The following is a 71,376-nucleotide window of genomic DNA, read 5'->3' on the forward strand; positions in this document are numbered from 1 at the left end:
TTTGAAAGGACTTAAAAAACAAAGAAAATACGAAATGGTTAATTTTTATTGTGGTAAGAAGCACATAACATTAAATTTACTATCTTAACAGGTTTTAGGTGTTTAGTTAAGTATAATTACTGAAGTTAATTACATTAAGGTAATATATTAAATATATTCATGTTGTCTAGAAGTTTCTCATCTTGTAAAATGAAAGGAGGTCCGAACACACTGAACACGAAGTTTTCCTTCCTCCTTTCCCCAGCCCTCGGAAACAACATTTTATTAACTGTGTCTAGGACTTAGACTGCTTCAGGTGCATCGTGTAAGTGGAATCCTATAGCATGAGTCTAGCTGTGGCTGTCTTACTTCACTCAGCATAAGGTCTTTGGGGTTCATCCACATTGTACCGAGGGACAGGATGTCTTTCCTTGTAATGGCTGCATAATATCCCATTGTCTTGACACAGCATCTTTTCTTTATCTGTTGTGATGATCTGAATATTTGTGTCCTACCTGAAGTCACCACTCTAACCCAAATCCCCCATGGTGATGATGATATTAGCAGGTGGGACCTTCGGGAGGTGCTTAGGTCATGGGAGCAGAATCCTCTAGAAACAGACGGTGCCTTATCAAAGAGGTTCAGGCACCTGCCTACCCCTTCTGCCCTGTGAGGACACAATGAATGTGTGTGGTCCAGAAGAGGGTCCTCACTGGTCGCATTGGCACACCAGCCCCAGACTTGCGGCCTCCGGAACTGTGAGCGGTAATTTTCTGTCATTTAGAAGGCACCCAGTCTATGGTGATTTTACCAGCCTAAACGGACTGAAATATCCCTTCATCCATTAATGGCCCCTTGAGGAGCTTCTACCTCTTGGCTAATGTGAATAATACTGCATTGAACATGGGTGTGCACTTGTCTCTTGGGGATCCTGCTTTGAAGTTTTTTGGACATATCCCCAGAAGTGAAATTGGTGGATATGATGATTCTATTTTAAGTTTTTAAGGTAGCTCCAAACTCTTTTCCTCAGGGGCTGCACGATTTTGCATTCCCACCAACAGTGCACAAGGGTTCTAATTTCTTGTCTACACAGTGTGTTTCTGTGATTCTCTTACCCTTGAGCTTTGTAAGGACAGGTAATCCCCGGTGGACCCTGAGCGGCCCCACACGTCCTTGCTGGGTGTGCCAGGAGTGCAGGACCCTGGCTGTGGTTAATGGAGGCCATTTTCAGGGTGTGTCAGAATAGCGACCCTGAGAGCTGAGAGGCTGCCTCCCCCAGACCCAGTCCAGGTTTGTTTCTGCTCACTCTGTGTGGATCCCCCCAAGTTCTGTGCTCTTGTCCTCTAAAGCAGTAGGACCCTTTGCATCTCTGTGGTTCTCAAGAAGGCATGATGTGCTGACCCCATATTCATGAAGCCACATCTTCTCTGTTGGGCGAACGGCTTCCAAAATGGTTTCATTCCTGGCTATTTTCCTGCATGACTGTGACTTCCATGATGCCAGTCTCTACCTGATGGCCTTTGGAAACTTCTAGTTACTGACTTCTCTCTTTTTTTCTGCTTCTTACTCCTGATTTTAGCATTGTGACTCCCAAATTATACTTTTTTTTTTATTAGACATTTTATGTTGTTTGCCGAAGGCAGATTTTGTTACCTTGGTCCTGCTTAGCCTATCAGGCAGCCTCTGGGGATGATCCTGCTCCTGCTTTGTGGTCCCCAAGAAGCCCAGTGGGGACAGGCTTACAGATAACCTTCTGGGAGAGGCTGCTCCCTGTTCTCAGGGCAGGGGGCAGTTTCAGTGAGACGTGACAGCTCAGCTGTACGACCTGCCCCCGTGCAAATCATAAGAGGGTGGGAGGGGGAGCCTCTGCTTTTGTCCCGATGGAGTCATGGATTTTGACATCCTGCGTTTCACTGCTCTGTGCAGATTAATGAGTCAGACAGAGTTCATTACCCTGAAGATGAAATGTGATGATGCCGGCTACATTTAGGTTAAGAGACTGGGCATTCTGAGCACCTGGGGAGCTCAGGCAGGGAGGTGTCTGCCTTCAGCTCACTTCATGATCCTGGGGTCCTGGGATCAAGCCCCGTCTCGGGCTCCCTGCTCAGTGGGGAGGCTGCTTCTCACTCTCTCCTGTCCCTGCTCGTGTGCTGTCTCTCAGTGTATGCACATGCATTCTCTCTCTCTCAAATAAATAAATAAAATCTTAAAAAAAAAAAAAAAGAAACACCAGAGTGGACATTTTGGGGCCCTCACTGTGTGAAGCTGGTGGTGGGTATATCCCACTCTGTGAGGACAGGTGAGAAATTGTGCCAAGCGTCCTGCCACTCTGTGGGTCCAAATGAGGCATGATGGCAGGTGGATCCCATGTCACTGCCGTGGTGTTGGGGGTGGGCACAGTGGCCGATGCACAGGGTGAGCAGGAGATTGGCACTGGGGGGCAGGGGTGGGTGGGGTTCCCCATCACCAAAGGGAGTTTATGTGCAGGAATTGGGTCTCTCAACTGGATCGTAAATCAGGCTGGGTCTCATTCACTTTAACAAAAGCGCACTTTTTGTTTAAGTATTTCTTATTGTGGTAAAACAGACACAACATAGAAGTTAACTTTGTAACAATTTTCAAGTAGACGGGTCAATGGCATTAGCATTTTCACACTGTGGTCTCCCCAGAATCCTTGCCGTCTTCCCAAATGGAAACTCACTGCCTTATAGATACTAATTCCCCATCCCTGCCTTTCTCTAGACCCCGGCAACCACCGTTCCACTTTCTGTCTCCATGAATTTGACTCATCCGGGCACCTCATCTAGGTGGCATCATACCATTTTTGTCCTTCCATGATGGGTGGATCTCATGCAGCATAATGTCCTCCAAGTCCATCTGTGTTGGGGCGTGTGTCAAATTCTAAGGAATGTTCTATGGCATGTATATGGCAGTTCAGCGCTTCCCCTGAGGGATCCGTGGACTTTCCCACCTTTTGGCTGTAGGGGATAAAGTTGCTGTGAATTTGGGTGAATAAATACCTCTTTGAGACCTTGCTTTCAGTTCTTTGGCTGTTTGCACCAACAAGTGCAATTCCTGGATTCTGTGTAATTCTGTTTTTGAGTTTTTGAAGAGCTGTCTGCTTTGCTGCATTACATTCCCACCAGTGCACAATGTCTCCAACTCACCCTCATCAATACATCTTACTTCCCATTGAAAACACAGCCAAAGGGTGTGAATGCTGTTTCACTGTAGTTTTGATTTGCATTTCCCTGATGACTTCTGATGTTGAGCCTCTTTTCATGTGCTCACTGGGCATTTGTATGCTTTCTTTGGATAAATGTCTATTGAAGTACTTTGTGCATTTTAAAATCAAGGTGTTTGACTTTTTTGTTTGTTGGGATGTACAAAGTTCTTTATGTATTCTGGATATGAACCCCAAATCAGACGATTTTCAGATATTATCTGTCATTCATGGGTTGCCATTTCACTCTGCTGATGGCATTATTTGATGCACAAAAGTTTTAAATTTTGATGTATTTGAATTTACCTATTTTACCTTACGTTGTCTGTGCTTTTAGTGTCCTATGCTAGAAATCATCACCAAATTTAACGTGATAAAGCTTTTGTCCTGTTTTTCTTCCCTAAGAGTTTTTATAGCCCTAGGTCTTATGCTGAGGACTTTGATTCATTTTGAGTTAATTTTTGTATACGGTATAAGGTGAAGGTCCATTTTTATTCCTTTGCATACTATTATCCAATTTTCCTAGCCTCCGTTGTTGGAAAACTGTCCTTTCCCTCTTGAGTATTCCTGGCACCCATGTTGAAAATTATTTGTAGATCCCTTTGCAAAGCATTAACATCTTAAAAATATCAAGTTTTCCAAAACATGAACATGGTGTAGCCTTCAAGTTATAAGTGCATTCTTTCATTTCTTTCAGCAGCATTTCATAGTTTCCGGTGTGCAACTCTACTACCCCTTGGCTAAGATTATCCCAATGTATTTTATTCTTTTTGATGCTGTTATAAATGAAATTGTCTTCTTAGTTTCCTTCTGCTAGGGTATTGAATTGCAGCAGATTTTTGTATGTTGGTTTTGGTCAACTATCATTGATTAGTTCTAAAAGTGTTGCTGTTTTCCTGGAATCTCTAGGGTTTTCTACATATACGAACATGCCATCTGCAAACAGAGATAATTTTATGTATTTCTTTCCAATTTGGATCCTTTTCATGCCTAATGGTTCTGGCTTGTACTTCCAGTATTATGTTTAGTAGAAGTGACAAAATCTGGCATCCCCGAATTGTTCCTGATCTTAGAGGAAAAGCTTGTAACCTTTCCCTGTGGGGTATGATGTTCACTGTGGGTTTCTCATATACGGCTCTTATTATGTTGACATAGTTTCTTCTATTCCTAGTCTGTTGAGTGTTTTATCCTGAAAACATGCTGAATGTGGTCAAGTGGCTTTTTCTGCAATAGTTGAGATAATCACGTGACTTACCCTTTCATAAAGTGACCTATGGCACTGATTGTTTCTTGTATATTGACTCATTCTTGCATTCCAGGAATTAGTCCCACTTGGTAACGGTGCATAATCCTTTTCATATGCTACTGAATTCAGTTTGCTAGTATTTTGTTGATGATTCTTGCACTGGTCTTAAATCAGGGATGTTGGGGGGTAGTTGTTTTTTCTCGTAGTATCTCTGGATTATGGAGTAATGCTGGCCTCATTGAATGAGTCAGGGAGATCTCTTTCCTCTTCTTATTTCTGGAAATGTTTAAGAGGATTGGTGTTGGTTCTTCTTCAAATATTTGGTAGAAATCACCAGTGAGGCCATCAAGTCCGATGTTTTTCTTTGTAAGGAGACCTGATGATTGATTCAGTAGCTTTACTTGTTATGGGTCTGTTCATATTTTCTATTTCTTTCTGGGTTAGTCTTGGTGAAATTTCATATTTCTAGAAATTAATCTATTTCATCTCAGTTTTTCAGTTTGTTACTATACAGTGTCCACAGTATTCTCTTATAACTCTTCCCTATCTATAAAATCTGTAGTAATGACCTACTTTCATTGTTGCCTTTAGCTGTTTGAGTGTTCTCTCTTTTTTGAATTAGTCAGTGTCACTAATGGCTTGTCAATTTTTGATTTTTGAAGACTCAACTCTTGGTTTTGTGGATTTTCTCTGTTTCTATTCTCTATTTTGCTTATCTTGTTTTGTTTATCTTATTTTTATTCTCTATTTTGCTAATCTGTATTATTTTCTTCCTTCTGCTATCTTTTGACTTAATTTTCTCTTCTTTTTTTTTTCCTAGTTCCTTGTGGTGTAAATTTAGGTTTCTGACTTTGAGATATTTCTTCTTTTTCAATGTAAGCATTGATAGTTATAAATTTCCCTATTAGCACTTCTTTTGCTACATCCCATAAGTTTTGCTAGGTTGTGGTTTCATTCCCATTTGTCTCAATAAATTTTCACACTTCCTTTGTGATTTATTCCTTGACTCATTTGTTGTTTAAGGTAATGTTGTTCAATTTCCACATACTTGTAGATTTTCCAGTTTTCCTTCCGAAACCTTTCTGGTTTCATTTCATTTTGATCAGAAAAGATATTTTGCCTGATCCCCATCTTTCTAAAAATTTTAAGACTTGTTTTATGGGCTATTATCTGGTCTATACTGGAGAATGTTCCATGTCTTTTTGAGAAGATGTGTATTCTACTGTTGTTGGATGGAGTATTTTGTAAATCTTTGTTGTAACCATCTGGTTTATAGTCTTGTTCAGGTCCCCTAATTTTTATTGATCTTCTGTCTGATTATTCTGTTTGTTATTGAAAATGTGGTATTGAAGTCTCCTTCTTTTATTCTAGATCAATCTATTTCTCCCTTCAGTTCTGTCTGTTTGATATGTAGGTGATCTGATGTTGGTTGCACATTTATTTATAATTCTTATATCCTCTTGGTGAATTGATCTCTTATCATTATATAATGTTCTTCTTTATTGCTTTGAACACTTCTTGCCTTAGTCTGTTTTATTTGATATTAGTATACCCAACCCTGGACTTTCGGTTACTAGTTGTATGGAATATCTTGTTCTATCCTTTTTACTTCCAAATCTATGTTTGTGTCCTTCCATCTAAAATGAGTATGTTATAGATAGAATAAAGTTGGATCCTGTGTTGTTTTGTTTTGTTTTGGTATCATTCCACCAATGCAGGCCTTTTGATTGGGGAACTTAATTCACTTACATTTAAAGTGGTTACTGGTAGGGTGATCTACTATTGGCATTTTGTTATTTCTTGTCTTTATGTCTTAAATGTTTTGTTTCTCCTTTATTGTCTTCTTTTGTATTTAATTTTTTTTACTCATTTTGATTTATACATTTTGATTTAATTTTCATTTCCTTTTCTGTAAATTCTAGAAATATTTTCTTTATGATTTCTATGGGGATTGCATATAATATCTTAAAGTTATAATAACCTGTTTTTACCTGATATTTAACTTTATTGCATACAAAAGCCCTTCTTTTAGCTCTTCTACCCACAACTTATTATTTATTTATTCAACCACACTTTACCTTATTGATGTCACAAATTGCATCTTTATATATTTTGTACTTAGTAACATAGATTTATAATTATTATATATACTTAAGTATGTATTCATGGCTATTTGTTATAAATCTTGTAGAAGAATAAAAAGTGGAGTTATTTATTTCAGTAATTTCTCAATAAAAGTGGAAAGGAGTAACAATTAAAAATTGCAATAATACTTTGCTAGTTTTTGTATTTGTTCCTGTTTTTGTCTCTCCTGGAGAATGTGATATTTTCATATGGCTTTGAGTTACCATCTAGCATCCTTAATTCTAACCTGATAGACTCTCTTTAGCATTTCTGGAATGGCAGAGCTAGTGGTAATGTGGCCATTCTCAGTTTCTGTTGTTGATCTGGGAATGTCTTTATTTCTCCCTCATTTTTGCAGGACATTTGCCTAATGTTGAATTTTCTCTGACCTGCCTTTTTGCCCGATGAACCCACTGATAGTTTTACAGAGGCTGCCTCTGTCACTTTCCTCTTGGTGTGGGTCTGTTTGTGTTTACCCTACTTGGCATTTGATAAGCTTGTATTGCTCTATCCATGACTTTCCTCAGACTTGTGAAATGCATGTCCATTATTTCTCGCAGTAACTTCTCTGCCTTTTTCTCTGTCTTTTCTCCCCGGCATGTCCCGTAATGTCTATGTTGGTCTGCTTGATGTTCTCCCATCATAAGTCTCTCAGGCTCTGTTCACTGTTCTTCCCTTTTTTCTCATTTTACTCTTCAGTCGCAATAGTTTCAAGTGACCTGTCTTCAAGTTTGCTGAGTCTTTCTGATTGTGCCTGCTATTGAACTCCTTAAATGATTTTTTTCAATTCAGATTTGTATTTTTCACCTTCAAAATTTCCATTTGTTTGTAATAATTCCAAATTCTTTGTAGATATTTTCATTTTGCTCATATATTTTCTCAATTTCCTTAATTCTTTTGTCCATGTTTTCCTTTAGCCTTTAGAGCATATTTAAGGAAATTGTTTTAAAGCCTTTCTCTAGTAAGTCTAAAGCCAATGTTTCTTTAGGGATGGTTTCTGGAGAAGTATTTTGTTCCTTTAATGAGCCACATTTTACTTCTTCCTTGTATGCTTTGTGATCTTTTGTTGAAAACGGGATATTTTTAAAAACAGCCCCCTCTCCAAGGCTTCGCATGCTGGCTTCATGCAGGGAAGACCCTCGCTAATCAGCCTGGCATGCATTTTTCTCATGCCTGTGTTGTCTCTCGATCTTTGCACGAGCTCTCTTCCCAGGTCTCTCATTGGTATGGCTGCTTTTAATGTCTTCCTCTCTGTTAGGCTCACACCCTTGCTCATTTTAGGGATGGGAGCTGTTCTTTTGTATTCCTCAGTCAGTAATCACTTGCCCCAGATGTCCGTGTCTGTAATTACCTTTAGGACAGTTTTCACAAGTCGTACCTGCTGCTTCCAGTGATTTCCCCCCTTGTGTGGTGTGAGCCACTTTTGGTTGTCTGAACTCTGTGCTGGGTGTCCCAAGACCAGTCCCTCAGGTATCCCATAGACAGGTTAGAAATCAAAGGGCTACAGATGAGTCCACTCTGCTTGCTTTGGTTTGCAGAGGAGACTAGTTTGTGGTGACCACTCTTCTCAAGCCCTTCTACCCAGCATGGTCACAGATTTTCCTGCCCAGCCACATGTGTCTCATTCTTGACCGGGCACTCACTTGGTTGCTGTGACTCTTTGGCCATTCCCATAGTTCCCATATGTTATTTTGGTCAGTCTCTAGTTGTGTATTTGATGTTTCTGTGGAGGGAGGCCTTGAGTTTTCTCATGTGTCATCTTGCTGACATCACTTTCCTGAATTTTAAAGTAAGTTTTTAAAATATCCAGTCTATTTCAAAATGTGCTGGTACATACATGTTCATGTTCTGTTATTTTCATCTGCCAGTTTCCATATTTTTAAAATAAAAACACAGTGTGAGTGGGTTCCAGTCACTGGTGGAAGAAGAGGTCTTTACCCTGCCAGCCCGATATGTGTGATGCCTAAGAGGACCTTTAAACTGCACAGGGATACGGTCACTTTTACAGAGACCAAGTGACCATGTATAAGTGGAGTGGCTCCTCCTTGTACACAGATGTGCTTCCTGCACTGAGGGCTGGTATCCGTCCCTCCAGATGCTGCTGGAAACAACACCACATGTCTGGATGCTCACAGCATGAAAGGACACTGCCAAGACTCCTGGGAACCAGGGACCGTCCCAGTGGTGCTCAGGCCGTGATAATTACTTTAATAACATGCCAGAGACCAAAGCAGCCTTCCCTCCTCAGGGGAGGTTTGTGGGCAGCATGTGACACTGATCGAGAGCTGGAACCCCAGCTGGGACCAGTACTCAGACAGGCTCCTTACCTGTCCCTGCTGACCTCCAGCCGTGTCCTATGTGCCTCCGTCGCTGGTTCTGCAAAGCCCCTCTGCCCTTCCCTCATCCAGCCCATTTTCAGGCACCCGCACATCCCGTTTCCTATCAGATGTTTCCCGAGGGCCAGCTGGATGTGACCGTCACGTGGTGGTGGGGGGGAGCAGTGCCATCTCGGAGAATCACTAAATGACCACTTCTGTGGGGCACATCCTCACAGTCCAGGGGCCCTAACAAGTGCAGCAGGGAGGCCACTGGCAAAGAAGGGTCAGGTCCACAGGCCCCCTCTCAGGGCCCGCTCAAAGGCAGCCCCTCCAGAGGAAGGAGGGACAGCCCCCTCTCTGACCTCAGGCTGGGGAGGCTGAAGGACCCGGGATCCACATGAGTCTCTCAGGGCGCTGGCCTTCTCCGCCGGGGAGCCCTGGGGGAGCCGCATCCACACAAGGAGATGGGGACCCTGCTTCCTGCGGCCTCCACCCACGTCCAGCTAGTCACAGGAACTCTGCTGGATGCTGACGTCAGGGCTGGTGGCTGGAAAAGAAGGGAAACCTGACAACAACGAAAGCCAGGCTGGGCACCAGGAGGCAAACCACCTTGCAACCTTCCAAGGACTGGTGTCCCTCCGTTTGACTCAGTCCTGATCACTAATTAGCTCCATTTCAGATACAGTCTGTAAAGACAGATTCCCAGCCCAGGTTTGCAGCAGCCCCACTCCCCTTCCCCACTCCAGGCCCTGCGGGGTCGTCCCACGGAAGCAGGTGTGGGTCTGTGCCTTGAAGCCTTCCTGGGTGCCCCCTTGTCTGGGGACTGCATCAGCGTTCCTGGCCCTCACAGTGCGGCAAACTGACCCAGCTTGTGGGCTCATCCCCTGGCCAGCCTGTGTCCTAAACATCCTCCCGTGTTCTGGGGGCAGCCTGCCAGCTCCCCTCAGCCTCCTTCCAGCTTGGTGTCTTCCCTGCAGGTGTCCGCTGCCCCAGTCGTCCCAGCTCTGGTGGCCTCCATCTAAACTCCGTGCCATGAAAACCCTGCATCCACCATCTCCTCCTCCAGGGAGCACTCCCTGACTTCGAGGAACACACCTGCTGCATTTCCCTGTGGACACTGGGCTCTGGGGCTCCCGATCTGGTGGTGCTGGTTCCCACCAACAGCCCTGCCTGCGCAGCCCTGAGAGCCTGGCTCTGGCCTCTTGCACTCAGTGCCCGGTGTGTTTCCTCACCCGTCAGCCATTGGAATCCTGTAAGGAAGTATTTACTGCATTTCCAGGTGAAAGCAGCTGTCATCTCATAGAAAATAATCTTTTTTTTTAAAAATTTTTTTCAATTTATTTATTTTCAGAAAAACAGTATTCATTATTAGAAAATAGCCTTTTTAAATGATTCCCTGTGTATAGAGCATATCGTAGTTCTATCACTGGTGGGTGGGCAGGGCTGATGTAAAATATTTTACAGGATTCCTAGTGCCCAGTCACCAGAGTGATGACAGAAGGCAAGGACAGCTCTGACAGCTTCTGCAGAATAATTTTGAATTCACAAAACCCATTCATTGTAAGACTGAAAAGTTGTGTGTGACATAAGCCTATGGTGACAACATCCACAAGAACATTGTTCCGGTCCCCTGCCCTTAGATCCTCTCTGCATGGGTTTGCCTTCCAGCTGCGTTCAGGATTTCTGAACTGCTCATGCTACAGTATTGCATAGCTTTATGGTTCATCTCATTTAGTAAAATGAGGCTTAAAAATCACACTTGAATAAACACCTAGCAAAGGTCAAACTAACTCTTTTCATAATCATAAAAAGATAATATTGGGAACTGTGATTGTCCTTTTTGTAAAGCATTCCAAAATTATATGTTGGATTATGTTTACTTAGCACACACGGTCTTTTTTTTTTTCTTTCCTTTTTAAAATTAATTAATTAATTTAAAATTTTTTTGTAAACATATATTTTTATCCCCAGGGATACAGGTCTGTGAATTGCCAGGTTTACACACTTCACAGCACTCACCATAGCACATACCCTCCCCAATATCCATAGCCCCACCCCCCTTCTCCCAAGCACACACTCACTGTCTTTTTAAAATCAGTTGCAGATGGTGAGTGATCTGAGGGACTGGCCCGCTCAGATGGAGCTGCATAGCTTCCTGCGCCAGATGTCCTGACATCTTCTGATTCATGGTTTAAGAAGTTTCTTAGTGTTTTAAGAGACTGTGGCAGAAGTATGACTTCTTCTGTCTCAGTCATTTGTCATGCAAGGTCCTCCTTCTAGTGTATTTTACACAATTGGAATCGACTAGTCCTAAGCCCTGGCTGATGGTCATGAGAACGGGGTCAGTCATGAGCAGGGAAGCAAGGATTTGGGGTGCAGAGGAACTGAGCTGTTGTGATCCTCTGTGCAGGAAACAGGCGCTCTGAGTTCACCAGGCATCTAGGATGCAGGACACTTTCTAGAAGTCTGGCTTAGTGAATCAGTTAGCTTTCCCGGGCCACATGTATTTGTAATGAAGATTCTGTTTTTGGCCAATATCACTGTGTTGTGAGTGGGGTAGGTCAGTCCCCCTTGTGGGGTCTTTAAGGAACATTCCAGCGTGGTTGTGGAAGTCACGCGCAGGAAAGCTAAGAAATGACCGGATTTGTTACGCTCACAGGTGCTAGGGCGGGAGGCACAACTGGCACTCCTTGCTGGTGGCCACACGACAGGTGGGCCCAGGCGGTAACCCTATCCAGCAGGTGCAGACCTGAACCACTGAGAACCCCTGGGCAGGTCCCTGTACTCTGGGCTGGGATGGCCACAAAGCCTTGAGGGGATTTCACTGGTATGTTTGGAGCCCCTGGGTCACAGACAGGGGAGGGCAAGATGGGAACCTTGTGACAGGAGCCTGCCTGTCTGACTTGATGGGTCCGGGAGGGGACTCACAGCCCTCTGCGTGGTGATGTTGAGTCATCAGGGAGAGAGGAAGTGCTAACAATTTACGATCCAGTCTTCAGCCTTTATTCTCATTTTCCACCTTATTTTCGTTCTCAGGTAAGAGAACCAAGACTCTGGTACTGCCCAGGACAGGTCCAAAATATATAAACAGTCTTTCATCACCTGAAACCGACAGAGAGGAAACATTTCTGTTCATTAATGGTGATGTGAAACTGAGATTTGTGCGTTCTGCTGAGGCTCAGGGGTCCGTGGTGTCCGCCTGGCCCTGGACCCCAGCTTCTGGCCACCTTTCAGACTCCTTGGTGCATCTGTTACTGTCTGAAAGAAAAGGACACTGCGCCTTTCTGTTTTTGTTCCTTCTTTTACTTCTTTCCTCCTACTGGGCCTCGTTCCACAAATCATTGGCCATGGGATTCGTGTGCTTTCTCTCAGTGTATAAGTCACTTCCTCCATGGTGGGGGCTAGCCAGGGCGTCAGTGTCCCCTCAATTTTGCATGGAAAGAGTGGAAGTCCATGAAGAGTCGAAGATTTAAGCATGGACACCGTAGGACAGGCAGGAACTCTGGGTTAGAGCCACTTAACAGATACTGTTTTCTTCCCTGGTCCGTCACTGCTTCACTAAGATAACCCTCGTTTGCAGCAGCCACCACTGTGTCCTGGGAGTGGGTGGCCGGGAGCTGAGGTGTGGTCCTGCCCTGGCGAGGGTTGGGGGCAGGGAGCCCAGGGGAAGAAGTACTAAGCGTTCTCACTGCCCTTGATCTTCCCCGTTACTACCCTGGGCTGTGGTAGGACTCTATGGGAAGATGTTGTGGTCTCCAGGGTTCTCTTAGTGGGTCCAGCTGAGAAGCCAGGATCCCAGAACACAGACCCCAATGGTCCCATAAACTGTTGGCGGCACAGAGCCGGGCAAGTAACCCAGTGATGGGACTGGCAGAGCCTGCACAGGAGCACAGGAGCCCGCACAGGCACCACAGAAGATGTCAGCGGCTCCTCTGTGCTGACGTGAACCTTCAAAAAACAGCATTGAATGGAAAACACCACCCTTGTTTCAGGACACCCAGCACACTTACGTTACTTTCAGTGCACAGCGTTCTCAAAAACACAAACTAAAGGCTTGGAGGCACAAGAATGGAATGGGAGAATTATATCTTTTAACATTTCCACAATATTTGAAGTGGGTTTATAGAGTGAAAATAAGTAGTCAAAGTATTTTTTCTAAATCACTGCTTAAGCAGCTATAAACATTTAGAAGAAAAACAGTCAACAGTGTCTGCACACATTCATGAATCTGACTCCTAACAAGTTTAGCTTGGGAGGCATGAAGCATTTCCTATGTTAGAAGTGTAATTATAAATCATTAAAATGCCCGCTTGATCACAGTACAGAACAATTTTATGGCCTTACTTGAATGCTCACTTAAGAATTTTCTCTGAAATGTACTCAGAGCAGAGACAGTTAAACAATAAAAGTGAGGTATTGTAAGACCATAATACTAACTTGGGAATAGTTGGGGTGGAAACCACTGCCCCTGGCTCAGCCTTTCCACGTTTTATTTGTTTGTTCATTTGCTTTTTGGGGTGGTAAGTTTTGAGTGAAGGAAGGATGGTCTTTAGATGCTTATGGGAAGGAGTGCCAGAATTTTCTGCCTTCCTTTCCATGCGAAGCACGCTTGTCAGGGGCTAAGCTGTACCTTTCTCCTCCAGATGTCCCTGGCTTCTTCTGATGTGGAATCTTGGCGCTCTCTGCTGTCCTTTAAACTCCTGGGCATTGGTGAAATCTTGTCATGGGGTCTTTCTTTTAGTCAGAGTTTGTAGGGCTTCTGAGCCCATCCTTCCAAACCCTCCACATGCTGACGGCATAGTTGAAGGCATGAGAGAGATGAAGGATTGACTAAAGACAGTCAGTCACTCAGGACCCTAGTCTCAATGTTTCTTTCTTGGCGTTTCCCCTGAGAATTCCTACTTAGTGTTTCCATCACTCAGCAGTCCTATGTGGTAGGAAAACCGAGGAGTATGTGTAGATAAAACCACCCATCCATAAGTGGGTTCCTCCCAGCACGTGCCCTAGAGTGGGGGACGTTATTCCAGAAACCTCCCACTCTCAGTCTCAGGGGCAGGCCTCTCTGGGGATGGCCCCTTGGCCAAGAAACTTTCCCAACCTCTACCTCTGTTTTTCTTTATTTCTATAAAAAACAGCCTGATTAACCTTAACCCACAGGGTCATGGCATGGATTTATTGAGATCCTGCTTATGAAAAAAATCACGTTTAGTGTCCTGGAAACAGTCAGAGCTCAGCACAGGTGAGCCCTTTTCTTCGGATGTCTGTCTGTCTGTCTAGTTTAAGCCAGTAAAGAGGCTGATGGGGGGTCCTCTTCCAGGCTCCATGCCGACCCTGGCTGTTTGACAAATTATTAGATGAGAAAACGAAGGAGAGAACCTGACTTAAAAGAATGCCACAAAAGGGTAGTTCCATTTCAGAAAGGGGCTTCTCCAGATTGAAAAGTTTTACAACTCATGGTAAATCAAAAGTTTGAGGCCTCACTGGACCCTCAGACTCTGTGGGAAAGAATAGGAGATATGTTTTGAAAGACAATGACCATTTCTAGGACTTTTCAAATCCCACATCATAGTTTTCCCCATGATTGCAAAGTTGATGTCACTTACGTGTAGTCCTTCTCTGTAGCTGATCAGCTGCAGGTCCCTGCTGGTCTGCGCAAGCCTCAAGTGTGAAGCTTCAGTCATTAATTCGCTGTCTTGCATTCTTAGCATTTACATGAATGAGATAAATCTTTAGGTGCTCTAAGCCAATGTCCTGACTCAGGGAACATCACCAGCACAGAACATCACCATCATTAGCAATTTTGTGAATCCTTCGTATTTTCTCCTCTTTTGCATACTTCGAAAGTTAGTTCAAAAATCTCAGGCGCACCAGGCTGGCTCAGTCGATTAAGGCACCAACTCTCGGTTTCAACTCAGGTCACAATCTCAGGTCCTGAGGTCTGGCAGGCCCGGGCTCACCGCTCAGTGGGGAGTCAGCTTGCCCTTCTCCCTCCCTCCTTTGTTCCTCCCCCTCTGCCCTCCCCCACCAATAGATAGAGTCTAAAAAACAAAATTTTCAGTTAATGTATATTTCACAAAGTTTTGGAAACCAATGGTTTTCCGTTCCATAAATGGCCAAAGACCATCAGAAATGGGTTGCAAGGAGGTGTAGCAAAGCTTGGCCCTCACGGGGGGGTGGTGGGGGGAAGTGTGGTCCTTAATGGGGTGCATACAAGCTTCCAGGGGAGATCCTCCTCATAGGAGTTGGCAGTGCAGGATGCCTGCCCTCAGGGTGTCCTCCCCACTCCCCCGTCGCACCAGAGCATTCATGGCCCCTGTCATGGTGTTGGTCACAGCCCAACAGCAACAGCTGCCCGGTGTCTCTCGGAGTGGGACAGGCTTGGTCTCCAGGTGTTTCTGAGAAGGCCTTGCTGTCTCCAATGTGGATGATGTTAAGTAATAATAAGTAATGGTAACATGATAAGCGGAAACTTAGCCCCTGCCCCTGCAAGTCCTCGTGGAGGTGTCTGTGTAGGGTCGTGGTGAGGGGCTTCTGTGGAGTCTCTGTGTGGGTCTCCGTCAGAGGTCTCTGTGCACCATCTCTGTGTGGGTCTCCATTGGAGGTCTCTGCACATGGTCTCTGAGTGCGGTCTGTGTGTGGGTCTCTGTCAGAGCAGTGTGTGGGGGGCCCCGGAGGACTACGTTGGGCTGGAAGTGGGACACACGGGGGGGCACCCTCCTAGACTGCACACTCCTTCTGGATATGTCCCTTCCAGCTGGAGGTGGGACAAGCCCCATCTTGTTTGCCTGCCCCTCTGGGCTCTGGGGTAACCAAGACCGGGAGCCAGGCTAGTCCCTTGGCTTCTGAATCCCCACCAATCCCCTGGGGGCCATCCTGGGGCCACACGTGTACGTAAAGATCACAGACCACAAGTCCATCCCGGGGCCTACAGTCCTACAAGCTTATCAAATTGTACAGATGTTAATTTCTCTGCCTGAAGGCCTTGCTGCCTCTGGGCACCTGGTGGTCCATGTGGGAGCTCAGGTGGCTTCTGGACACCCCCCCACCCCACCCCCTCTACCCCCCCACCCCTGCACTTGGAGGCTGGAGTGGGGCGGGGATCCTGCGGGGACAGCCCCAGGGCCTCTAACTTCTCCCCTCTGGGCCCTTGGGTGGCAGTGAGACACCAAGGGTCCTCAGTCGTCACACCAGGCATAGGCACACCCTGTCACTTGGCCTGGCGTCCTTCCTGGCGTCCCACCCTAAGCACAAGCTCCCCACGCCCACTGCCACACCCCCTCCATCCCTCAAAAGGGGAAGGGGTAGCCGGTGAGCAGGCCCCTTCAGTGCCCTGGGGCTGGGCAGGCTGGTCCCTGGGTGTCTCTGTGGCAGCCCCCACACATCCTCAGCGCTGGGAGTGAGCTCGTCCCTTGCTGCTCCGAGTGTGAGAAGAGGGGCTGATAGAGCTTAGACGGGATTCCCTGGGGTAAGAAGGCTCCCAGCATCCTCTACTCCACGCAGGAGACTGTGAGAAGGTGCGGGGGGACAGGATTTCTCACCTCTGCCCTCAGGGCCAGCCTTGTGTCTCCCAACTGCGGGCCCCACTCTGACCTAGGACTCCATCTTCCTGGACCCCGAGCAGGATTTCTGCCTCTGCAGACCCTCCCTACAGCCACACAAGCTCCAGGTGGAGGCAAAGCAGGAGAGGATGGGCAGAGCGAGGTCCAGGTCTGGGTCTTGTTCACCTTGTCATGGAAACTGAAGGAGACGAGGAAGGAGGCGGGGGTGGGCCCCGCAGTTACCCATCCTCCAAGGCCCCATTCGTTCCGGAAGCCAAAGCAGGCCCTCGGGGAGAGCAGACCCCGATACTTCCCACCCCCCGCAGCAAGGCACACACAGAGGCCAGCACCACTCACGAGAAAAAGAACATGTATTTTGGGGAAGCAAAGTAATTGTGGCACGGAGAAGCCATTAGCCCATAGAGGATGTGCTAATGTGAGAAAAAAAAGTTTTTCTCTGTACCGTTTGAGTTTTTTCTTGGAGGAAAGTTGTCCTCCCAGGAAAGGCGTGAGCAGCACACAGTGGCTGGCCCGGTGTGATGTATCTTTGAAGGAGGCAGTGCCTGGGGCAGTGTGGTTGCAGGGTGAGGCCTGAAGGGCCCGGCACCAGGGACCCACACTGGCAGGGTCTGCCTGGGCCCCCCGGCACCCTGGCGGGGAAGGGCCACACGACCCACTCGGTCTTGTTGGCATAGCTGCGGCCCCTGGGGGTGCCATGTGGGCTGGCTGTCTCCCTCATCACCCTCCTCTGCTCTTGGTAGGAGAGGACCCTGTGGTAGCAGACACTGGGGCGTGCCGAAGCCTGGAGATCCTTCTGGCACCAGCTGAACTCCGGGGCCCTGAGTCCCTGGTGAGGCACCATTTTCTCTTCTAGTATCCGCCCCACAGTGGTCACGACCACCTGAGCCTCAGCAGAAGCGCTGTCCATGGCCGACCTGCCTGTAGCTTGTCCCTGGCCCTGGGATGACGAAGACTTGCCCTTTTGAAGGGAATGTTCCAGTCCTTTGCCTCTACTGGGAAGGAACCACTGGAGCAGGTGCTTCATCCTTCTCCTGAAGTAGTTTTCCGGAGGCACTGCCTCCTTCTTCAGTGAGATCTCACAGGTCTTGCTTCCCGAAGCTTCTACTGACTCCTGGCTCTGGACGGGGCGTCTCACCTCACTGATCTGGAGGAGCTTCAATTCCGACAACCCTTTGGCAGGCTCTCTTGAGGGGGACCTTCTGGAGCTTTCTCTCTCTTCGGGGGGGACACATGACCTGCTCAGGCTCTTACATTGGTGCTGCAATCTCAGGGGTCCCGGCTGCCTGAGGGGGCTCTGGCCACGGGATCTTTGGCCACGTGGCACCTGGGAAGTAGATGTCTCTTCACTGGACCCACTCTGGAAGCCAGACAGACATCCCTGAGAAGCCAAGACATCGGCAGCGAGGAAAACGTTGGACTGACAGTCTTGAAGGAGACGCTCAGTGGCACAGTCTTGAAGGAGGACCCCAGTCTCACAGTCTTGAAGGAGCACAGTGGGGCTGGCGGCCCGAGGCCGGTTCTCTGACTCCAACTTCTGGGGCTCCGATCCGCTGTGCCGAGCCTCAACGCATAGCTCTTCGGGGTCTTGGGCGAACAACTCTGTAGGTGGCGGGGGGCTGTCACTTTTCCCTGAAGACCCCAATCTTCTCAGCTCGCCACAGAGGCCTTGGTTGTTGTCCAGCACACGGGGTTCTAAGGTGACTCCCCAGACAGGGGCCTCCTCGACCTCCCCGGGCTCTTTGGCACTCAAATCCTGGGGCTCTAAGCTGAGTTCTAGCACGGTCACGCCCCGTGAGGCCCAACCCCCATTCGCCCTTCTTGGCTCCTTTGTGGCTGTTGCTGGACTTGGACTTGCCTCCAAGGGACTGTTCATAAGAGTCCTCGAGGCAGTCTCACTGTGCCAGATTCTGCCCACAAAGCTGTATGTGAAGGTCTGAGAAGGTGGCCTGGTCTCCTGTCCAGCCGGAGGGCCACCCCCAGGTGAGGTCCCTTCCAGAGTCTGCTGGATTTCATCACACGTAGGCTGGGGAGCACCAAGGGGACCCCCCCAGGTGGGATAAGACTCTTTCATCACCTCTCCTTGATAGGGCTGAGGAGGATTTCCCACAAACTTGGTCCCTGAACCGGCCTTAGATACAAAGATGGCTGAGCGGGGAGGGGAGGGCCGGGAGAGGAGGAAGCCCTTCTTCAACTTGAAGATGTTTATAGGCTTGAGAACCTTGAGGGGGAGGCCCCACCGGTGCTTCACCCTAAACCTTATGATATGTGCTTCTAGCATCCGCTGAGCGTATGGACTGAGGATGGAAAAATCGTGGGAGGTGGTCATGCAGGGTTCCCAACACTTGGAAAGTGCTGGCTTTCCAGGTTTCCCATGAGGGCTTGGCTTTCCAGGAAGGTCCGAGGCGTGGTGGGCAGTGAGCTGGGAAGGGACCTGACCCTCTCTGGACTGCCCCAACTTCCTGAAATGGGCTTGACGGTCTTTTTCTGGGTGTTTCTCTTCTGCGCTGCTTGTGGAGGGCTTCAAATCTGTGTCTGACTCCTCACGATTTCTTCCTGGAGCCTTCCCTGAAGAGCTCGTCGCGCCCCTGTGTAGATCTTTCTGGATCCTCCCTGCACCAGACCTTGAATCCTTGCCCAGGCTTTTTCCTGGCACGGTCCTTCTTGGGTACCTGGACCCAGTCTTCTGCGTGGCCTGGCAGCTTCCATCTGTAGACTCAGACTCGGACGTGGGGCTGTGCCAGCTGCATGCCTGGGGCACCTTCTGGAACTCTTGGTGAGGCTGTATCTTCCGGGATAGATGGATCCTGCGGGGCGGGCCCCTTTCTTGCTTCATGAGCCTCTTCCAAAGGTGCCACTCCAGTTGCTTCCGGAGCTCAGAGTCGATCAAGTCCCCAGGAAGGACAGAGTCTGACCCATGGCCCTTGGGGGCCTGCCTACCCTGCGGAAGGTTGGGAGGACCTTGGCTAAAGACTTCCTGAGATCTTTTTACCACAGCGGGTAACTTGTCACTTTCTAGTTGCTTCTTCAGGAAGTGACATTCCAGGTTCTGAAGGGCAGTTGACACGTAAGACGGTGTCTTCTGGGCTACAGGGCAAGACACCTCACAGCTCCCCATCTCGGGTGGTAGAGAAGGTGGTCCGACTGGGACAGAGGGTGCAAGGCTTGCCTGGGTCTGGGGCTGAGCTACAGAAGGGAGCTGGGGCTGGTCCAGAGGGAGGGGCCGGGGCTGGGTCTGATCCAGAGGGAGGGGCTGGGGCTGGGTCTGATCCAGAGGGAGGGGCTGGGGCTGGGTCTGATCCAGAGGGAGGGGCTGGGGCAGAGGCAGGGACAGGGACTGGGACAAGCTCAGGGTCAAGGGTTGGGGCGGGGCTGAAGGGTCTCGTACGTTCTGGGTCAGGGAGAGGCCTGGAGTCACGCTGGCCTGAATCTGGAGTGGCAAGGCATGAGAGAGCTCATTGAATATGACAGATGGGAGCTCCAGTGGGGGATCGGTCACCCTGACAGTGGCCACCAGGGACTCGCTGTGCAGAAAGGGGAGACCCCAGAAGAGCTGACTGCATTTCTGCTCCAAACTGTCCCCTGGAATCTTGGGATGTGGGGGCTTCTCAGCACCGAACAGCTGTTTTGCTTTGCCCCTGATGCTCCAGAATGACGGGCAGCCCATGGTGTCCTGCCCATCAGCTGGGGACTTGAGCATTCTTCCAAAAGATGTCAGCTGGTATTTTGACCTTTCCTTCTTTTCCTTCTCCTTCCAAAACTTCAGTTCTGTTCTCTTGGCGGTTAGTATCTCCAGAAGCTTCTGGATGTCCGGGTTATTGAGAGGGGGGATCCTAGTCTCTCCCTGTCTGTGTCTGGGGTCTCCCCAGAACAAGGTCTCTGGTGAGCCGCCAGACAGAGGCGCTTGATGGGACTCTAAGCATGTTGAGGTGGACAGGTTCCAGGCATTGGCAGCCGCCTGCCACCAGGACAGAGCCGAAATGGGGCAGCATGAGCGGCCCAGGCCCGAGATGGCTGGGCCAGGAGCTGTCCTGTCACCTGACCAAGGTGTGTGTGGAGCTGAGCTCTGTGGGATAGGGCATGGCAGGGGTGCCCTTGAGTCACACTGAGGGAGAGTCAAAGGAGAATCCGACTGCTTTGGGGCCAAGGAGGCTGTCAGAGGCCTCCGGGAGGCCTCCGAAGGAGGGAGACAAGGCGGGGAAGGAGGAAGAGCAAGGGGCTGGTGTGAAAAGCCATCCGGGGGGAGGAAAGGCTCTGCTGGCCAGGAAGTACTCAGGGAGGAGTGTGAACTGACAGAAATTGAGGTCGTCATTGGGCCTGATGGCAGGGTGGAGGCCAGAGGCCAAGGGGGGCCTGTCAGTGGAGCGTGGGCAGGTGATGGGGCCACAGCGGGAGCAGCGTCTTCCACAGGCTCCCTGCATGGCTGACCGGCTCCAGCTGGTGCCCCTCGGCGCACCTGCCCAGGGGCTGCTTGATGTAAGAACTGGTGAAAGCCGCCCTGGTCAGAGAGCCTCGACAGGTGGCTGCGGGAGATAGGAGGCGTGAGCTGCCACTGCAGCAGCCGGGGCCAGGAGCGGTCCCCACGGCCCTCCACGCCCCACACCCACATCACAATGCTCCTGCTGTCCCTCAGCCTGGGGCTTTGGTCACAGTTTGTCCCCATGGCTCCTCCTGCCCCCCCCATAGCCCCAGGGGTGGTTCTCTGCAGCCCAGGGTCATACCATAGACTTGGGGAGGCTCACCCAGGGGAGAAGAGGGCAGATTCTTTACCTTTGCAGAAGAGAGAACAGGTCCTGAACCTCTTCCAGATCCTGTAGGCAATCTCTGAAAACTGGAAACAGGAGACTAGGTCAAAGAGGAAGGCGGGACCCAGGGGTCTTACAGGAGGCTGGGTACAATGTCCCTTTAGGGGAGACCTTTGGGGGATTGGACTTGGAAGCCCCAAACAGCACTGTCCAAGGCCACGTGCCCGCACAGTGATTACAGGGTTCATGATGGGGATCGCTTTGTCTTCCAAAGTGCTTCCTCATTCATGACCTTGCTGTGGGAGGAAGGACCACGTGGCCTCAGAGGAATCTGAGCGGAGTTGAACAGCTTGTCCACAGGGGAAGCGGCAGGTCCCGCCCCCAGTCCAGGCCCTGGGGCCCCTGCTGAGCAATACTGGTTTCCAGCCCCTCAGGGCTTTGTTCTGGCACAGAATCTGGGAAGCCTCTGGATTCCGCTCTCCCTCCTCTGATCCCCCAACCCCCCACCAAGGCTCTGTTTCCTGAGGGATGGGCTCAGGCCCTGGTGTCCTGGAGACAGTGGGGCTGGGCCCTTAGAGCGGGGGGACAGTGTAACTGGGGCACGCAGGGCTGAGTGGTGGACACTCACCTTTCAGAGTCTGGTTTTTCTTGCTCCTTCCCCTCTTGCTTCTTCTCCGTGGCTCTGCTTGGTACTGAGATAAGGAAACAGAGGGAGGCTGGGACTCCAGCCCCAGCAGCAGGTAACCTGGTGCTCAGGGGCCTGACCTCCACTAGAGAGGTAGTTCGTAGTTCTTAACCTCTGGTCCTCGGCTACTGGTCACTGTGTTTGGGACGCTGTCCTGCACCCCTCCACCATACCTGGACTCCGGCCCAAGATCTTCGGGGAGAAATCCTTGTGTCCCTCTAACCCCTGCCTGGTCTGGCTTATCCTAGATGGATGGTGGTCTACTCTCTCCTGACAATTCTATTCGTTCCCATCTCAGGAGTCTCTCCAAGTAACTCGGAAAAGTAGAATAATAGAAGATAGAATCACATTCTGCTGGGTCTGGGACGAGGGGTCCTTACCTTCCTGCTCTTCCTGTGTTTCTTGCATGGTCGTGAGGACGGATCAGGCTGGAAATAGGAAAGTAAGAGGAAGAGGAGCCCCAGTCCCCATACGAAGGCAAGGATGGTATTAACTGCCCAGGTAGTGGGACTGGAGCTCAGCCAACCATCAGTAAGGAATTCCTGAGGGAAGAGATAATTCTCCATCTTTTTCCTCTGAGAAGCATTAGTCCCACCACACTGCGGCCCTCAGGCAACTGAGCCCAGAGTTAGTGACCAGATCGCACTGCTGCCCTCAGGAAACTGAGCCCTGGGTGTGTCCATGCAGACACAAGCCCCATGCCCACATCACAGAGCTATGGTCTGGTCACAAAGGGCCCTTGAGGGCAGGTAAGGGACACAGGTAGCTGCACCACATCCGCTCTCCACCGCCAGCCCTGTAGCTCCGTCATCCTTCCACCCTCCCAGGCCTGACACTCCTACCCGCTCACTCTGCTAGAGACAGATCTTTGTCAATTTGCCTTTCATCCTGCATGGAGCTCAGAGAATACCTGTCCCCCTTGGGATCTCCAGTTGTGCTCCATCAGTTTCGTAGCTTTTAAAAATCTGGACTTGTCCTTGGAATTTTGGTTAATTCCCAGGAATTTTGTCCTCTGTGTGAAGCTCCAATCTCCCCACATAATATGTTGTTGCCTTGCATCACCCTAGTACAAATGGAAATCAAATTTCTTTGTGCTTCTTTAGCCACGTGCACTTTGAAAACATCTTAAGATGCTTTATTTCAATTAATTATCACTAACTTCAGCTAGAGGGACTTAGAAAGTTAATGATTATTCCAAATTTACAAAGTAAGTACAAAACAAAGTGAAATAGTTAAACTTCCCAGGTATGTTTCTCAGTCAGTTCTAGTCTAGTTCAATGTAGGATTGGGCGGTTGTAGTTTTTCACTGACTTTCATCCCAGAGCCTGTTGGTTCTAAGGAATCTCTCGTACTTTGGACATGCCTGCCATTTCCTCTTCGGTGGATTAACTGCCTCATTTTTCTGCATAGTCAGGATTGTTAAATACCTTACCTCTAATTTTATGTGTTTATTCAAAGGCATGAAGAGCCCAAGGTGGCCGAGCAGCCATCTTCAGTTCCACTTTAATGGAATCACAGCATGTCTCCTGGTGGTAGCATTCTTCGCTTTGAACGAGGGTCCCTAGATCTGCAGGGCGTGAGGGTCACAGAAACAAGGAGCAAAGTTTTCCTAGAGACATCACTAGGGTGACAAGGGTGTCCCTCCATGTCTAGTGCTTGCTGCCCGGACCCATAAATCCTGACTATGGGAGAAAGAGCATCACATACGGATGCATTGATTCAGAGCATACCCAGTCTCCTGAAGAACGTTGCCCCAGGACACATTTTGCCTGCAAGTGATTGCCACCCAGCCAGCTCTGTAACTTGAGTCTTCAAAAGGCCATTTCGTTGTTCTAGCAGGCCAGTTGCTTCGGATGGTGGAAAGCATGGTACGACCATGAATTTTAACATCATGGGCTCACTGCTGCCCTTCATCTGCTATGAAACACATTCCTTAACCAGGGGCAACACGGGTGGGACACTATGCCAATGGGTAAAGTGTTCCGTAAGTCCAAGGATGGTAGATTTAGCAGAGGCACTGTTTGTAGGCAAGGAAACTTCGTATCCAGAGCAGGTGTCTGTTACAGACGCAGACCTGAGATTTGTGCTTGTGCTGAGGCTCAGGGGTCCGTGGTGTCCGCTGGGCCCTGGACCCCAGCTCCTAGACACCTTTCAGACTCCTCGGTGTATCTGTTAGTGTCTGAAAGGAAAGGACACTGTGCCTTTCTGTTTTGTTCCTTCTTTTACTTCTTTCTTCCTACCGGGCCTCATTCCACAAATCATCGGCCATGGGATTCGTCTGCTTTCTCTCAGTGTATAAGTCACAAGCACCCTTTCCTTCCTTCCTCCATGGTGGGGGCTAGCCAGGGCATCAGTGTCCCCTCGATTTCACATGTAAAGAGTGGAAGTCCATGAAGAGTCACAGATTCACGCACGGATACTGAAGGACAGGCGGGAACTCTGCATTAGAGCTTCTCAGCAGATACTGTTTTCTTCCCGGGTCCGTCACTGCCTCACTAAGATTACATGTATGTCACACGTGGGCAGAAGACTCTTATAACCCTCATTTACAGCAGCCACCACTGTGTCCTGAGAGTGGCGGCCGGGAGCTGAGGTGGGGTGCTGCCCGGCAAGGGGCGCAGGGAGCCCAGGGGAAGAAGTGTTAAGCTTTCTCACTGCCTTTGATCTTCCCTGTTATTACCCTGGGCCATCGTAGGGCTTTGTGGGCAGATCATGTGGTCTCCAGGGCTCTCCCAGTGGGTCCAGCTGAGAAGCCAGGTCCCAGAACACAGACCCCAATGGTCCCATAAACTGTTGGCGGCACAGAGCATGGCAGGTAAGCCTAGTGATGGGATGGCAGAGCCCGCACAGGAGCAGCAGCAGATGTCAGCGCCTCCTCTGTGCTGAAGTGAACCTTTGAGAAACAGCATTGAATGGAAAACACCACCCTTGTATCAGGACCCCCAGCACACTTACGTCACTTTCAGTGCACAGTGTTCTCAAAAACATAAACTAAAGGGCTTCGAGGCACAAGAACAGAATGGGAGAATTACATCTTTTAATATTTCCACAATATTTGAAGTGGGTTTGTAGAGTGAAAAAAAGTAGTCAAAGTATTTTTATATTTGTATATTTATCTGTAGGTTCTTATTATTCATGTTACTTTTTTGTTAGCACAGTGGGATGCTGACACATGCATGCCTGCATCCAGCTTTCTCCCCCTCCAATGTTCACCTGATTTACCCCAAAACATTACAAATGTGATCAGTTTCATGAGTGAATTAAAGTATAGTAATTATCAACCACTAAAATTTCGGTGGGTTTTTATTAACAATGGATAATCTAATCTGGGGAGAATTCTATCTTTTCAATACTGTTTCTAGCCATTAATATGTATGGAATGTCATATGAGTGAAAAGTTTTCTAAAAATCAGGTTTTAGAAAATTTCTAATAGTATTATGACAATACTGGTGCACAAACACACAGACCAGTGAAACAAAACAGAAATTCCAAAGTCAAACTCTAATTTGTATCCTGTCATCTCTACATACTCAACGCTAATGTGTATCCGACTTGTCCCTTACACTGTGTATTTCGTTTCCCGGTTTGGGTGCATCCGTCCATCGCTACTGCTCTCCACTGCTGCCGTGCTAACCACGCGATGCTGCTATCTTTTGGCCACCATCACCCTGATATGCTTCTATCATCAGCCTTTGGTGTGAAAACAGGAAAACAGATACATCGTTTCCAGGATATTTAAAGATGTATTTAGATTTCCTGAAGAAACAGTGAAAAACTTTAAAAACAAGACATGAAACCCTTATTCTGAATCCCCACTAAACTGACAGACTCAGGTTCCAGCTCACGGACTGCATGCAAAGGCAGTTCACCGTAGGATAACCTCGACTCTGTTAACAGGATGAAGGGAAACCACATGACCGACTCACCAACGGATACAGAAAAAGCACCGGACAGAATCCAAACCCGTCGTGGTATAAACACACAACACACCAGGACGAGGGGGAACTTCCTCAAACCAATAAAGGGCATTTATGGAAAACAAGCCGCTAATATCATAGTCAGTGGTCACAGCCTGAAAAGCTTTCCCCCTCGCCACTCCTAGTCAACACTGTGTGGGAGGTGCTAGCCAGAACAGTGAGGCAAGAAAAATAAAGTAAAAGACCTCCAAAATGGAAAGGAAGAGGTAACACTATCTCTACGCATAGATTACAGGAGCTTACTTACAGAATATTCCATGATACAAGGTTAAAACACAAAATCAGGGGTGCCTGGCTGGCTCAGTTGGCTGAGTTTTGGCTCAGTTGGCAGGACCCAACTGTTGTGAGTTCGAGCCCCGTGCTGGGCATGGAGAATACAGTAAAAATGAAGTCTTAAAAAAACAACAATAAAATAAAAAATAAAAAACCCTGTAAAATCAGTTATATTTCTATAAACTGGCAGTTAACAATCCCTAGAACAAGTCCATTTATAACAGCATCAAAAAGAATAAAATACTTAGGAATAAATTTAACCAAAGAGATGTCTGACCTGATAGTGAAAAAAAAAAACAACACTGCTGAAAGAAACTAAAGAAGATCTGAGTAAATGGAAATATTTCTGTGTTCATGGATTCAAGGACTTAAAGATTAAATGATTCAAGGATTAAATGATATCATTTAATATCATTAAGATGGAAATACTTCCTAAATCAATCTACAGACTCAATACAATCCTGATTCAGTACGATCCCTATCCAAATTTCAATGGCATTTTTTTTTTTTTTACAGAAATGGAAAAGCTGACCTTAAACTTCATAAGGAATCTCCAGGGACCACAAATAACCAAAAACAACCTCAAAGTTGGAGAACTCACATGCTTTGATTTCAAAATTTACTATAAAGCAAAGGAATTGAGACACGGTGATACTGGCATGAGGCTACACATACAGACGACAGAACAGACAGGAGAGTCCTGAAAGCTAGAGAGCCCATCTCTCTACGGCCAACAGACCAGGACAATAGTGCCTTCAGCAGACGGTCCAGGGACAACTGGAAACCACATGCAGAAGAACGAAACTGGACACACACAAAAATTAAGTCCAAAGGGTTCAGACGGGGCGCCTGTGGGGCTCTGTCGGTTACACGTCTGCCTTCGGCTCAGGTCACGATCCCAGGGTCCCAGGATCAAGCCCCGCGCTGGGCTCCCTTCTCCTGGGAAGTCCGATTCTGCCTCTTCCTCTCCCTCTGGGCTCTCTTTCTCTTTCTCTCAAATAAATAAATAAAACCTATAAAAACAAAAACAAACAAAACACCAAGATGGATCAGGGCCCTACAACAAAGCTAGAACTATGAAACTCTCAGAAGAAAACACAGTGGTGTATCTTCCCGACTCTGGATTTGACAACAGATTTCTCAGCTAGGACACCAAAAGCAGCAGCAACAAAAGACTAGACAAACTGGCCTTTATCAAATTACAGACTTCAACGCATCAAAGCAAACAAACCAAAGAAATGACAAGACAACCTCCAGAACTGTGAGGAAACACTTGCAAATTGCGTATCTGGTAAAGGTCTAGTGTCCAGGGCATGGGAAGACTCTTGGAACATAACGATAAAGAGACAAACACCCCAGTTTGAAAATGGGCAAAAGACTTCTGAAGTCTCTTCCCCAAAGACACACCAAAGAGCTGCACACACAAGAAAAGAGGCTCGACATCGTCGGTCTTCCGGGAAGGGCAGTCACAACCATGTGCTTCACACCTACCGGCGCAGCAAAAATTGGAAACAACGGAGTGTCAGTGAGGCTGTGGGGAAACTGGCGCCCTCCTGCGCTGCGGGCAGGGCAGGGGTTGTAAAATGGTGCAGCTGCTGCGGAAAACCGTCTGGCAGGTGCTCGGTAAGTGAAGCATAGACTCACCATTTGATCCAGCAACTGTACGGCCAAGAACACACAAGAAAGACTGAAAATGGGGATCCAAACGTGCTTGTACGCAAGCTCACAGCAGCCCTCCAGCAGCCAGAGTGCCGTGGCCATCCAGCCACTGAGAAATCTCGCAGTCGCGCTTTCTAAAACCAGTAGATTGCTTTTTCTGTTGAAGGAGCTGTTTTGGGGCGCCTGGGTGGCTTGGTTGGTTAAGCGTCTGCCTTCAGCTCAGGTCATGATCTCAGTCCAAGGACTGAGCCCCACGTTGGGCTCCCTGCTTCTCCCTCCTCCTCTGTCCCTCTCCATGGCTTGTGCTTTCTTTTGTTCTCAAATAAAGTCAAGTCTTTAAACAAAAAAAACTGTACACTTGTAAGTCAATTACACCTCAATACAGTAGGCTTTAAAAAGCTGAGTCTTGATTATTGCTTAAAGACGGGGGTAGGCACGTAACGCTCATCTGCTTCCCGGGTACGTAAGCGCCCGTTATGCAAGCAGCGCAGACATCCGACAGGAGAAGCGTACATAAACAAACTGCCCCGTCAGAGTACTGCCATGCTCAGTGAGCGTGCTGGTTTACCAGCTCTGGGAGAGGACAGATAGTCCCAGTGTTCATATACAGCTCTTCCACGACGATGAAACGTCGGGTGACCCGAGCCTTGTGAGCATTCTTTAAAAGGAAAAAAAAAAGACATTTTATTTAATTTTTTAAAGGATTTTATTTATTTGACAGAGAGATCACAAGGAGGCAGAGAGGCAGGCAGAGAGAGAGGAGGAAGCAGGCTCTCCGCTGAGCAGAGAGCCCGATGTGGGGCTGCATCCCGGGACCCTGGGATCATGACCCGAGCCAAAGGCAGAGGCTTTAATCCACTGAGCCATCCAGGCGCCCCTAAAAACACATTTTAAATTTCAGTAACTGCAAACGCAGAATCTGTTAGATGCTCCCTAGCACTCCATCTGACAATATCTATTCATCTGAGTAAGTAAACCAACTGACAGTCTGGGTGAGTTTCAAGTTCAAGGTTTTATACCCTGTTACTTTGAGACAACGGCGCTTTCTTTTCTCATGTTTCCCAGTTCACCCAGTCCGTGAGGTGACCGCACACATACACACACACGTTATTTAGGTGCTCTGAGAATGCCAAAGCACAAACAACCCCCCACACCCAGAATGACTGAGCCCAAGGGAAACTTCTGGGGGAGATAGGCACATTTTAGGTCACAACGAGGCCATGATACCTGGATTATCCACTGGTCAAAATGTATGGCCAGGATTTGTTCACTCCAACATCTACCAAATTTGCCTAAAACCGAGCTACAGTGACGATGGCAATCATCACAGATGATGGGACTGTGACAGAGGCTCTGATGATACAAGAAGGGCACGAGGCTTCTTATACTACTGTATTTCCTTTGAATATGCCCGAGATTTTCCATGATAAAAAGTTGAACAGACAGACCCTGTTCTCCTTCACCTACCCAACAGCAGATAAAATCCTTCCTAACCATCAGGTCAAGTAAAACTTAACCATGACCTCATCCAGACATGCGTGAGGCAGTGGCGGCGGCTACTTCAGAAGACACAGAACCTTCCTGCATCCCGCTGACGGCAGGTCACGAGTAATAAGCCGCCCACCCTGGGGAATTTGTAAATGCTTCAGGCATGCAAGGCTGGAAAAATACTGAGATCCTTGGGTAGAACTGGCACCATCTTCCTACGCAAAAGTTTCTGGCCTCTACGCTTCTAACAAGGGACATGCCAGGACCCACGGCTGTGACACTGAGAGCACGTGGAATGCACAGCCCCGAGCGGGCTTGACTACCTTCACACCACTCTTGACTCAGACCCGAATGCCATGGGTTTGCTGGGGGTCACGGGGGAGGACGTGAAGAGAGGCGAGCCTCCCCTACCTTTCCAAAGTGAAGTGTTTTTATTACGGCTTAAAAAATACTCAATGGAGGAATCTTAGGACATGGGAAAGTGCAAAATATTTTTAACAGATTAGGTAGTTACAAGACCCATTGACAGTGGCTGTCCTTCTTTTATAAGAGTTTATACTCTGTTCAAATCAGGATTTTACTGCCATAGTGTCAGAACCTGAGTTAAAAAAATTATTTTAATTAATAATTACTGAAAACATGATTTCGGTGGAGATACACTGCTCTGCTGTGGATACACCACATAGTAACTATGGCACCAGCGCTGGGTGCAGGCAGTTTCCCGTCTCTTGTTTTTTTACATCACACCATGACCACATCGGACTCTCTTCTGCAGACAGTGCCCCAGATGCAGGTATAAGCGCTAGCGCGGTCCGGCGTCACCACCACAGACTGGGGAAGACACCCGGTCCCCGACGCGCATGCTGCCCTCCTCTTCCAGGAAGCTGCCCGCGCTACCTTCCCCCAAAGCTGCTGTAAGTAATTAGGTTGACGAGGAGGTGATTACAGGCAGACCCGCCTCTCCAACGCGGAGCAGGAACGCCCTTGCTTCACACCCACGAGTGGTCCACAGGTGAGTTTTCATGACAAATTACCATTTCATACATAATTCGGCAGGTTAGCAAGCACAGAAGAACTGTGTAGTTTTCTTCAAAAGAGTTGTACCTTTTGGTCTTCCGTCTCCTGTTCCTGCAGCAGGCGCTCCAGGTCGGCCAAGTCATTGTGCTGAAACCATTTGATGTCACTCTGTGAGGCCTGCAGTCCTTTCTGAATGGCAAAGCAGGCAGCTCTGTCTCTGCAGGGAAGAGAGAACACCAGACTGGGGTTTGCAAAGGTCTTGTCAATATTCTCGCCTGCGCTCTGGGGCCGCTCACCGCGCACTCGCTAACGCTCAGGTCAGCAGGACCCTCTGGCGGCGCACACGGCCCCACGTGCCTCACCATGGGCGTCCTCACAGAGTGACCCCGCTGGAGCTCCCCCTGCCTCGTTTTGCCCTCTCAGAAGGCAGTGTGCACGTCTGCTCACCCACAGCAATTTCTTCTTTCTGAGACACACACAACGCTAGTGACCTCACCCTAAGTGGCGTCTCGGATTGGACCGCCGCAGACTATGCCCTTATTCTGCCATGAGAAGTGATACCAACTGTGGCCTCTGGTTGTGTCGGCTGAAACTCCAGTAAGAGCTTCTAAACCAAGTTAGGGGGGGAGGGTGTCTCTGACATTAAGCTGCATTATTTTAAAGTATGTGCAAGGCTTCTGCCGTGAAGATGGAATAGTCCTATTTTCCCTATTTTTCTAAGTACAAGCCCAAACCCCGGAGACTACACATAGAACAAACATAAGAAGACTCTGAGAAGTGCAGAAAAATGACAGGCTGGCTGGCGACCTATGACATGCCGTCTCGTGCGCTTCCCTGACTTGGAGCTGACGAAGCTGACCCCCTCCAAGTACCCAGGGGCGCGGACACAAAAGCTCACAGAACCTGCCCTCTGTGGCCCAAGGGACAGGAAAGGGGCAACCCGGCAAGCAGAAATGACTCCACTGTAGCCAAACCAGAGAAAAACCTGGGCTCATCCCCCCACACCAGTGAGGGCTGAGGGGCCCAGATTCGGACGGCTGCAAAGCTAGGAGGCGCGCCAACAGCCACCCCGGTGGCCTCTGAGAAGGGAGCCAGGACTAGACCCCGTGAGCCAGTAACAAGGGCCCTCCCAGTGGCGTCCGTGAAGACCGCATGGAGAGCCCCTGCCTCCGCTCCCCCCTCAGGGAGGGACAGCCTCCTCTTCCTGGCTTGGGCTGTGCCAGAGAAGGCTCAAGGGAGAGTGGGACTCTCATTAACGCCGAAGGAAATGAAAACACCCCCACCCGGGTGTCAGTGGAGGCGGAAGGGGGACCCTGGCCTTGTACCTCCACCTGGCAGTCATGAGGCAGTAGTGAATGCCCCCCACCCCTAATGGAAGAGTGACAGAGAAAGCAGACTAAAATCCAAGGTTTAAATAAAGCATAAACTCTGAGAGCAGAATCCGAAAATGTCCTGATTTCGAGTATCACTTGTCATACCAAGAATCAAAAGATATCAAACAGAATGAAAGAAAATAATCAACAAATACTAATGTTGAGTTGACAGATGTCCGGATTATATGAGAGTCGTTTTAGAGCAGTCATGATAAAAATACTTCAGTGGGCACTTATGAACAGGCTTGGAACAAGGGAAAAACAGAAAGCCCCAGGAAAGAAACATGAGACAAAGAATCCCATGGGAAGCTAGAACTGAAAAACACCATGGCCAGAAGAAAAAAAAAAAAAGACAAAAAGGAAAGGCACAGGGATGGGCTTAGCAGCAGGCCGGGTGGGACGGAGAGAAGAACGGGAGAAGTAGCGGACAGAACAGAAGCTAGGCAACGGAAACCAGAGAAAAACACACGACAACGAAAGAGCAGAGTCTCAGGGACCTGCGGAACTACAATGAAAGCTGCCACACTGGCTGCAGCCGAGGGCTGGAGGACGGAGAGATAGCGGGGCTGAAAAGTACTCAAAGAAATAAGGATGGAAGGTGCCTCCAATTTGGTAAGAAGCTGGGCAAAATTCATACAGGTAAACCCAAACAAACGCCAAAATTACAGTAAAGCTTCTGAAAACTAATCATGATAAAGAAATCTTGAAAGCAGCCCTAAAATGACATCTTACATAGAAGAGAAAAATAATATGAGAGACCAATTAGAAACCAGGGAGGTCAGGAAAAAGTGGGGTTTTTATATTTACATTTATAATCTAAATGCTTGGAAGGCGAGAACTTGCAAACAAGAATTCTGCAACAAGCAGAAAGATCCTTTAGGGAACAGGGGCAACGAAGGCAAATGAAGGAAAACCAAGAGAAGATGACTCCAGCAGTCCAGGGGAAAAGGAATGGCTGAAGGAAGCTTTTCACATAGAAAAAAATAAGTAAAGAAAACGAAAGAATCTTAGATTATCAGAGAGGAAGAAAAAACAGAGTAAGTAAAATTATGAACAAACACACTACGCTTTTCTTACTTTCCCAAGTTTTCTAAATTATTTTGGATGATTTAAGTAAAAATTAGAGCACTGTCTGATGTGGTTTTCAAGTATGTGCAGGAAGTACTGAAAACAATTATAAACAAGGAGAGTAGACAAGTGTAAGGAAGGTAAAGGTTTCTCTACCTGAAATGATAAAATGACGAGACCAGCAGATGGTGATAAGTTACGTGTATACATAATGTCATATTGAAAGCAATGACTAAAAACAAACAGGACTATGCAATGAGAAACACTCAAAAACACCATGGATAAGTCAAACTAGAATCCCAAAACAAGTTCACTTAACCCCCAGAAAGGCAGGAAAAAGAAAGAAAAAGAAAAAGAAAACCAAAAAGGAGATAACAAATATGCAACAAAAAATAAAGTGCTCTCACATGTCCAGTAATTACTTTCAATGTAAATGGCCAAAATACATGATTTAAAGATAAAGACTGGCAGAATGGATCAAACAGGTCCCAACAATATCCTACCTTTGAGAAAATATACCACAAGGTACATAATAATGGCTGTATGTGTGATACACACGGAAAATACAGCATGCAGACATTCATCAGGAGAAAGCAGAATACCTACGCTGTTATCTGATGAAGTAGACTCTGGAACAAAGAAAATTACCAGAGACAGAGAAGAACATTATGATACAGTGATAACCAGGATCAAATAACCAAGAAAATATGCAAACGACAGAGCTACAAAAGGCTGAGAAGCAAAAACTGAGGTAAGAGAAGGAACACAGACACATCACAACTACTGTAACTGCAGAACTACCAGACGGAGAACCAGCAAGGCCAGATCAGACCTCAACACCACCGTGAACTAAGAGGATCTAAGTGTCGCTTATGCAACACATCACCGAGCAATGGCCAAATATTCGTCTTTAGTGACCAGGCAACATATTCTCACAGAGACCACATCGGGAGCCATGACACAAACTGCAACAAATCTAAAATCTCCCAACACTTGGAAAATTAAACACACTTCTAAGTAATTTGCGGGTCAAAGAGAGTCTAAAGAAAAATAAAATATACCAAACTCAATGAAAATAAACAGACCAAGGTGTGTGGGCCAAGGCTAGAGGAGCACGCAAGTAGCGCACAGCACTAACATATTAGAAAAAAGGAAAGTCTCAAATCAACAATCAAAATTCCCAACTAAAGAATCTAGAAAAAGAGCAGAAAGAAGCCAAAGAAGAGCAGAAGGCAGGAAACAGTGGCAGAAAGTGACAGAATTGAAAATAAAAACACAACGGAGAACAATCACTGAAACAAACAGCTGGTTCTTTGCAAAGATAAATAAAATTGAACTGTAGCAAAACTAACTAGAAAGAGAGGAGCCAGAATACCAGACAGGAATGAAATGCATTATCACATTTAGAAGAAAAAGGAAGTATTATAAAGAACATAACTTAAGTCTGACAACTGAGAAGAATGAATTCCTTTAAAAACACAAACCATCTTTTTTTTTTTTAATTTATTTGAGAGAGAGAGACAGTGAGAGAGAGCATGAGCGAGGAGAAGGTCAGAGAGCGAAGCAGACTCCCCATGGAGCTGGGAGCCTGATGTGGGACTCGATCCCGGGACTCCAGGATCACGCCCTGAGCCGGAGGCAGTCGTCCAACCAACTGCGCCACCCAGGCGTCCCAAAACACAAACCATCTTAACTCATCAATATGACGCTGACAATCTGACCCGTAGTAAGGAAATTGAATTCAGAATTAAAATTCTTCCAAAACATAAATCTCTAGGCCTGGTTGGCTTTACTGGAGAAATCTACCAAACATTTAAGGAATTGACATTAATTTTATACTGTTTCTCCAGAAAACACAAGAAGGAATCCCAGGGGATTTTACGGTCGTCTCCTAATGACAAGACCAAAGTCCAAAAAATGCAAACATCATTAGCTATTAGGGGAATATAAATTAAAATCACAATAAAATCTCTCTATACGCTTATCAGAATGGCTAAAATTTTTAAAAAAATGACAATACCAAATGCTTCTGAGGATGTTGAGAAACTACTTCACTTAAACACTATTTATGGGAATGCAAAATGATACAGCTGTTCTGGAAAACAGGCGACGCCATGAGACCAGCAGCCGCACTCCTTGGCCTACGCCCACAGAAATGAAAACCTAGCTTTAGAGAAAACCTGTGCATAAATGCTCATAGCAGCCTTCTGTGTTCTAGCCCCAGGCGGGAAAGAGCGTAGACATCCTCTGTCAGTGAGTGGTTCAACCAACGGTGCTGCTTCCGGACCGTGAAGTGCGACTCAGTAATCACAAGGAAAGAATTCGTGATCCACACGACACGGGCGGACCCCCAGAGAATTCATGCCGAGGGAAAAAGCGACTCCCAAACACTACTGAGTGCACGGCCGCACTTGTATTAACAATCTTGAAATGACAACATCACGAAAAGGGAGACCGGATGTGGCTGCCAGGGGATAAGGAGCGGGCAGGGCGGGAGGACCACCTGTATGGCAACCAGGGATCCGCCGCGATGGAAATGTTCCGGATCCTGCCTTCATCCGTGTCCACATCCCAGCTATGAAGCAAGCACTGGGGAGACAGGGCAAAGGGCCCGCAGAATGTCTGCACTATTTGTGGTGAACAGGGACAGACCCAGCACAAGCGAGCGCTCCGCCGAGACTCCTGCCGGCAAAGCTCCCCCACCGTTCGCTGAGAGTCAGAGACTAAGCCCTGCGCGTAACTGTCCAAGCCTGACGAATTCATCCGATAATTTACTAAACACCAGCATCGCCTCCAGTGCTCCCACCTCGTACCTCTGGATGGGTCCTGGGCGGAACGTTTAAAGTGATGTGTCAGAGCACGGCAAGTGGGAGCGAGCACAGTCCAGGCCTCTGGGCCGGGACCATAGACAAGGTGACCCCGCACTCGGGCCCCGACAAGGACGCACACGAGCTCCATGTGGCCACATGCCGGCGCTCCAGGCTGCTGGGCGCGGGGGTGGAACGGGCTGCACACCCCCAGCCCCAGCCCCCCGACGCCGGCACCGCGGCGTGTGCCTGAGCTTGCCGCGCCGTTGAGCTGCTCGTTTATTGACCGAGCTGGTGTCTAATGAGCACAACTGAGTGGAGATGCGCTCTCAGGCAATGAACTAGTAAGAACCGACGGAGGTGCCACAGAAGCAGAGCCCAGCAAGCGTGAGGTGGGATGAGCAGGGGACAGCGGGGCCGTATGCGTGTGTGCACACGCGCGTGTGGGAGGCCTGACAAGCAGGGGACTGTGACAGGCAGTGTGCGCACCCCTGTGTGATTATGGGTTCCATGAGAGACCAAAGCCCTCCAGCTGTGAGACTCCCCGCATGTGGCAGGGTCTAGGCTTGGCCTGTGAGGTGAGGGAGGTGAGGGAGGGCCCTGCAGAGGCACCACCGTGCGGGGCGAGCGGCACGAGCCAGCATCAAGGAGGAGGGGGGAGATGATTCTAGGCACAGGGACTGGTGTGTTCAAAGGCCCGAAAGCGAGAGGAAACTAGCGTATAGGGCCAATGAGGCTACAGCACGAGCACCTGAAGAAAAAGGAGACAAAATGAGTCTGGAAAGGTGGTCTAGAACGGAGAAGACTGTAATAAGGACGTGGATCTTTGTTTCAGGAACTAGGGGAGTGCTTAAGCATGACATCATCAGATGAGCGTTTTTAACAAAGATTATTCTGGCTATGCTGTTAAAAAGGAAAAGAGGAAACAAAAGTAAATCTGAGACCTAAAATTCAAAGTCCCTTAATGATCCACTCAAAGGACAGAGGAGGCTTGGGCTAGAGGGTGGTACCCGCGGTGGGGGCAGCTGGCTGCCCAGCTGGGCCAGCCCAGCCCACTGCTCTCTGCTCTCCCTCTCCACAAAAGTGGAGACGCCACACAGCCAGGGCACGTGTGCTCGAGCGCGCAGATTTGCTCTTGGCTTCTATGATCCTTGCAAGCCACAGAGCAAGGTCAGCAGAGAGCAGGACTCGGGGCGGGGCAGTGGGCCACGGAAGGCTCTGCTGAGCGACTGTGTGGGCGGTGACCATGGACCTTCAAGGACACTACGCTGCCACAGAGCTACAGAGGGAAGTAAGTTTGGCTTTCCCGACACCAATAAATAAAACCAATCAATTAAAAAAAATGCTTTCAGCATCCTTCTAGTGATGGTCTCATCAGTGCCGCACCAATTACTTTGTGGAAGTTCCTCTTTAAACAGAAAGTTGGTATTACCTAAGGCAGAGAGCCTCTAACAAAGGCATTCCCCAGGAAGATCACCGTCACCTCCAGAGGACCTCTGACGGGCAACACAGGTAAAGTTACTCACACAAACACGATGTCCCCTCTCTTGGGAGTAAGCGGTGATCGCACTGGCTATGGTGGCAAACCCGTAGGAGTACATGATGGCTTCTTCTGTCTTCATGAACTTTGCCAGGTGGTCCTCCAAATCCAAGTGCACATCTACAATAAGATGTTCAGTGGTTGAAACATCTTATTCTTTTTCTTTAAGTACAGAATAAAGTAAATAACGTAAGCAGTTTAGTTGGTAATACTGTCACTTTATGGCCAAATGAAACCGTCTTTGAGTTGTAAATTATATGGGATCTGCTGAGATGACTCTCGGCCAAACGATTCCCCAAGCCTATGAATGGCATCAGCTACTCCTCCGTCCTACGAGGTATCAGTGGGGCCGCGCCGACCCTGGCTCTCGCTTCTCCGCCACGCCAGCTTGGCCACACAAGGCCCAGCGACTTTACCTGCTTTAACTCCCTCAACCAACCACATGGAGGCTTTACTGATTTGTGACGCAGTATTAAAGCCTTTTCCCATTTAGCAGAACGTACCACAGCAGACACTGAGACAACTGGAAACTGCCTTTTAAAGGAAAAGACAAGACGAGTAGAAAAGACAAGACAAGTAGAAGAGCCCGTGCGCCCTGCAGACAACGGCACTCCCTCCTCGGAGAGCAGCGCCCGCATGCGGCACGCTCCTGCTCCGGCTCCACGGCGCTCGCTCTCCGTCCGACTCTCCGCTGAGTGTTCGGGGACTTGAGATGCGCAGAGATGCACAAAGGGAAATGCCGTCGTTTACAAGAGCTACTTGAGAAGAACACGGGTGTAACAGCGGGAATGGACTGTGCCCCCTAACTGGGGACTGCCCATCGCAGTGGTTCACGGCCGCTCACCTTCCCAGGCCCCAGTGCCAGGCTACACACCCCAGCAGGCAGGCCACACACCCCAGTGGTGGCTAGAATAAACAGTGCATGGACTGGCTCTGAACCTGAAAACTTTGAAGTGGTCCTAAACGAGGCGTTACCCAGAGAGAAGAGGACTTTTTTTTTTTTTTAAAGATTTTATTTATTTATCAGAGAGAGAGAGGGAGAGCAAGCGAGCACAGGCAGACAGAATGGCAGGCAGAGGCAGAGGGAGAAGTAGGCTCCCTGCCGAGCAAGGAGCCCGATGTGGGACTCGATCCCAGGACGCCGGGATCATGACCTGAGCCGAAGGCAGCCACTCAACCAACTGAGCCACCCAGGCGTCCCAGAAGAATATTAAAACTTCCTCTAGCTCTTTTCACCACAGCAGGACCCACACCCAGACAACAGTCAGAGTTCTGCTGCACTCCCCGTCTAGGGACAGGGAAGCGGACACCTGAGGCGAGCTCTAGTATACTTGCTGGGTACGGCTGCTCAGGTTTCACGCTCCGCACTGCAGGTCTCCTGCCATCGAGCTGGGATTAGCTCAGGGCACCTGCCTGCTGCCATCGGCCACACGGCGGCGAGTTCCCACCTGTGCCCTCCGTTCACGAGCAAGTGCGCTCATCTCCGGTCAGGAATCACGGGGTACCGCGCTGCTTCAGGCGGGCAGGCCACAGGCGGGACCCGGCCCCTCATCTCTTCCTACAGGCTTGGAGTCCTGGAGTTTTCCTGTGCCAGCTGCTCCCTGCCTCTCAGTCATGCCCCTCTGTCAGGTGGCACGAATCCAGTCCCCCTCCCTGACCCTGTGCTTACCAGACTACCCAGCTTTACCTGGCAGCCACTGCACGTCTGATTAACAAATGAATGGAGAACATTACTGGACTTCCCTCATCTAAACACTTTTTAAAACATATTTTTAAAAAGTCCATTCTTTTATCATGACCTGATTGGAATGGGATAAGCAGTTTATTTTCACAATTCCTCCAAGACATGTGTACATGAAAGACCAAACATGCCTCTCCCTGTCGGCAGTTAAAATGTACACCAACACAGCCTATTATGAAAAGCACATGAAGTGCCGTTTGACATCCATTCCCGAGAGGTCATGGTCACTGCACGGACGACATCGACATCAGCTAAGTGTGGGACTTAACGGTAACGAAGTTGATGACTGTGTCCCATGTGATCCAAATGGCGTCACACAGGTGCTTAGGTCTTGAGAATCAGACCTGTGACATCACCAACACAGAGGACATGACCCTGACCCTGACGGCCCGCCCTCTGCCACACGCAGCCAGTGAAAGGTTTCGGGGAAAATTGGACGAGAACGAGGGAAGCGACCACATGCTAGAGAATCGGGCCTCCCCCACCGAGCGAGGAGCTCCTGCCTCCTCCTCAGCGCACTCTCTGCAAGGTGCCTGCAGGCAAGCCCCTGTCACCCCCACTTCTGATCAGAATGAGGCCAAGTCCCCCTCTGCACATGACAATGGGGCCTCTAAATCAGGACTATCTATCCCAAATCTCCATGATTCAGTTAGCAGACGAGCCCCAGAACTGCTCTCATCCCGTATCTCCATTTCAAAAACAAAACACCTGCTATGGATAAGAACTATTTTTGCTAAATACAAAGAAGACTTTAAATCATTCTGTAGACTCTGCTTTACACGACTCCTTTTTTCACTGAGGAGCGATGATAAAGTCAATCTTGATTTAATTTCAGGGCTTCAGCATTAGTTACGCAGTGGATGAAAACTGCATGCTGGAAATGTTCCCACCGTCATACATACTCATAACTGCTCTTACATCACTGCAAAAAGTGGTTAACAGGCCTCTACAGTAAGTCGATGACTTACCAATTCTTGCCTTTCCCAAAAGTCTAACAAAGACTGGCCTCTTCTCCTCGTACCTGGAGACACTGGGCTTTAGCTGATGGCAGCTTCGCAGAGCAGGTTTTGGGATAGGCAGGTGTGCAGCACTGCCTGACTTCTGACGTGTGACAGCTACTCTGAGCAATGACTAAACTCTCAGCCAAGGGAGGAGGAGGCAGCCAGCAGGGAAAGCGCCAGGCCGCGCTCTCCTGTTCCTGATGTCGGTCTTCCATTCAGACGAACTGTTCCACCAGCTGCTCCACGGATCTGCACTGAGTGCAGGCAGAGCACCGCACCCACGGAGTCACCGCCAGGAACACACGCTGCAGGGCAGAGGCCACGGACGGAGGTGCCCAGAAAGCTCTGTGTCCCTCCCAGCACTCACGGCCCTTTCTTGCACCTCCTCCCTAACCAGAACCTAACAGAATGGATTCGAGGCCAGGTACAGGATGTCTGGCACCCACGGCAGGGCCTGGCCATGGCAGTCATCACAGGGGATTCGAGATCTGGCCCCCCGCCTCACCAGGTGTGGACCAGGGCAGGCCTGACACTGCTGCATGCCTCTCAGGTCCTTCTGTCAAAGAGGGAACAGTCAGATCTGCCTCAAAGGACTGTTACCAGAACCACGAGTCAATGCCCGTGAAACACTCACAGTAACACCCGGCATGGAAAAACCAATACACCATTTAAGTGTTTGTATAGGTAAATCAACACTTGTAGGATAAAAGGCTTTCTTTTAAGAGGAAAAAAGCAGTTACACCATTTTCTAATTAAGTTGTCCAAACCCCACGTATTTAAGAGCCTCATATTATAGTAATTTTTCCATTTGCCTTCCCTTTTATGTATCTCCTCTTTTATTCTGCTAAGAGGTATTTTGGCTTTCTTGGTTGTCTTCCAAAGGGAAGTGTACAAAACAGTCAACTTCAGAACAGTTTAGAAACCACCAACTACATTTTTTCTTAAGGCTTCTGTATTTTGTGTTACATACTGTTTTCTTTTTAATCCCTGGAGACAAGGACAACTTTTCTTAAAAGTATGAATAATATACTTACGCACTCCTTAGAGCATATAGGGCTGAGTGTTCTCCAAAATGTTTCTACGTGCAGCATCTTACATGATTCTTGCCAAAACGTTCTAAGCTGTGCGAACAAGGACCGTCCCCTCCTACCTTGCAAAAGCAATCCCGTGACGGTTAGTAGGAAGAAGTGGCAGGTCTAGGAATGTTACCACCAAGTGTTCCTCCTAATAAAACATGCAGGCATGACTCAGTTGACTGCTCTGAATTAAAGAAAGAATATATTCTGAAAAATAAACTGAGCGATTTACTTCACTAATGGCTCCTGAACACAATTAAATGCCACCATCCTTCACCACGAAATCCTGCCACTGTCTGTATTCTGACTTAGTTTAAGAACAAAGAGTCAAGCAGGCACCGTGTATGCAAAGCAGATACTGGGAAACCAGTGATAACCTCCAGCAAAAAGAGATCTGAATGCATTCAAGGAAAACCGAGAAGCTGGACAAGACAAAGTGTCCAAGCGCGCAGCCCGAACCCTAGAGAAAGTCCTCTCTGCAACCTGAGAAATCCTGGTGCTGTTCTCAAACACACGCTCTGACAATAAAATAAGAAGCTGGAAAACTCCTAATCACATGGTCCTGACGAGATGACCAGAGACCTTGAGTGGTTCTACTTGCCAAAGGCAGAACATTCAGCCCAAGAAACTAGATGAATTTTAACTCAACCGTCATTTGACTTATTTTTTCTGTGTTAATCATCTAATGTCATCTAATACGTTACTATGAAGTAATAAAAAGGAGAACATTTTACTGAAGAAATTCATTTTCACTAGTGATTTACATTCATTTTTGAAAAGCTGAGAAAAGAGCTAAACAAGGAATTCTCTTCATCTTTGAAAGTAGATGCCTGAATGTATTACTCTCAGGGGGAAAAAAAGATGACAGTAAAAAAATCACCTTTCGTGGGGGCCCTGGGTGGCTCAGTTGGTTGAGCGTCCAACTTCTGATTTTGGGTCGGGTCATGAACTCAGGGTTGTGAGACTGAGTCCCTCGTCAGGTTCTGCGCTCAGCAAGGAGTCTGCTCAGGACCCCTAAAAACCCAAACCAAATTTAAATTTCAAACTCACTCCAACAGCAAGGTACAGAACACATGCAGGCTATGCTACCATTTTTGTAAAAATAGAGGGAAAATGTATGTACGGAAGTCGTTTGCATTCGCTGAAAAACATCCCTGGAGGAATAAGTAAGGAACGACTCAAAGTAGTAGCTCCTTAGTAGCTGCCTTTTGTGGGGGCCAGGGGGGGAGGGGTGCTGCGATAATGGTGGGGGAGGAGGGGAGGAGAAAACTTTCACTCTCTGTGAACCTTCCAAAGCTTACATCATGGGCTAAATTATTCAATCAAAAATACTAACTTAAAAACTATGAACTTGGGGCATCTGCGTGGCTCAGTGGTTAAGCCTCTGCCTTCGGCTCAGGTCACGATCCCAGGGTCCTGGGATTGAGCCCCGCATGGGACTCCCTGCTTAGCGGGGGGCCTGCTTCTCGCTCTCCCACTCCCCCCACTTGTGCTCCCTCTCTCACTGTCTCTCACTGTCAAAGGAATAAATAAAAATATTAAAAAAAGAGAAAGAAACCATGAACTAAAGATCCCGCATGTGGAAGCCCACGATCAGCCGCTACTGCACACTCCAGTCCAGGGGAGCCACACACCGAGCTGACTGGGCTATTTTACCGGCTCTGGGAAAACTGGTTTCAAAGAGTTAAAACCTTTCTTTTTCATGACTTGATTCAGCAATAAATCCGCTATTTTCTTAAATTGACTCCCAAGAAGAAGTCAAGGCCACACATGCAAATAAAATCCGCTACAAAGAAATGCTTTAAAGAAAGTAAATTTTTTAGCCCCAGCAAGCAAATCATAGAAATTATTGTTGATGAGATTACAACGAACCACCCATAAAAAATGTCTTGCCTAGCTCTCTAATACTACTCACCTAAGAAATCCTTGCCTAGCTCTCTAATGCTACTCACCTAAGAAATCCTCAACCACGCAGACAACCATGGCTGCACTAGACTAAAGAGGGGGACTGACCGGCGCTCTGCAAGTCTTTGGTTCTGCCATCAGGGCTGGCATCAGAGTACTTGGCTCCTTGTTATAAGGCTGAAATTCGTGAGCTGTGTGACTGTGAGGAAGTCACGTAACCTCTCTGAACCTTCCATGTTGCTTCTGAAGGACTGGGATGCTGGAACACACGATATTTCAGACCCGTTCCAGCTTAAAATACTGGGACACCTTCTCTGTTGTCTGTTTCCAATACCAATGATCTAACACTAAGCTAGCTACGGAGTACAGAAAGGTTCTCCCTTCAATAAAAACACCTTCACCATTTCAGACAGACACATACACGCACAGGCTTAGACATGGAAACTTGGACAGAATGGAAGACGGAAGCCATCTCCCAGGCTCTATTTTCCCCACAAGCTGCCGTGTGGAAGCCAGAATGTTATGTCCAGTACTATATTCACGTGAATGATCATTTAACAACATTTTCCCTGAGGACTCGGAGTTGGGGACTTCGTCGTGTTTAGAACCACACTCATCCTCAGACCCAGCTGGTCGCCAGTGACCCTCTTCCTTCCAGAAAGAGCCCCATCACCGATCCTTCGCCACCTCCCACCCCCTCTGTCCTGTCTCCCTTCCCGCAGGAGTCGGCTGCCCAGCTGGAGCCATCCCCCAGCTCACTCATAGCAAGGCTCGAGCCAGGGTCTGGGCTCCCAGGGGAAGGTGGGCAGAGCCATGTGCAACACCCTGTGCCTGCCTCGAGGGCTACTGCAGCCACGCGGCCTGCTCCTCCACGCCGGCCCCCTGCTGCACCCTCGCAGAAAATCACAAGGACGGTGGGCTCGGCACTGGAGGAAGGGCACGGGAAAGAAGTCGGTTCCTGCACGACTGTGAAGAGCAGGGCCATCTGCGGCAGGACCCATCCCCTTCAACAGGCAAGTGTGACAGAAACAAACTGGGTCTCCTCGTGCCACGGTCCTTGGGGCACCTACGAGAGCAGCTCGGGCTCCGCCGGGCTGACGAGCTGGCCCTGGGCAGCAGGTCCTTTCCTCCACAAGGACCAGGGCCCCTCCCACGCACAGACTCACCCACTCAACACCAGTTCATCACGGATCTCTTTTCCGAGTTCTGAAACTAAGCTGAGTCCGTTGTTAGATGCGGGTGCGTGGTGTGAAGGAGACAGCGGTACATACCAAATGTGCCATAGAATCCTCTAGGTCCGCAAGTCCCCATGCTGTACTTCTTCAGAGACGCCAAAGCTGCCACCTTTGTGGGAGAAAAGTCCAGTCTTAATGCTTTATCTCCAGGGCTCACAACCGATGCTCCCTATTCGTTAGCCCCCTCCCAGCACCCCCCGCCGCCAACTATGTTCCTTGCTCTCTTAGAAGCATGGCGATTCTGACAGGACACGGAGAGCAGATACGTGTGAAGATGGAGGGACAGACCTTAAAACGTGGAAAAGCAGCGTTAGTCTCATCACCCAAACACGGTTGACTCAAGGCCGTTATGATTTTTGGCATTTCTGGACAGAAGTCTTTCCTCCGAACGGCTCACCGTCCTCCGGGACACAGAGCCATTTCCGAGGCACACCTCCAACTGTGACCTGGGGGCTGGGTCACAGGGCTCCCCGGATGTCGCGGCCGCCAAGCCACACCACACACCCTGACTGCCTCCACTCTGTCAACTCTGGTCACAGCTCTGCCAAGAAAGAGCGACGGCCAGTGGCCAGCAGAGGGAGCCCCTTCCCATGTTCTACTTGGGTCTCTTCTCTCTTGCCCAGGTCTGTAGGTAATCGGCAATTCCGCACAGGACCTACTTACCTTGACATGAGTGTTATCCAACAATCCCAGGAAATTAAAGGAGGCAAAGTTGACACATTTCTTTCCATTCACCACAATGTTGTGGCTGGGAGAGAGAGGACAGAGGTACATTTGAGCAGATATTCACATTCCAGGGCACGTGCTGTTACATCACCCTGGGGCCACATGACACAGAACTGATGTCACTCTACCCTGGTTGCACACTGGTCTCCTGGCTCTCCGCTCAACCTAACTGATGAACCATTTCAGATTTATTTATTTCTAGAGAGAGTGTGAGTACACACGCGGGAATGGGGGAGAGGCAGAGGGAGAGAGAGAATCCCCAGCAGACTCGGAGCTGAGCACAGAGCCTAACGCAGAACTTGACCTCATGACCCTAAAACCATGACCCGAGCCTTAATCAAGAGGCAGCCGCCTCGCCGACAGAGCCACCAGGTGCCGTCTTCTCATTACTTTTGAAGTGTAAAATTAGGAAGTGGTATTGATGAATCAGCCACTAGTTTTCTTATCGGGCTAACTTGTAGTACTTAAAAAAGAACAACAACAAAAAGTGAGCTATAAGCCCAACACAGATAAGTGGCAAACCTTGATTTTAAAACTCATTAAGAGGGACGCCTGGGTGGCGCAGTTGGTTGGACGACTGCCTTCGGCTCAGGGCGTGATCCTGGAGTCCCAGGATCGAGTCCCACATCGGGCTCCCAGCTCCATGGGGAGTCTGCTTCGCTCTCTGACCTTCTCCTCGCTCATGCTCTCTCTCACTGTCTCTCTCTCTCAAATAAATAAATAAAATCTTAAAAAAAAAACTCATTAAGAAAGAAGTAGCTAAATGAAATGAAGGACCTTGGGAAAAAATGCGAAATAAGACAAAGATGAAGGAAATATAAAAACATCAAAATCAAAAGCAAGAATGGGCAGAAAAGGTAACAAAAGAAAATGGAGATCAAAGAGGTAACAAAAGAAAATGTGGAAGAATGTCCTTGCGACGCCGTGGAGTATGGCAAGTCCTCCCGCACACACAGAGTGAGACCAAAATGGATGAATTGGAGTCAAAATTAAGAATTTAGTGGGGGAGGGGTGCCCTGGTGGCTCAGTTGGTTGGAAGACTGCCTTCAGCTCAGGTCATGATCCTGGAGTCCCGGGATCAAGTCCCGCATTGGGCTCCCAGCTCCATGGGGAGTCTGCTTCTCCCTCTGCCCATCTCCTCACTCATGCTCTCTCTTACTGTCTCTCTCTCAAATAAATAAATAAAATCTTTTTAAAAAAAAGAATTTAGTTGGGGAGCCGGGGGTGCTCAGTCAGTTACGCGTCCAACCCTTGGTCTCAGTTCAGGTCTTGGTCTCAGAATCGTGAGCTCAGGCCCGGTGTTGGGCTCTGCGCTGTGTGTGGAGCCTACTTAAAAAGAGAGAGAGGGAGAGACCCTGGTTCGGTGACGACACCGCAGACAAAGCTCACAGATGGGCAATACTTACCGCACGTCACCGAACCGTAGATGCCATCACTGTTTTTAAAGCAAGAAGAACTGTGCTGATGAAAACGGGGGGACGTTTTCTCGTGATCATACAATTTCTGAGTTCACACCGAATGAGCAGTTCTATTAGGCATCTCACACACATACTTCTGTCGCACTACATCTGCGCAACGAAGCAGAAAACGTAACAGAAATCCGTCAACACATCCCTAACCTCTCTGCCAGCCCCGCTGTTCGCTCTGCGCCGTGGGTCACTGACCGCATAGGCGTGCTGACAGGACTCCTCTCTGCAGCCAGGAGCCCCGTGTCGTGCGGGGCACTCCTGCTTCATGGCCAAGCTCACCCGACAGCTTAGTGTCTTCCACACTTCAAATTCTGATGCCGACTCTCTCCCTGGACTGAACTCATCCTTCCCCCGATAGAGCCACATTTCTAAACACCAGCCGTGACCACCCACGGGCAGGAATCTGGCGGAGGGAGGCTCAAGCCTCGATCACCGCAGCCTCTGCTCATTGGCCGGGAGGAGTCCGGACCCCTCCCCACCGGCCGCGGGTCTCCCTGCCAGCGGTGCTCACAGCTCTACCGAGGAGCCACGGTAAGTGTGGCCAGGACCGGTTCGCAGGGACAGAGGCAAGGAGGCCCCGCCGACAGCAGCTCTCTGGGGCCCTGAGGTTCACCCCAGCTCAGAGATCTGACGACGGGAAGGACGCGAACGTGTGCTAGACGCAGACACACAGAGCACCAAGCTGAGAGCAGGCTGAGGAGGGAAGTCTGCGAGGCACACAGGATTCGGGCTTATCAAGATGCGCCGGAGAGCAGTGAGAGCAGGTGATGACATGAAGAGGTGTTCACTGGTCGGGAAAACCCTGGCAGCTCCAAGGCAGATGGTATGATACTCAAAAGGCCCAAATACTCAGAAAAATACAAAATAAAACAATGTTGCCCAGCAGGGCTCTGGGGAACTGGGCCCCCATATCCCAACTCAGGGGAGCCACCAGGTAGGGAAGCCCCATGGAATGAGGCAGGCGTGTGTCTGGACCTACTGCGGGCCCCAGAGACTCACGCAGCTGCACAAGGGGCCGGTCATTGCCAGATCTTGTGTGGCAGTGGGGTGGGCACAGCTGAGGGACCCAACAAGAGCAAAGCAGCTAAGGACACAACAGAGGCGGAAGGAGGGAGCGAGAAGCACATCCTGCCCTCCCCATCCCGTCTGCGCCGCGCGAGATCTCTTCGTTACCCCTAACGCCAACTAACGGACGTCTGTCTCACTGGTTCATCTGCCCCAGAAGAGAAGGGAGGCTGGAGGGGCAGCTAGGGGAGAAACTGGAGGAGCAGCAGCACTTCTCAATGCCAGTCACAAGAAGAACTGGGGAATCCAGGCCCCTCCCAGAGGAAGCAATCTTCAACTACAGCCCCTAACTGGGAAAGAGGGGAACAGCATCTCCTACAAGAGACGCACCAGCCCTGCAGCTCAGCCAGGGAAAAGCCGTCACCGCCCTGGACTCTCGCTTGCCCCCAAAAAACCTTCATTAAACAGCCCCTGCCAACAGCCTCCTCCCTCAGAAAACGGCATTCCGCTCCCTTGTTTGTTGGACTTGCCTCCGGTTTTGCCCTAACTTGCTGGTCCCAAGTTGTCATTTTTATTCCCAAATCAACCCATTTTTATTGGTAAAAGTAACTATTTTTAAGGTTAACAATACATGCATAATAAAAATAAAAAGTATCACTTTAGTAATCCAGACATAAAGGACGTCAAGCGACGACTGGAAGTTCAGTGGAAGTATCTCAGGGGGCGGCCGAGTTGGGGGCTGGGGGGAGGATGAAAGGGGACCAGGTGTAAAACACTGACCAGAGTGGGACGGAGGACAGGGTCAGCACCTGTGTCTGCAAGGCCCCATGTGGAGAAACTAAGACAGAGCCTCCACTGTGTCAGAAGACGAGCCTCAGGCAGAGCTGAGTGAGAAGCGGGACCGAGCAAGCACAGCCTGCAGGGAAACACGAGCGTGCACGTGCATGTCACACACGTCTGTCCCTAAAGGCGTGTGGTCAGCGCGACCCGAGAAGCTGCTCAGGCCAAGTCCCTCGGGAACAGTAAGAAGAAGGACGACTGCTTACAGACGATGACCACTACTCACTCGGTCGGAAGAACTCACTGAAGACAGGGAGTTTGGGACTAAAAATCTAGGCTCAAGACAACCAACAGCGCAACCCACGCAGACCTGTTCGAGGGCGGCAGAGGGTCAGTCACGCGTCCTCCGGGCTGCGCAGCCCCACACGACTGAAAGCTGAAGGTGGCCCCCATCGTGCGACAGGGCCGCAGGGTGACTTACCGACAGGGAGCCGGGGAGGGCGGGGCAGGGTACAGCCACTCTGCGCCCCGTCCAGGCGAGCCCCGCCCTGGCTCTTTGGGAGCACAGGGCATGGGGACACGGTCATGGGACGGTCATCAAAACTAGCGCCTTCTGCGGGCCAGTGATCCCGACCAGTTAGCTACGGTGTCTTCTTCAGGGAAGACCAGAACGAGCCTCCCCCCTTCTGGTCAGGGCATACGTTAACCTACACAGGGCCCAGACCACGGAGCCCTGGCGAGGCCACTGCATGGGCACGAAACTGGAGGGCCAGAGACGGAATCAGTGTTGTCAGTGTGCCTACCACACGATGACTCAGAGGAGGGCAAGACCGATTATATCTGATACCTGAACTGGACCAGCAGCAGGAAGGGAAAAGAAGAAACAAAACTCACATTTCAACATGCAGGTCAAGAATCCCAAACATGAGCAAAACAAACCAGCAATGTATAAGAACCAATCAAACAGCCTTATTCCAGGAATTTAAGAATTATTTATGAATAGGAAGACCTACCAGTGGCTTCTGGTAAATAGGACAGAATGAACAAAACCTGTCAGCCTGCGGTTCCTTCTAATGAGACATAAGACGCCTCCAAGGTCTAACAATCTGACGCTACCAAGCCCAGGACGCAGAGAGGGACGACTCCTGGCAAACGGACAGGTTGTCCGTGAGAAGTCACAAACCAGAAAGCAAGCTGCACGTGAGCCGGCAGTGAGCGGCTTAGCCGCTGCTCCTAGAAAACGAGCCCCCCTCCCCCCCAGGAACAGTTGCCGGTGAGCACGAGGGCAGCTGGAAATCTGGTAAGCAGCAGCCACTGGCTCAGATCCCCTCCTACTCTGCAGAAAGACAGACTTCCTCCCTGGAGAAGCCTGAGTGTAACTGTGAGTCCTACGGACAGCTGCGGCACGTCGCCATGCCAAAAACAGGAATTGAGTACAAATCCACATGATGAAAAATGGGACGTCGAGCCCTCCTCCTGGAAACAAAGGAGGAAACCTGCAAAATCTCGGATCAGGGAAGGATTGCAAAACCAACACGGAAGCACAAGCAACAAAAGAACAAAACAGACAACTGGACTTCATCACAATTAGGAACATCTGTGCTTCCAAGTACACTGCAGAGAAGCGACAAACCCACAGAATGGGGTAAACATCTGCATGTCATATTTTTGATAAGGGACTGGTATACAAAATATACAAAGTGCTCTTGTAACTCAATGATAAAAGACAAATAACCCAATTAGAAAATGGGCAAATGATGTCAGTAGGTCATTCTCCAGAACAGACACGTAAACGGCTGATGAGCGCATGAAAAGGTGCTCAGCATCATTGGTCACCAGGAAATGCCTTTGGCTCAGGTCTTGACCCCGGGGTCCAGAAGTGTGGAGTCCCTTCTCTGCCTCCCTCTGCCCCTCCCCCACTCATGCATGCATTCTCTAATAAAATCTTAAAAAAAAAGGTGAAATTAAAAAAAAAGTACACAAATATTCATGGGAGTTTATGCACTCATATAATTTTTCTCTTTTCATATACTACTGTGGTAACAACCCTAATCACCATCAACTGATGAATGTGCCATGTATGATATATTCAGAGTGAAATACTGTATTATTCAGACACAAAACTGACATAAGCTACTACGACATGGACAAACCTTGGAAATGAAAGAAATCAGACACAAAGGGCCACATACTGCACGATTCCTTTAAAGTCCAAAACAGGCAAACACGGAGAAAGTAGGTTAGTAGGTGTCAGGGGAAAGTAGATGGGGAACGGGGGCTGTGGGGGGGTGAGTGAGCGTGGGTGTGCAATCTCTTTCTGGGCTGATAAAAATATTCTGGGGGCGCCTGGGTGGCTCAGTGGGTTGAGCCTCTGCCTTCGGCTCAGGTCATGGTCCCAGGGTCCTGGGATTGAGCCCTGCATCAGGCACTCTGCTCGGCGGGGAGCCTGCTTCCCCCCTCCCTGCCTGCCTCTCTGCCTACTTGTAATCTCTGTCAAATAAATAAATAAAATCTTAAAAAAAATACTCTGAAATGAGATGGTGGCAATGGTTGCACAACTCTGTGAACATACTAAAACCCACTCAATTTCATGATCTGTGGATCATGTCAATACAGCTATTACTGAAAGGAAAAACCTCTCCAAGTTAAGTAAATTCACTTACTCTTGTTTAACCCAGTACTGAGTGAACAGCACTAGTGCATTCACTGAAAAAGAGTTACATTTTTTTTTCTAAAGATTTTATTTATTTATTTGACAGACAGAGATCACAAGTAGGCAGAGAGGCAGGCAGAGAGAGAGGGGGAAGCAGGCTCCCTGCTGAGCAGAGAGCCCGATGCGGGGTTTCCATCCCAGGACACTGAGACCATGACCTGAGACGAAGGCAGAGGCTTTAACCCACAGAGCCACCCAGGCGCCCCAAGACAAGCAGTCTTTATGAAGAAAATTACACAGCTTTACTGTAGGACATGAAAGACCAGAGTGACACACCAGGCACACGGTGGTTTTCCCACGAATCCACATCAGCGCACTGTCAGTCACAACCTGACCTCATCTGTCGGTCAAACGTGATCAGTTAAACAAGCTCACACCAAGGAACAGAACTGCAAATAGCCACGCAGTTTAGAAGGACAAGGAGGTGAAGGGCTTGCTCTAGTCAAGGCCTATTTTTAAGCTGTGCTATTTAAGTGAAGTTCTGGCACCGGGGAGAGGCAGACACGCTGGCAGAGGAGAAACAAAGCCAGAAACAGACCTGTTAGAAGGGCACACACTATACAGAAAAAGGGAAATTTCTACTCAGTAGGTAAACGATGGACAAGTCAATGCATGCCGGGACAGCTGACCACCATACTGACATGGGCACATTCGACCTCGGGGGGCAGGGAAGGTCTTCTTAACCACGGCACTGCTGATGAGTAAGTCCGAGTGCAGAATGCCTAAAAATTTCACATGACCACAGCAATGCACGGAGTGAAGAATGCAAACCCCCTTTCCATCAGTGCAGGAGCGGAAGGACACACCCAGAGAAATATGCTGCATCACATATTCAGACAAAATACTCAATGATTTCATGGTGTCAAGGATACATGTTAAAAGTATAAATAGAGGGACATCTGGGTGGCTCAATTGGTCAAGTGTCCAACTCTTGATTTTGGCTCCTGATCGTCAGGTCTTGAGTTCAAGTCCCGCACCACGCTGTGTGCTCAGCGTGGAACCTGTTGAGGGTTCTCTGTCTCCCTCTGTCCCTCTCTGTTCTTGGGCACGCTCTCTCTCTCTCTCTCTAAAATAAAGAAATGAATCTTTTTTGTCAAAGGTTTAAATGTAAGTTAAAGACATCTGCCAACTTCATGAGAATGGTCGTCCTTTGTGGGTGATAAGAATAAGTGGTAGATGGGAAGGCGTTTCTTAGCTACAACTGGAACGTTTTATTTCCTTCTTAAGGTAGATCTGAAATAAAGATAGCAAAAGGTGAATGCCTATTTATCCTGGATGGTGGATATACATGGGTTGGGTATTTCCTATAAACTTAAAATGCTTCTTAATTTAAGAAAGCAGACGTGGTAAAGCAAAGACAAGCAACAGAAGAACTAAACACAAAGACAGATCAGACCTTGGAACAAGTGGGGAGAAAGGCAGCCCAAGGAATGTCAGTTTCAGAACTCGAACTGTCAGAGTCAAGTGCTGCTGTCCGTGCTGCCTCGCTAAGCAGAAGCGTGAGCACACGACTCACATCTGGCTATGAAGGTAACCCACAACAGATCTAAAATCAGAAACAATGAAGCTGAGAAAAAGCAGGAGCACTGATTTTCATTTCGAGTCTGTCTCACTATTTGAAGTATTACCAGGAACACATACAATTTCGCAAAACGAGGTTTTTGTTTTTTTTAATGGAAGAAAGGGACAAACTGCAATGCTCAAACTAGAGACTGTAAAACTGTCCGTATGTCCTTAGCAGAGTCCTACGTCGGGCATTAAAACGGTTTCTGAGCTTCCAAGATTTCTCACTGTTGTATTTCTGCTAGAAACACTACATAAACCTCTGTATGCTTTGGCAAGTATACCTACAGGAGAGCAAGTACACAACCTTCGAGAAGCAAAGCACTTTACCCTGAAACGATGTTGTAGTTGAGAGCAGGATGGTCTTTCGAGATGGGAGGAACAAGAGGTTCCGGCTGCCATTCTTCAATCAATTCTTCCTTTTCCTACGGGAGAAGGAAACAAAATACAGCAGGTGCTGGTCACTGGACAGTGACTGTTTTGTTCCCACACTTCCATTAAAAGCAACCAGTAAGTTCCTTATCTGTTCCTGAACAGCAGCCTGCAAGGCCACATCACGCACACTGTCCACTTGTGACCTGGGGCCACTAACCCTAACCCTAAAACACGTGCTCCTCACTCCTGATAGGGAAAACCAGCGGTGAAATCTCCACAGAAATGACTGCTCATGTCTGTGTTCCCTGTGCTTGTGTTTTCTTTAAATTAATAAACTATTTTTGGAGCCATTTTAGGTTCATGGCGAATATTGAGAAGAACATACAGGTACTTCCCAGATGCCCCTGTGCTCCCCCACCAAACATCCCCACCAGAGTGGTATAGCCATCACATTCAGGGAACCTACAGTGACACGTCATAGTCACCCCACGTCCACAGTCCTCCTACGGCTTCAGACCAATGTACGGTGACAGGTTCTACCTCTGCAGTAGCAGTGCCACGCAGAATATTTTCACTGCCCTAAAAATTCTCTGGGCTCTGCCTATGGTGCCCCCGTCCCCTCCTGGCAACACTGATCTGTTTACGGTCTCCACAGTTCTCCCTGTTCCAGGATGTCATAGAATCATGGAATCATACAGTACGTCCCCCTTTCAGACTGGCTTCCATCGTGTGGTGATACACGTGTAAGTTTCCTGTTTGTCCTTTCGTAGCTTGACGGCGTGTTTCTTCTTGCACTGAGTAACACTGAATTGTCTGGATGCAACGGAGCTTATCTATCCGCTCACCTACCTGGTCCATTCCAAGGTTTGGTAATTATGAATAAAGCTGCTATGAACATCCATATGTAGGTTTTGGGGTCACAAATTTTTAAATAATTTGAGTAAATACCAAGGAGCATGATTCTTGGGTTGTATGGTAAGAGCGTCTGTACTCTATGCCCCTCCATAAACATCCATAAATACAGAGTCAAATACAGAGTGGCTATTATGATTTTGAACAAAATGCTCCCTGTTACATTGATTAAGAATCAGAAGAGCAGGGGCGCCTGGGTGGCTCAGTGGGTTAAGCCGCTGCCTTCGACTCAGGTCATGATCTCAGAGTCCTGGGATCGAGTCCCACATCGGGCTCTCTGCTCAGCAGGGAACCTGCTTCCCTCTCTCTCTCTCTCTGCCTGCCTCTCTGCCTACTTGTGATTTCTCTCTGTCAAATAAATAAATAAAATCTTAAAAAAAAAAAAAGAATCAGAAGAGCAGGGGCGCCTGGTGGCTCTGTTGTTAAGCGTCTGCCTTCAGCTCAGGTCATGATCCCGGGGTCCTGGGATGGAGACCCGTGTCTGGCTCTCAGCTGGGCGGGGAGTCTGCTTCTCCCTCTGCCCACTGCTTCCCCTGCTTGTGCTCTCTCTCCCTCTCTGCCAAATAAATAAAATCCTTAAAAAAAGAATAAGAAAAATATGTTTTCTTTTACCTTCACTTATTCCTTCTTTGATGCTCTTCCTTTCTTCATGCAGATCTGAGGTTCTGACCTATTTCATTTTCCTGCTCCCTGAAACACTTCCTTAACATCTCTCATGACGCAGGGCGGCGTGCAGCATGCTCCCTCAGTTCCCGTTTGTTTGAGAAAGTCTTTATCTACTCCCCATTCTCACACGTGTAAGTGTTGTTGTTCTGGACATTTGTCTTGTTTCCCAGCTTCCTGATCTGTGCTTCGGAGCCTGGTGGTAATCTGGGGAGTGTTTCTGTCACGACAGCCTCAGACTTTGCTGCTGTTCCCTTGTCTCTTCCTCCTCCTGATGTCCCCATGACACATGTGTCACAGCCCTGTGGATGTCCCTCGGTCCTTGCATGTTCTTCCGTATTTTTCCCGGTCTTTTCTACCTTTGATTTTCAGTTTGGGCATCGCTACAGTCACATTCCCAACTCAGAGACAGATTCTCTCCTCGGCCGTGTCCAGTTGACAATGAGCCCGTCAAAAGCAAGCGCCAGTTCTGTCAAAATGTTTTTGATCTCTGGCTTTTCTTTTTAACCTTTCTTAGAATTTCTACCTCTCTGCTGACACTATATACTGTCCTTGGATACCGTGTACTTTTTCTGTTAAAGTCCTTAGTATATTACCAGAGTTGTTTTAAATTCCCCCGTCTGATCCTTCCAACAGCCCTGCCATACGCGAGTCTGATTCTGAGGCCTCCCTGTCTCATCAAACTGTGTGTTCTGCCTTTTCATAAGGCTTGTGATTTTCTCTAGATAGCCAGGACAGCGCTGGACAGAAGGAACTCCCAGAAACTGGCTTTAGTATGTGGTTGTGAGGTGTGGGGGGAGGGGAGTTGTTCTCTAGCCCTGGATTAGGCCCCAGGGTATCAGTGAGCCTGTGTCCCAGGACAATGAACTTCACCAGCTTTTATAATTGCCCATACATTGCCTTTACTGAAATCTTTATTTCTCTATGTGGCTTTGAGTTACTGGTTGACCCTTCACTGCACCTAGCAGGACTCTGCTGACCTTTTTTTGGTAGGGAAGGTCTAGTCACAGCTCCCCCCACTGTTGTTTCTTTCAGAATGTCTTGATTGCTCCCTCACTTACAAAGAACACTTGAACCAGATACAGGATTTCTTTCTTTCTTTCTTTTTTTTCTTTTCTTTCCTTTTTTTTTTTTTTTAAAAAGGTTTTGTTTATTTATTTGACACAGAGAGAGAGAGAGACAGTGAGAGAGGGAACACAAGCAGGGGAGTAGGAGAGGGAAAGGTAGAAGCAGGCTTCCCGCAAAGCAGGAAGCCCGATGTGGGGCTCAATCCCAGGGTCCTGGGATCATGACCTGAGCTGAAGGCAGATGCTCAACAACTGAGCCACCCAGGTGCCCCTGAGTTATGGGATTTCTTGACGGTTTTCCCGTTCTCACGTTGAGTATCAGCCTGCGGTCTCCCGGCCTTCCAGGTTTCTGATGAGCAATCTGCTTGCAGCCTTACTGGGGACCCCTTCCCCTGTGTTGACTTTTTGTTGGCAGCCCTGGAAGTTTGATTATAATGTGTCTCGTTTGGGGTCTCTCTCAGTTCATCTTACTAGGAGGTTCACTGGGTTTCTTTGATGTTTGTGTGCATGTCTTTCTTCAAATTCTGAATTTTTCAGCCATGATTTCTTCGAGTATTCTCTCTGCCCTTTTCTCTTTTCTCTCCTGTTTCTGAGATTTCCAAGACACGTGTGTCAGTCCTTTTGAAGGTGCCAAATTTCTTCTGGGTTCTGCTTGTTTTTCTTTGATCTTTTCTCCTCCGTTTCTCAGCCTTCCTAATGTCGAGTGTAGTCTTCAAGTTCACAGACTCTTTTCTTGCTGGCCTGACACTGTCTCCCAATGCTTCTCCTGAGTTTTCCATCTCAGTTACTGTACTTTGTTTCTTTTTGGTTCCTCTGTGCGTTTTCTGTCTCTGCCTCGATGCTTCCATTTCATCCACAGGTAGCTTCCTTGACTTCATGCAAGTCTTCCTTTAGCTTCTTGAGCAACCCTAAGAGCCATAAGAGCATGATTCTGAAGTCCTTGTCTAATAGGTACTACTTTTCAGGAACAGACTCTGTTGACTTACTTTCCCCCTTGGAATGGGGCATACTTTCCTGGGTTTTGTACATCTGCTATGTTATATTGTTGTTGAGAACCAGACATTTGAATTTAACAATGTGGTAAGTCTGAAAATTAGAATTTCCACTTTCCCCAGGGTTTGCTATTTTTAATTAAAAAAATTTTTTTAAATTGTAGCCTCTCTGTGCCAAGGATCAGCTTGCAGCATAAACATAACGTCCTCTTGGGTCTTCTCTGAGCCTTTCCTCGGCAGACACAGTCATGTCTACTTTCCCCTGCATGTGCATTTCTTTTTGAATGTCCTAGTCTTTAATATCTGGCTCCTGAAGGGGGAGAGCAAAATAATGAAGGGGGAATAAAACGGAACTTGTCCTTGAAATCCGCTGGAGGTCTCTTGGACCCGAGGGGAGAGGGTTGCAACACTGGGGGAAGAAAAACAAGAGTTCTTTGTCAGCGCCTCTGTGAGAAGCAGCAGCCATCGGTGGTCACAGCACAGATCCCCAGTATTTGGAGGACAGGGCCCTTTCTGCTTGCTCTATGTTCCCCAAACTGTGTGCTGCTTCAGGAATACATGCACAGCTGCCTGCCACATGGCTGGGGGAAGGGAATGGATAGTTGCTACTGTGTTAAGAGCCGAAACCACTCAAAATTGAATGCAATGTGCCACCCAAGCCTTCTCCTGGAAGTTGCAAGCCTTCAATAGACACCAGATTTCCAAAGGGGTTACCCCGGACAGATTCTGCCAGTGCAAGTATCATCTAGATTGGGGGACAGACTCCCAGGGCCTCCTACCCCATGGTCTTCCCCAAGACCTCTCCCGCCAGGCCAAAAAGGCCACTGTTGTCTGGTGCATTCCCACCAGCAGTGTACGAGTGTCCCAATTTCTCCATGTCCTTGCCAACATTCGTTATTACCTTTCTCAATACATGTTCTTCCATCGATGAGCAGGTGAGTAGCAGGGACCAGAGGAATAGAAAACAACTGTTCAGAAGAGAAAGGAAGGACAGGAAACTCTGTGGAAAGGAAGCAGGGGGATAGGGAGGAGTGGCAGGGAGTGGAGGGCGTGAACAGGGACAAACAAAGTGGAAGGGGAGAGACATAAGCAAATAGGTCGGCTGGGACAAGGCCACAGAGGAGGAGAGCCTGGACAGGTGTGTCGGGGCCTGTGGGGGTGCTGGGGACTGGAGGCCAGAGACCAGGGCTGTAGCCCAGTTTGGCTACAGCTCCCCGGACAATGGTCTGGGATTCTCTTAAGGGGACTCAAGCCTGCCTGGTGTGCAGCACACCATTGGAAGATACCACTTTGCAGGACAGGCCTTTTGGCCATCTGTGCTGTAACCATCCGTCCTTCATCATGGAAGAGGTAGATGGGATAAGCTGTCACTTGGGGAGACCACAAGGCTGGACAATTCTCTTCTCAGGAGACAGTTTATACGAGTTACAAGAGAGGGCATGGACGTCTAGTGACGTCTGTGGTCTGCTTTTGGTGCGAGAACTTTCCAGGGCTTCCTGCGTGGTGACATTTCTCTGGAGGAGGCTGCCTCTCTGCGTCCCAAGTGGGAAAGGAGGAGCTGAGCCAGGACACCATCGCTCCCAGTCACCTCAGACGTGAACGTGGGCGGCAGGGGCTCGGCCTCCAGGTCGGGCGGGCGGACACGTGCCTCCTGTGTGCTCGTCTCAGGAGGGCTGGGGGTGGCTCTTCCCAAGAAGGCACTTGTGGAGAGAACTCTCACCAGTAGAGTATCTGTTGTGACCCTGCTTGTCATCAGAATGTCATGATTTTTCTTGTAAACGTTCTGTTGTTTCACATTTCACGTCTGGATTCCCCATCTGTGTGGATTTTAGAATAGACGGACTGGGGGGCACCTGGATGGCTCAGTGGGTTAAGCCTCTGCCTTCGGTTCAGGTCATGATCCCAAGGTCCTGGGATCGAGCCCTGCATCGGGCTTTCTGCTCAGCAGGGAGCCTGCTTCCCCCACCCCCGCCTGCCTCTCTGCTTACTTGTGATCTCTGTCTGTCAAATAAATAAATAAAATCTTAAAAAAAGTTAGACAGACTGTGTGGGACCTCGAAGCCCCAACCCCGTCTGGCTCCCGTGCTGTCATTCATTCCAGGCCCCGCGTGACGTGGAGCCCACACTGGCTTCTGCTTCCTTAGTGCCGGCGCAGAGTCCCCCAAACAGCAGCTGTCCTGTGTCCATCCTTCCTGTGTCCGTCCCCGTCCCGCCATCTGCAGTTCCCTCCCTTGGGACTCAAAACTCCCCTGTGGCATCTCTTCCAGTCTGGCCTGTGGAAGGACGTCCTGAAGTTCTGTCCGTGCGCAGGACATTCTGACCCCTGGCTCCCAGTTGTACCGAGGACCCCCGGGGGACAGCGCCACCCAAGCTCCCGGTGTCCGGCATGAGGGCTTCATGGGGAGGGGGCGACGGCGGCCACCGCCGGTCAGTGCACACCTGTCACCTCGCGGGATGGGAGACGTCTCTTTCCTGTGACGACAAGTCTCGGGACCTGCTCTCTCCACCACTTCCGTGTCCCCCCTCAGAGCTGGCCGCGGTCATCCATCGACGCGGGGTGGCAGGCCCCTCTCCATGCGGGAAGTATGGCCCAAACTGGCTGCAGAGCTGCCCGCTGGCGGCTGGTTTCACGAGGTGCTTTGAAGATGCTGCTCCGTTATGCATTTTCTTAGTTTCATAATATGTGTGAAAAAAATGTGTTATTCCTTTGAAGGTAAAATGTCACTTCCCTCTCTCTGTCGGTAGTTTCATCAATGGTGTGTCCATGCTGAATTTCCAGGTTTTATCCTGGTGCGGTGGTTATGCAGGTGGTGCCCTTTTTGTTTGTTTGTTTGTTTTTTTAAGATTATTAATTTTAGAGACAGAGGGAGGGCCTGAGTGAATGGGGGATGGGGGGCAGAGGGAGAGGGAGACAGAATCCTGAAGCAGACTCCCCACGAGCAGTAAGCCCAGCATGGGGCTTTATCCCGTGACCCTGAGATCACGGCCTGAGCTGAAACCAGGAGTCAGACGCTCAACCAACTGATCCACCAGGCACCCTGGCGGCGTCCTTATTCTGAAATTCAGTGTCTGCACCGTATTTTCAAATGGTTTGGGAAAGGCTTGTCCATATTACATATGCAGGAGAAAGAGAGAGAGAAAGCAAATGGGGCAAAATGTTTAAAATGGTAAATTTGATAAAGAATTTATAGGCGCTCTTTGTCTCCTCATACTTTTCTGCAAGTTTGAAATCATGTCAGAATTAAAAGTTACCAAAGAAAATCTCACAGTAAAACAAAACTTATAAAAGAACTTGCGATTCCTATTATCCTATATATACACACAAGTTCATATATACATACCTTCATATGTACGGCCGTCTGCCCGGATACACAGCTTCACGTACATACGTATCTGAACATTCATAATTTAGAGGCTGTGTCACAGTCCAGGATCACAATGTCATCTCCTGAGTGCCCTCCTAATTTCTCCCACCCTAACCCCCCAGGGAAGGATGAGCTCCTTCCCCCCAGGCTGGACCATTACACACAGGTGCCTGTCTGGTCTGCACAGCTGAGCCATGACCGGTAACTGCCGCAGGGGCAGGAGCCAGCCTCGGAACCCCCGGGGAGCAGCAGTTGGCCTGCTGGCAGTGGCTCCTCTGGGCGGCTGGAGGGCCGGGAACCAGGCTTTCAGGACGCCCTTGTCCAGCAAGATCTCCAGGAGGAGAAACCTGGGCATGTTCACATCACTATGAGCAAAGAGAGAACTCCCTCCTTCTGCAGGATGAAAGGTGAGAGGCCCTGTGGGATGCAGCTGCAGGGATGCATGGGGACTGCGGCGTCCGGAAACCACGGGGCCGTGCAGATGCTGAGAGGGCTGCGCTCCGCCTGTGTTGGCTCAAGAGCGCTGACATGTCCGCTCCAGTCCCAGCGCTGAACTGCCGGGGTGTCGGAGGCAGATAATTCCTCACGGACAGTCCTGTAGACTTAACAGGAAGTGACTGGCTGGGCTACTTTCTTGGGTCCTTTGTTTCCTACTTTCCTGGAGTCAGAGTTTGCTTTGCACCAGAGAGTGGCCTGGGGGAATTTCAGAACAGTCTGTGCGTGGTAAATCCCTGTGTGTACAAACGCCTTTCATTTCTTTCACATCTGGACTGGCCTGTGCCAGCCTCAGCTGCCGCGGGACAGGCCTGTCCAGCGACCGGCAATCCTTCTGGAACAGAGGCCTAACGCTGTGACAACACCGAGCGGTGTGCACTGTACACACCGCTGGGCAGGCGGCTGCTCCACGGATGGGCCGACTAGAATTTCAGTGCCTGTGCCAGTATCTAAGTTAATCTCTAAGAGTAAAATGTTCGGAATAGTGCCCTTTCTCAATCAGGTCTGTCAGTCTGTCTCCCCCTTGAGAGAAGGAATGGTTTCTCCAACCAGACATGCACTCTGAGTCCGGGAAGTAGGCTGCTCCCGCCCAGTGTGTGTTAAGTTCCTAGGAGCTTTGTCAGGATCTAGAGCTCCGTGTTTGCACTGGTACCATCTCGAGGTCTTTACTCCTGTGTTTGCACTGGTACCATCTCGAGGCTTTTACTCTTTTTTGCTCGTAGTAAAAAGAGTTCTTTCAGCCTCCTTCAGCAGTTTCATGTTGTGACCTGTCACGTGATACTGTCATGTATCTTGGCTTCTGCCCTTATTTACATTGATTTACTTTTTCCACGTTAGCATTTCATATATTTTACTTTCTACATTCTAGCATCAGGGGCGAAAGGGATACTCAGGGCTTGATCTTAGAAATAACCAAAGGAGGGGAGTCTTCCAGAAGTTCCCACTCCGCTCCAGGACCAAGGGTGGGCATCACTCACAGTCCAACAAGGTGCACAGGGCAGAAAAGATAGACGCTGGAAGCCATGATGATGAAGTTGCTGAACAATGTCAATATATACGGGTCTCAGCCCACAAAGAGCCTCTTCCTAAGAAGTTGGCCCTGTTCTTTGCCAGTGGCAGCAGTGGTGGGGGTTGGGGGACAGCTATCATGTTGGTACATATACAAATGAGGCTGTTCTTAGGAATCTTTAATACTGTGCCCAACTTAGTAAAGAGTAACTTTCCTATTTACTATTCAAGACAAGTAACAGTCCTGAGCACCTCCTAAATTTTTCTGGGTGGGATTTAAACATCCTAAATAGAACACAGATGAAAGCGTACTTAACTGATTTTGTAGAAGACACTGGGGTGATGGAGAGGTTTGAGACGCTGGGCGAGTTGGCCCCGCTCCAGCCGGGGTCGGCTCTGGACGGAGGTCGAGCTTCCCGACAGGGGCCCCCAGAGGCTGCTCCCTGCTCTGCAGACAGGTGAGCCCCACCGCGCCACTCTCAGAACGATGTGAAGTCTGGTCTCAAAGTCCTCGCTGTGCGCTGCCACGTTCAGTCTCTTCCTGTGACCTAGAGTTCAGTTAAAAAAAAAAAAGAAAGAAAAGATTTCTTCTATGAAATGGAAAGTTAAGAAAAAGTTGAAAGCAGTTAGGTACTTTCAATAGGCTCTCGTTGACTGGGGCATCTCCACGAAATGCTGTCAATGCTTCTGGAAACTCATACATCTGTGATGACGGTTTCTGCTGTTTTTTCCTTCTTATTTGTACAAGTTCCTGATTCACAAGCACCGAAATCATCTTGTAAGCAACACCCTGTCTATGCAGAAAAACACCCGTTAATAAGGATAGAATGAGGGAAGCTAAAAATTCTTGCCCATTTCCCACAGATCCTTCATTTCTGAAGGGCTCACTGGTGCTGGTTTCCACCTATTTTTTTTTTAAGATTTTATTTATTTATTTGACAGAGATCATAAGCAGGCAGAGAGGCAGGCAGAGAGAGGAGGAAGCAGGCTTCCTGCTGAGCAGAGAGCCCGATGTGGGGCTCAATCCCAGGACCCTGGGTTCATGACCTGAGCCGAAGGCAGAGGCTTAACCCACTGAGCCATCCAGGTGCCCCTCCACCTATTTTAAACTGTAGCTTATAATTGGGCTTGTGTACTCCAATATGTGTATGTTTTAAAAGGTGCCTCTCCTCATTCCGGCTTGTGGAGAATTCTGTTTCCGTCTTAACACAAACATAGGTGAATTAACCCCCAACAAGGTGAATGACAGTTGTAACAATCATACAAACCGACAAGAGTCGTAGCTCACGATACATCAGCGTAGGTGAGATGGTGGAACAGTGCAGCATAAGGGGGGAAAAACCCAAATTCAAGCCGGTGCAAATATACACATATGAACTCTGTTTCCTACATAAATGTGCTCTGACAGAGTCCCTGGGTGAGGGGGAGGAGAGACATGCCTCTGAGGGCCACCCTGTGCCTAAAGCCTTCTGCACGTGACTGTGCACATCACGTCTGGGTCAGGTTCAGGGCGAGGAGGCGAGTTACTGAGAGCTAAAAGCTTCACACGCTACAGACGATTCGGTTATAAGACCGGTATCCTTTACTTAAAGGTGAAAGGGAGAAGACAGGTCTCAGTATGAGAAGGAGACGTCTCAGAACTGTCAATACCATCTGTTACTGCTATTTATTTGTTTCAGAATAAACGTGGTATTTCAACTCACTCTCAGGGCATCTCAATTCATACCTCTGCTCAAAAGCAGGCATGGAGTCAGATGGAAAGTGGTGTAGACAGATACATGTACATGCATGTGTATGTGTGATGGAAAGTAGTGTACACAGGTATATGCATATACACATGAAAATGTGTGATGGAAAGTAGTGTGTACACAGATCCATGTACATACATGTGTATGTGTGTGATGGAAAGCAGTGTGTACAGTATATAAAGTAGTGTATACAGATATACATACATATACGTGTGTGTGTGTGTTCATTACTCATTATTTGCTCCATTATTTTGGTTTCCTATTAAACAACCCTGATGCAGTTGTCAAATCTCTTTTATCTGAAATGTTTCAAGCACAAAATTGGGCTTGACTGAGGATCCTAACTGAATTAGCCCCACCCCCACCTCCAGTTCTATAGGATCCAATTTTAAGTCGTCTCCAGCACTCAGCACTTAATGACATATTTCTTTCTTTCTTTCCGCCTCTTTTAGTAAAATGAAAGCCAAAGAGCAGTACCGATCCGACACGTGGTTAGAAACTGACCACCTGACTAAGGGTGAGGAGCTCAGATCTCAAAGGGATGGGGCTAGGTGTCGCCTAGGTCAGGACCTGCTGCCCCCCACTCTCATGGGTCCGTGTGGCCATGTGAAAGCCAGCTTCCTGCTCAGGTGGGAGCAGCCTGAAATCCCAGGTCAGTGTGTGTGTGTGTGTGTGTGTGTGTGTGTGTACTCTTGATAAAATGTTGAAAGAGCCATTTTTTTTGGTCTAGTTTAATACGATTTGGAGATTTTTCTATCACTGTAAAAGATTTAAGTGGAACTACCTTTTTCCAGTACCATGAAATAGTTTATAAGAATGCTTTTGTCATCAATACAACTTTCTTATGTTGCTCCAGTCACTGCCTGATTTTGGAACGCTGCCATCTGTTGCAGGCTGAGGCGAGGGTGCTCTGGCCGTTTTGAGTTGGCTACGGGTCAGGCTGGGTAGGGCTGGGGTATCACATGTCTGTGTGCTCTGAGCTGTCTGAGAGGGTGTGGGGAGACAGTGCACAGCTTGGGGGACACTAGGGAGACACCCAGACTCGCCCTGGGATGCTAGTGACTGTCCTCCACTTCTGGTTTTTGGAGCACCTGCTTTCAGCCATTTCCAACAACTTATTAACTCCTTTCCCCTGCCTCTCATTAAGATTTCCTGGACATTTTTCCATGAATCAGGAAGCTAAGAATTGTCACACTCCTTCATATATAAATTCCTTAAATTTTCTTCCACCAAGATAGTATTAGTGATACGAGAATTTAATAAAAATAAGCAGTGAATGCTACCTTTAAATGAGGGGACAGCCTGTGTTCCTAACCGAGGCCATCTCTTGTACAAGTCAGTTAGAGGACCTTCGTATGTCTGAGCTCTCCTTTCCATTCACTGCACGGTTCTGTGGCTCACACTGGATTGGGTCATGAGGGGCTTGCTCCAGTGGACGGATATTCTGGAAGACAGGGAGCAGGCTCTTAAGGAACTTGAGCCAGGCAAACTCTGGAAAGCAGAGTGGCTGTTGAAGAAATACATGTGGACTGACTTTTTTGTGGACAGTAGATGAAACAGTTAAAGAGAACGCGAGTGCCCTTGTGAAGGTGAGAACCAGGATGGGTTCTAATTCAAGAGACGTGAGGAGCCACTGAATGTGGGAGAAGAGACGCAGAGCATTCGGGTGGGGGCTGGCCCGGCGCGGCTGCTCCAAAGTCAAGGCCGCGGTTCTGCCGGCTGCAGAACACCACTGGATCGGAACCTCGGGGACCAAAACACTGATTGGTGGGAGTCCTGATGGGCTTGACGTTGCTAAGGAACCTAAAAAAAGAAAGGCCGTATATTATCACCGCGCTTTATGAAGTTAACATTTTAACCTCGAGTTTTATTTTACCATTATTTCGTCTCTGAATGCTACAGAGCAATAAAATCCTTGTTCAGTGTTCTGTGACATTTCTGAACACACTTCCTCATCTGACTATTAAGCGACCGTGTCAAGGGTTTATAGCAGAAAAACCCACTGTTAGCTCTGTCACTTGCTGAATGCATGCCTGTTAGTCTTAGTCTGTGCTTTTCCACCTCTGATATTTAAGTGGAATTATAATCATACTTCAAGACTTCATTTTGAATACAGTGTATTTCAAATTGGTACAATTGGTAGATGATAAAGTATGGAATTTCTTTAAAATGCCTTTGCAGAGGGGCACCTGGCCGGCTCAGTCGGTAGACCATGAGACTCTTGATCTCAGAGTTGTGAGTTCAAGCCCCACGCTGGGTGTAGAGCCTCCTTTAAACAAAAAACAAACAAACAAAAAACTTTGAGGAAAAAACTCACAGTTGGATACTATATTCTGTCTATAGAAATAATATCTGGATACTATGATAGAAGTTTTAAGTATAACTAATTGTTCTGTACCTGCGAACGTTCTTACCACAGATAACACAGGTTAAGAAGTGCACACTAGGTTCCCTGGGGGGTGGGGTGCAGTGTGACATTGATTCCCAAAGAGGGGACAGGCTGACACAGAAAAAGTAGCCATCATTTGCATGACTGTGTTTTTGAAATCCCCTCGGGTCTTTCAATAATGTGTTACATTTTATTTAAATGTAATACTTTTGGGAAAAAGAAAGCAAAGGTATGACACGCAGGAATTAAATTCGTGAAAACTTAGATAATTTATTTCTGTACTTTTCTCACAACTTGCTAAAAATAGTTTCATTTGCGATGCAGATCTCTAAGATACAGTAAATGTGTTTAATTCAGATGAATAAATAGAAACATTCTGATTTAAATATGAATACATGAGAAACCAGACAACCTCTGAAAAATACAGGCTGAGAAGAATTTTAAATAGATTAAGACCAAAAAAGGTATGAATGTTAGTTTTAGTTTGCTGCGTAAAGCACGTCTGCCACTGTCTTCCAGGGAGTCTGCAACAGGACGCGGGGTCACCCTCCGTGGCCCTCAGTGCCCCGCCCACCGATGCTGTGGCTCTGCACCAGGTTAGCACGAAGCCCCCGGAGCTGGCTCCTCGGGCTTCTAGAAGTTCCTGACGTTCTCTGAATCGCACTGTGCTGCCGCCCTGAAACCGCTGTCGCACCTGCCCAGCGAGATGCCCAAGGGCTTCTGCAAGTGCACGGGAGAGACCCGGGTGTGGTGGAAACAAGGCTGCAAGTTCATGGTAGAATGAAAAGTTGTTTTTGTCTTTCGAGTAAAATAACCAACACAACATTTCATGTGGTGCACTGTGCCACGCGTACAGAGAAGAGCACCAGACAGCTGTGTCACCCGCGCCTGGGTGCACGTGGAGGCTTGGCTGACACGGGGATGCTGGCTGCCGGGTGGCAAGCCCTCCCTCCCCATGGGGCATCCTGCTGCTCGGGGAACCAACTTCCTCACCTCCTGCCACAGGGTCGCAGCCCGTGTAGGGTCCTCCTTCAGAATGCAGGCAGTGGGGCCTTGCTGTGGGCTGCAGAGCTGGTTTGTGTCACCCACACGGAGCACAGTGTGTCCTGCTGTCTTTCCGCTCAGGGGTCCATTATACAAATATGGGGGAGCTCACGTCCCTGTTCCATTGTGACAGAAAACTCTGGGCATGTGTCTGGCTCCAGTCAGGAAACCAGGAACTGTATTTGTTGTTTTATTTCATTTTAAGGGTTTATTAAAGAAAGAGAAAGAGCGTGAGCATGCATGCACAGGCGGTGGGGAGGGCAGAGGTAGAGGGAGACAGAGAACCTTTAGCAGACTCCATGCCCCGTGTGGAGCCCCACGCTGGCCTCAATGTCATAACCCTGAGATCATGAGCTGAGCCAAACTCACGAGTTGGACATTTAACCAACTGAGCCAGCTGGGCACACCATGTATCAGTTATTTTGACAGACACTTTATTTTATTAATTTATCTTAAACAGCCTGATTTAGGTATAATTGATTGATACACAGCTGATGTGCATATTTAATGTATGTGATCTGACACACAGGACTGGGAAGCCACACCAACCTAACAGATGTACCCGTCACCTCCAGAAGCTTCCTGATGCCTCTTTTTGATTGTTGTGTAAAAACAGTTAACATGAGAAGCCCTCTTCACAAGTTTTAGGTGCTCAATACAGTATCAGTATCTATAGGCACGGTGCTGTGTGGCAAATCTCTAGAACTTACTCATCTTGCAAAAATGAAGTTTTATGTCTTTGACTGACATCTCGCCATTCCTCCTCCCCTACTGAGCTCTCGCGACCATATCCCACTGTGCGCTTCTGCAAGTGTGACCGTCGCTGATTTCCTCATCTAAGTGGAATTGTGCAGTATTTGTTCTTCTGTGATGGGCTTATTCTACTCCGCATGTCCTCTGGGTTCATCCATGCAGTAAAGTCATTTTACAACAGACCTGATTAAATAGGCATCAGAGGACTAAGGCAAAAAACCAAACAGTGAGGCAACACCAAGGTAGGAACTGCAGGGAGAAGTTACCACCTCTGTGGCTTGCGAGACAAATGGACGGGGTTGGGGTTCAGAACCCAGAAGCCTGGAAGCCAGGTTGCTTCACAGTCACCGAGTGTGGAAGGGAACTGCAGACTGGGCCAGTGACCCTGGGAGGTAGAGCTCTGTGGGCGATTCTAGAATTGTTGTGCCCCAGGCAGAGCAAATACCCGAAGTCAGAGATCGTCGATGCTAATTCCTGGAGATTACTCTGGTCCCCCTACCATGGTAGTCAGTACAGAGCTGGGGCACACCATGGGCAAATGACATTTTGGCCTGGGACTGTCTCTCAGTAGACCCAGTGGTCCCTGTGTCTAATCTGTGGTGAGGTCCACGGTCACTGAGTGCAAGCTGGGAATAAACACACTCAAAAACTGTATGAGCCATGCATGACCCCCATGGCCTGGGGCAGCTCCTTGTGGGAAAGTCTCTCAGGCGGATTCCAAGAGAGCCCAAAGATCCCTGCCACCTGCTGCACAGATGCTAGAAGATCCCCCCCACCTTAGTCTGGGCAGGGTGAGCGAGAAGGAGAGGGACCGTCAGCTCCCTTGGCTAAGTCACAATCAGCGGACTCTGAGTGAATGAGAAGGGAGACTGCCCCCGGTGGACCTGACCTAGTCAAGCGAACCCTCACCACGAAGTTCGTGTCAGAGAGATGTTCCCCTTGACCTTGAAGAACTCAGCCCCTCTGAGTTTGACAGCTGCAAGGAAACAAATTCTGTAACAACCAGGAGAGCTACAGAAGGAGCCCAAGCCTCAGGTGACACCCCAATCCTTTCCAACGCCTTGATTCCAGCCTTAGGAGGCCCTCAGCGGAGGACCCAGCTCCGCCGTGCCCACCAGGCTCCGGGCTCAGCACCGGGAGCTGACAGACTGGTTCTGTTTGAGGGAGCGCCAGCCGTGCTGCTGTGTGTCAGCGAGGGGAAGCGGAGACGAGCAGTAGTGCCCAGGGGCTCCTGTGTCCAGGAACAGGTGCAGCGAGCAGCGCGAAGACCGACCGAGGCCGGGCGGCTCGTCTCCAGGGTCCCGCCCTGCCTGCCTGCTCTGTGCAGCAGCACACGGGCCGCGCTCGGTGGGAGAATCTACCGAAACGTCATCACACAGTGACTTCAGCGGCAGCTGTGGCTGCACATCTGGTGCCACTGCCGGAGAAGAGCTCACCTGCTTCTTAGCTGCCGCCTTACAGATGTTTTTTTCCCTTTTACACCAATTGCTAATTTCCATTTTGTACGCATATTAATGATCCCTATAGCTGCTATTTGGCTGGTAGGAATTATAAAACAACATTAGTTTCCATAGATATATCTATTCCAGAGATGTTAAAATGTAAAAAAAAAAAAGTACAAATTATAGTTTGTAAAATACGGCCAATGACAACCCTGAAAATAACTGCAGGGAAAATGCGGCATGCCGTACTCAGAAAATAATCAAACAGATCTTCTGGAAAGGAAAATTATATGGATATAGCTGGCAGGAAAAATGCATAGAACAGACAGAAGGGAGAATTAATGAATTATAAGACAAATCAGAACAGGATGGAGAGAGAAAATTCTAGAAAATATAGCAGAGAGGATGAACATAGCAGGCATGAGGTGAGAAGGTCTAACCAGCATTTGCCAAGCTCTGAAGAGTGAGTGGAGATAACAGAGCAATAGTTGAAAATATAACAGGGAGACTTCTTCAGACTCAGGAGTAGATCCACAGACTCAAGAAGCTTAGCAAATCCCAGGCATGAGCAATGAGAACAGCAATGAGAACAATGAGATCACATCCAGACACGTGCATCTTATGTCATCCCGAGTGCAAAAAGAGAGATTGCCTAAACCCGATGGCAGGTGGCATGGTGTCAGAATCATGAGAAACTTGGAGAAGAAAGACATACTCAAGTGCCGTAAGGGCATTGCTGGCGACCTAGAAACACAGCAGAAGTACCTTTCAAGAATGAGGGTGAATTTCTCTCATGTACAGACAAATGAGAACTAAGAGAAGACAATCTGTTGGCGACACAATCCCACTGAGGGAAGTTCTCGAGAAGGTACTTCGGGCAGAAAGAAAGCGGTCCGGAAGGACGGGTCTAGGATGAAAGAGCCAAGAACAAAGAAGGTGAACACATAAGCAGATGTAAATGAACACTGCCTGACTGCAACAGTGGACGCAGTGTCTAGAGGACTGCAGAACAAAACAAGACGAATTTAACCTGTTAATTCAGGAGAGGGGTTAGCAAATCTACAACAGTCTAACATCTGGGCATTGCCCAGGAAGGAGGGGAAAGGTTGGATCACATTCGGATTTGCAAAGTTAGTGGGGTACGTCTTAATTTCCAGGGAAACTACAAATAGAACAGGAACAGTCTGATGAGGTTCAAAGGCAGAAGGAGCACTCATGGAGTCAGCTAATCTAACAAGACGAGACAGGAGAGGCAAGGAAACCATGAGCAGAGGGGACAGATGGTGATCAAGAACCAAGACAGTGGAAAGACATCTCAGCAACCACTAGCCAAACTGATTACAAGAGACAGAAACACTCCAGGGACAAAAAAATACTGTCAGAATAGATACAATAAACTCTAACACATACTACATACTGTTCATGAGGAAAACCTCTGAACTTAAACTAAAGAAGGCTTTAATGTCAATTCGACATTAACTGAAGGGAGGCTGAGATCACTATATAAATAATCATAAAACCCAACACAAAAAGTCTTATTGGCAGTAAAAGTCACGTGATTATATAATGAAAAGCTACTTTTACCTAGAAGTCATACCAGTTTTAAATATATACGAACAAGTAGTGTACCTTAGATATATATAGTAAGAAGAAGTAGACAAATCCTCAATGATAGGGAATTACTCAGTAATTTATAGGAAATATTTGAATAAAATGATAACAAAACTGACCTACAAATATAGGACACACAACAAATGCTGAAAGCACTTTCTTAAGATCTCAGATTTTTTTTTTTTTAAACGAGCAGACGGACTACAAACTAAGGCTCAACAAACATTAGTGGGTTGGACTCATGGAGAGTATGTTCTCTGATGGTGAAAGAACAAAGTTAGAGTTAAGTATTTTAAAGATATATGTTAGGGGCACCTGGGTGACTCGGCGGGTTAAGCCTCTGCCTTTGGCTCAGGTCATGATCTCAGGGTTCTGGGATCGAGCCCCGCATCAGGCTCTCTGCTCCGTGGGGAGCCTGCTTCCCCCGTCTCTCTCTCTCTGCCTGCTGCTCTGCCTACTTGTGATCTGTCTCTGACAAATAAATAAAAAAAAAATCTTTAAAAATATATGTTAAACTCCTACATGCAAATAAAGAAATACATTTTTAAGTAAACCAGGAGTCAAAGGAGAAATTCTAATAGAAGTGAGAGGACAGTTTGGACTAATAACAAAAACAGCGCACTTCAGTGTTTGTGGAACGCAGCTAAAGCAGTATTTAAAACACATGCATAGCCTTCTGTACATAAAATTTAAAGAAGAAAGCCTGAAAAATTAATGAGCTAAGCATCTGTTTTTAGAAGTTAAAGAAAAACAGAAATTTAAACTTGAAGAGAGTGGAAGGCAAAAAAGTAGTAACTTAGAAGCAAAACTTTATGATATAGAGAAAGTACCAAAATAGAAAGGAACAGTAAAGCCAACAGTTTCAACTTTGATAAAACCAATAAAAGTGACAAAAGCATGTGATGGTTCACTGAGAAACAAAAATGGGAAGAAAAGGTACATAAGGCCAATGTAAAAAAATGATTAAAAGGACATCATATCTGAGGCAGATAGTTAAAGATAATGTAGTACATCCTAACTTTGGACCATTTCAAAATATGAAAAACGTGTAAGAAAAATTTGGACAAATTAGAAAATATCAATTATTCAAATCAACTCCAAAATGTGAAAAGCCTGAATATTCCTATAATTATTAAAGAAACTGAATCTGTTGTTAATTATCTTCCCACGATAAAATTCTAGGCCCAGACAGCTTCTATCAAACATTCAAGAAGAAATA

The 71,376-nt window shown here is 48.2% G+C and overlaps 2 protein-coding genes across 2 annotated transcripts; both read right to left on the reverse strand.

Annotated features, from left to right (window-relative positions):
- Positions 1-19,901: 19,901 nt before the first annotated feature.
- On the reverse strand, positions 19,902-23,420 carry LOC122905385 (putative spermatogenesis-associated protein 31C2). Its single transcript, XM_044247001.1, has 6 exons — positions 23,309-23,420; positions 22,257-22,304; positions 21,820-21,883; positions 21,217-21,277; positions 20,741-20,969; positions 19,902-19,970 (listed from the first exon to the last, which is right to left on the reverse strand). The coding sequence occupies exons 1-6, from the start codon at positions 23,336-23,338 to the stop codon at positions 19,902-19,904; spliced, it is 501 nt and encodes a 166-aa protein (XP_044102936.1). The 5' UTR covers positions 23,339-23,420.
- A 4,913-nt stretch (positions 23,421-28,333) lies between these two features.
- Positions 28,334-60,022, reverse strand: LOC122905386 (serine palmitoyltransferase 1-like). The gene is given in 8 exon segments (XM_044247002.1): positions 28,334-28,444; positions 30,379-30,508; positions 37,066-37,088; positions 37,090-37,199; positions 44,074-44,146; positions 44,701-44,794; positions 52,624-52,718; positions 59,828-60,022. Coding segments are annotated over 8 exon segments (831 nt in total).
- Between the last annotated feature and the right edge of the window lie 11,354 nt (positions 60,023-71,376).

This window comes from Neovison vison, chromosome 4 (genome assembly GCF_020171115.1).
Source record: "Neovison vison isolate M4711 chromosome 4, ASM_NN_V1, whole genome shotgun sequence".
Classification (NCBI taxonomy): Eukaryota; Metazoa; Chordata; class Mammalia; order Carnivora; family Mustelidae; genus Neogale; species Neogale vison.

What these genes read in the sequence shown, in the direction of transcription:
- LOC122905385 (XM_044247001.1), bottom strand. Translation starts at nt 23,338, where the DNA reads ATGCCTTTGAATAAACACATAAAATTAGAG. An exon ending in AACACAGGAAGAGCAGGAAG is followed by an intron (nt 21,884 to 22,256) that starts GTAAGGACCCCT and finishes TCCTTATCTCAG; the next exon opens with TACCAAGCAGAGCCACGGAG. An exon ending in GAAAAACCAGACTCTGAAAG is followed by an intron (nt 21,278 to 21,819) that starts GTGAGTGTCCAC and finishes TCCTGTTTCCAG; the next exon opens with TTTTCAGAGATTGCCTACAG.